Source organism: Coffea arabica, chromosome 8e (genome assembly GCF_036785885.1).
Source record: "Coffea arabica cultivar ET-39 chromosome 8e, Coffea Arabica ET-39 HiFi, whole genome shotgun sequence".
Lineage (NCBI taxonomy): Eukaryota > Viridiplantae > Streptophyta > Magnoliopsida > Gentianales > Rubiaceae > Coffea > Coffea arabica.
Window position 1 is genome coordinate 4228777 of NC_092324.1, and position 72089 is coordinate 4300865.

The 72089-nt window shown below is 35.9% G+C and overlaps 4 protein-coding genes, 1 long non-coding RNA gene and 1 pseudogene across 6 annotated transcripts in view; 4 read left to right on the forward strand and 2 right to left on the reverse strand.

Annotated features, from left to right (window-relative positions):
* The first annotated feature begins 10863 nt into the window (after positions 1-10863).
* LOC113703456 (disease resistance protein RPM1-like) lies at positions 10864-17545 on the forward strand. Its single transcript, XM_027224824.2, has 3 exons — positions 10864-13454; positions 15134-15311; positions 16793-17545. The coding sequence occupies exons 1-3, from the start codon at positions 10864-10866 to the stop codon at positions 17543-17545; spliced, it is 3522 nt and encodes a 1173-aa protein (XP_027080625.2).
* Positions 17546-18269: 724 nt separating this feature from the next.
* Positions 18270-21641, forward strand: LOC113703852 (LRR receptor-like serine/threonine-protein kinase EFR; annotated as a pseudogene).
* Positions 21642-23792: 2151 nt separating this feature from the next.
* LOC113702707 (uncharacterized) lies at positions 23793-24686 on the reverse strand. The gene is made up of 2 exons (XR_003451251.2): positions 24208-24686; positions 23793-24099 (listed from the first exon to the last, which is right to left on the reverse strand). It is a non-coding gene; the product is annotated as an uncharacterized lncRNA (long non-coding RNA).
* A 10582-nt stretch (positions 24687-35268) lies between these two features.
* On the forward strand, positions 35269-38073 carry LOC113704046 (disease resistance protein RPM1-like). The gene has a single exon (XM_027225677.2). The coding sequence runs from the start codon at positions 35269-35271 to the stop codon at positions 38071-38073; it is 2805 nt and encodes a 934-aa protein (XP_027081478.1).
* A 7304-nt stretch (positions 38074-45377) lies between these two features.
* Positions 45378-46911, reverse strand: LOC113703853 (uncharacterized). The gene is made up of 2 exons (XM_027225336.2): positions 46501-46911; positions 45378-46403 (listed from the first exon to the last, which is right to left on the reverse strand). Exons 1-2 carry the CDS (start codon positions 46909-46911, stop codon positions 45378-45380), a joined length of 1437 nt encoding a protein of 478 aa, XP_027081137.2.
* Positions 46912-69107: 22196 nt separating this feature from the next.
* Positions 69108-72089, forward strand: part of LOC113703933 (protein AE7-like) — a 6022-nt gene continuing 3040 nt past the window's right edge. The window contains exons 1-4 of one of the 2 annotated variants that reach the window (XM_027225463.2): positions 69108-69496; positions 70756-70924; positions 71748-71853; positions 71931-72030. In XM_027225463.2, coding sequence (XP_027081264.1) covers positions 70801-70924; positions 71748-71853; positions 71931-72030 — 330 coding nt within the window. In that variant the 5' untranslated portion in view covers positions 69108-69496; positions 70756-70800. The remainder of the gene's footprint in view (positions 69497-70755; positions 70925-71747; positions 71854-71930; positions 72031-72089) is intronic. The other variant, XM_027225462.2, reaches the window with a different exon arrangement.

The following is a 72089-nucleotide window of genomic DNA, read 5'->3' on the forward strand; positions in this document are numbered from 1 at the left end:
GTCAGGTAGTATACCTCTGTCAACTAAAACAACAAAATCAAAATCAAATGGACAAAACACAAAAAATCTAAAATAAAAGTAATTAAAGTGAACTAAAAATGAATTGGGTTGTCTCCTTATAAGTGCTTTTTTCTAACATTTTTGGCTAGATATTGCCATGCTTGTTAGAGAAAAATAAAATTGTGTAGCTTTTTTCAGTACTTTATCCTCTATGTAATCCTAATAATTTTCATAAGTAAAATGATTCTTAAGCACACGAGTTACTTTTTCAATTGACTGGTAGATAGTGCCAAACAAGTAAGCAATGATTTTAATTCTTTACTCATTCCTCCATCATGAAAAATTACAAATTCAAAATATTTGGCCATCACAATTACTAATTTAGTCTTGTCATAAAACTCAAAAACTTCTGATATAACAAAGTCAATCGCACTAACAGAAATTACAGAGTAAGATTTAGGAACATGTCGGGCTAAAAAATGGAGGAGGTGTCACTACATTTGAAAATTGTTCGCTAGATTTGTTTACTAGAATGATTTGAGGTTGGTATCTCATTTCTTCCTTTTCAACTTCTCGTTCAACTCCATTTTTATATCCTTATTCTTGAGACTTTTGTAGTTCCATATCACTTGCTAGGTTAATTGCACTCTCATATTTCGTAAGGTCGATAATGGTTTGTGAGAACAATTCATCACAAATTTGAGAAGTCAATTGCGTCACGTTAGATGTCATTAGACATATTTGATCCGCCAAGTTCCTAATTCTAATGATTGTTTTTTGTTGAAATCGATATGTGTTAGTAGCTAGTGATTTAATAATTTCCTTAAAAGATATACCTAACGTGGATTATGGTTGTTGCTATTGATATTGATGTTGAAAATTTATTGGCTCTGTTGCATAATTAAAGTTGGAGTTGTCCTACAATTCTTAATCATACAAGTTTGAATAAGGGTCATTCTACGTTTGAGACGGGGTTGGGAAGTCTCCAAAAGTATTGATTGGGACACTCAGATCACTTGAAATATAGGGCACATGTCGGTTGAATGATCCAAACATAACAAATTTCACAGGTTGTAACAGCTAATTTTTCTACAAGAGAGGTCAATGTATCTAGATATTGATCATTAAAAGAAACATGAGTCTCATTAATTCTTCTAGAAATAAAATTTAGTTTATTACAAAAATATCAAATATTAGCAGCCATAAACTAGCAAAAAAATTAATAAATAAAAATAAAAATTCAAAGAAAATAAGATGAATTCAAAAAGAAACAAATTAATCAGATACTAGTCCCCGACAATGGCACCAAAAATTGACAGGTGTCGGTCCCATACAATAATAAATATCTGCTCAAATATAAAACAAATTTTTGTATATAGCAGTGAGTAGGGCCGAATTCACAGAGATTGAAAATTTGTTTCTTATAGAATTCAATGTATGGGAAATTTTTATAAAATCAAGAATAATTAAACAACTAAAATAAAAAGGGCTAAATTACGATTAATTGAAATTGAATCAATAATAAACAAACTCTAGTCAAGAAATAACTTTAGAGATGGTTCACTCAATTGATCACCAATGCAATATAATTTCATAAATTCTAGTCAAGAAATGACTTTGGAGATGGTTCATTCAATTGATCACTGATACAATGATAATTTCATTTACTCATCGATAAATAAGTTGTAACTGTTAAATAAACGATGATAATCAATTTCTTCTTACGATAATCAAGAAATAATTCGAGGTACAATCTTAGAGTTCAATTTTTCAATTACTTTGAATATTAGAAAAGTCTTGTTTTAACCAAATAACATGCCATGAGGCTTATTTTAAATTAACCCATATGTCTCCCTGACACAAATCCAATCATGCCAGTTATTACTATTTTAAAATAATTAAATAATTACGAATTTAATTGTTCTAATTAGTTCTAAATTAGTAGATTAATTTAAACACCGAACCCTGGATATTCAAATAATATAATAATAATAAGAAATTAAATCAGGAAACATACGAATACTAGTAAATAAAAAAATAAATTTAATCAATTCAATTTCACAATTTTAGTTGAACCAAATCCTCTGTTATTCCTAGAATAGAATGATACGTTTAGTTTATCTCTATTGAAGAAATCGCTCTCCAAATATGAGATGAAGTGTCAAGAGGAAAAAGAAGAAAAACAAAGGAAAACGTCCCTTTGTTTCTTGTGAGAAAGGAGAAAAAATGTCATGATGTTAATGTTCCGGACTTCCTTTCCTATATCAACTGAAGGTTCCTTTTCTAAACGAAATCAAATTCCCACTAAATAATGGATTCTTTCCACAAATTCAGATAGGTACACTAGACTAGTGTCCTAATAGAAATAAGAGACTAGTCATGCGGTAAGAGTCTGGTTTCAATTTAAGATTGGAATTCACGTACCAAATTTCAAGCCTCCAGACATGCAGAATTAGATTTTGATGCATCCATGCCGAATTGCATAAAAATCTAGTTAAAAATCACATCTTTAATTCCTTTTTGCTCGGATCCCTGCAACCAACACCAATTATCAAATATAACTAGAATCTAACAATTAATATAATATTTGACTAAAATTATGGAAAAAACAATCATAAATTTAATAACAAAAATGCATCCTATCACTTAGTTTTGTACATAATGTATTGTTGAATGTACACACATGTTATTCTTGGTTTTGATGATCACAAAAGTTCGTTGAAATGTTTATATAGACCAAGAAAGTGATCACTTTGATCAGGCCTGATCACTACGATGCTTTGGATGTGGCAAACAAGATTGGAATAATATAAACGAATTTAGTCATTGTTTTGTTCCGATCAAAGATACTGTCTTTTAAGTATGACAATTTTGTTAGTCTTGGTTCTTTGATATGTTTTATCTAACTGTCTTCAAATATAAGTGTTGTTGCCTATCAAAGAATCAGGTACGAATATGTTGTGAGCAAAAACAGGACACTCATGTCGGACGGCCGAAAGGAATCTGTCGGACGTCCGAAGGGATGAAGAACATCAGGAAGGAGTTTCTGTCGGACGCACATTGATTGTGTCGGACGTCCTAAAAATTCCACAAAGCTTTGATGACTCTCTGCCAAGACTCTGTCGGACGCTCGCAAGGAAGCATCGGACGTCCGGAAGGATCGGACGCACGCCTCGGACGCACATCGATTTCATCGGACGTCCTAAAAATTCCTCGAAAATTTGATAACTCTCTGGACGACGTTCGGACACTGAAGCTCGGACGATAAAATTCCATCGGACGTCCGAACTTCAACTTGGCTGTTTTCGGACGATTGGTTCGGACGATAATTTGATCGTCGGACGTCCGAAAGCCCCAACGGCTAGCTGACTCTTCATCTGCCTTCTATCCGTTGAAAGCTTTAATGAAGCCCATTTCTGTTCCCCTTTAAAAACAAACTGTTCTGAACGAAGTAAGGACTTTTGCACACTTGGTCTACAAGATCTCAAGAGATATTTTAGCTAGAAAATAGTCTCCAAAGTTAGATTTGTTCTCGAAGTGGTGTGAACTTCTGGTGAGCTTTTCTCTTGTGGTTGAAAGTTTCATTAGTGTAGCTTTGTTGAGGGTTATCTGAGTATTTGTAAAACTTCTTAGCTTGACTAAGTGAGGCTTAGGGTAAGGAGGAAGTGCTCCCTCCATTGTACATCTAGTTGATCATCTTTCATCAAAGAGAAGTTGCTCAACCTTGTGATTGGTCTTCAAGTTTGAGGAAAGCTTGGTAGACAATTGGTTTGATTTCCTATTTTACTTTTTGTTTAATAAAATTCTCATTGCTTATCTATACTTGTTTTTCTGATCAATATTGCTATTGTCTTCTAATCTACTTGGTTGATCATTACTAGAAAAGAAGATAAATTTTTATTAAAGAAAAAGTGCATAAATTTGGTTAAGATTTTAATCAACCCAATTCACCCCCCCTCTTGGTTGTCTTTGGGACTTACAACACATTATGTACATATCTTCATATAAATGTCATTTGTATGACAATCTAATAATGTGCCTCTTTGTAAATGGGGACTCCATGGGTTCACGTGGATCCTTTGACCTGCTAGATATAAAAAGATGGAAAAAAAAGGGTCCTCGTCCGGAAGTTCTTGCTCTATTTGTTACTTAGGTGCCTATATAATTTTGCTCTGTAACCTTTTTTTTAAAAAAAAATTTTTTCTAGCAAGGAAGGAATGGGACTTAAGGGAGGAGTGAGATGCTTATATAATTTCGCTCTATAACCTTTTTACCTAAATATTTGTTACAAAACATTAACTTTATGACGGACCTAAACACATGGTAAAGAAATACTGATTGCATAATAATCTAAAATCAAATAACAAAATTGAAGACATCAAGAAGGAGAAAAAAATTGAGTACGTACCCACACAAGTCTACTAATGAAAACTGTACCATCCCAAAGTTTTCACCTAAATTAAATTTCTATTCTCTTTCCTTTCAAATGTATTATTCTGCAAATGTATTGTTCACTTATATACGAAGTCATAACGAAAAAGATTTGGTCTAATTGATTCTTTTACCTAACGAAATTAAAACAAAGAATAAAAAACCTGAAAGCACGATTTGTCATATTCCTGCCAAAACATAGCCCATTCAAAGGCTTTTTCAGGTTTTTATCCATTCATTATTAGGATAAGAAAACTTTTTCATTTAATGGATTTACAGAGATCTTCCAACTTCCAAAACCACTGACTTCAATCGTTGTGATAACTATTTCGTGCAGCTTTGCTCTTTAGTTTTCTTGTTCAGTTTCCTTTTCTTTTTACATAGTATTATTAGTGTACCTTCATTCCAGACAATTCTATTTGATAAGCAAATTTAATGCAATAACATCCTCTTCCTAAGGAGGGTGCATTAATTTTGATGAAATTGACATTTGAATTTATTAAGTTACTAAATTATTAAGTATTAAAATCTTAACACTTGAGTATATTTTGCATTAACTGATAAGTAAATATGTTATCACTTATTTTTTGGGGTAAATTTTGTCTAGAAAATTAAGTGTCACTGGAGTAATTATAATTAATTAAGGTGTTCTATTTTTATTATCAAATACGTCTAAATATGTAATATTTGAATACATTAAGTTAAACTGCCAAATTGGGTTATCAAACAGGGTCTAATAGACTATATATTGGTATTACACAAATAGGCTTAAATAGTTTTATTTGATTAGCATAAATTCAAACTATATCTAATTTTATTTTGGTTTTCTTGTTTAGGTTTCTTTCCCTTTTAGAATTATTATAATCGGAAGGAGTGAATAGGGATGGCAATGGGGGCGGGTGCCCGCGGGTGCCCGCCCCGCGGGGGGCTCACGGGGCGGGGGTTGGGGCGGGGGGTGGGGCGGGGGCGGGGGGGAATTTTTTCCCCCCGCTTAGAAACGGGGCGGGGGGCGGGGGTATACTCCCCCGCCCCATCCCCCGCCCCGCCACCCGCAAAAAAAAAAAAAAAAAAAAAAAAAAAAAAATATATATATATATATATATATATATATATATATATATATATATATATATGACTATATATTATATGTAAGTTAATTAGTTATAAACTTATGATAATGATATTATTAGTTAGATGTATTATATAATGTATATTAGTTTATGTAATATAATTGATATTATCAATTATATGAATAATTATACATGTCTACTAATAGAATTTATTAATTAGTTATACTAAATTTACTAATACATTTATACTAAATTTCTAATTACACTTAATAGAATAACACTTTTTTCTCAAAAAAAAACACAAACACAATGATGAATTAGTGATTGCATTTGTACTAAAAGTGAAAATTTGACTATTTTAGTTATATTTATTTCATCATATTGGATTGTATTCAAATAACTTCTGTTTGATTGTTTTTATGAGTTTCAATTGTAAAATTACAATGAATAATAATTTGGTGATGTGTTGATATTTTAGTACTTGATTATTTATTAAAATTTAATTATAATAAAATTATATAATAAAATTTTATTAACCCCGCGGGTGCCCCCGCGGGGGAAGCGGGGCAAGGCGGGGCGGGGCGGGGCGGGGCGGGGGGAGCGGGAGGCGGGGGACGGGGCGGGGGACGGGGGGAACTAATAGGCAACGGGGCGGGGGACGGGGGAGGGGTCCCCCGCCCCAACCCCGCCCCGTTGCCATCCCTAGGAGTGAATTAGTGAATCGAGTAATTAGCTCGGGTCTTTTTAAAGAAGCTGGCGATACTGCTATAGCGATAATCTTCCAACTAGAGTGTTTTTTATTCAAATACCAACATTACCCTTAACGAATCAATCTCATATATTTTGATTGATTTTACTGGGTTCATTGTCTACTAATTACTCTTTTCCTTTTCTCTCTAATTAATTGACTCGTTTGCCTTCTTCTTTTCTCTTTTTAATTTGTTTATCTATTATTTTCACGACTCACTGATTTAATTTTGAGTTTTTTACAACATGATGGGATGTAGAACATGATTTAAAAGTTACTTTTTGGCAAATACACCATGGTTTAACTCAAGCAACTAAAAATCTAAATGAAAATGTAGACACACTTTTCCCTCAATATTTACAGGATGTAGAACATAATGCAATTTTAAATTACATTAGTCTAGTTAATAAAAAATATATGGACACATGTTGAAGTTAAGATTCATATAATAATTGAACAACTCTTACCCTCACAAAAAACAACTCTTGATTTACTCCTATGCAAGCAACAAGTCACAAGACTTACTCATGATCTACAATTGAACCCAATTTCATAGTAATATACAACCTTAAAAAAACTCTATACAAAATCTATAATTTGATAGTACTAGAGTGAATTGGAAAAAGAAAAAAGAAAAGAAAAAAATTACAACATTGGTATAATTGCAATGAAAATTACTCAAAAAATGAGAACTTGAATCTCACTATAATTGCAACAAAATTGCACCCCAAATTTAATCAAATTTTATGATCACTCCAAAAAACTGTAAGGAAAGATTATTTGGTAGAAAATATAATGGAATAAAACTAAAAAAGAAAAGAGAAAAAAGCAAGAAAAAAACTTGTTGATAATGATGGAGAAATAGCAAGAGTGCCATAGACAAGAATATTATACAAAAGGGCTTGAACCACATTTTGCAAAGGTTTTATGATCTTGTAGAAAAAAGCAAGAAAAATTTATGATCTTGCAGTACTAAATCTAATTTTATTTTGGTTTGTTGTTTGGAATTCTTTTTCTTTTAGAAAGTATTACTAAATGTACCTTTGTCCCAAATCTAATTTTGTTTCATAAATTGTATAATTTCCTTTTTTAAGAAATTAACACTAACATAACTTTATTCCAAATTGAATTATAATTTCACGTCCAAATTAAAAATCCCATTCCTCACATAAGGCATCAATGTTCATACTACAAAACTGCACCACCATGTTGTTAGGGACGGCATTAGAATGTGGGGTCTTGATGTAGTTTTTCATTTATTTTAATGATAAGGGCATTATGGAAGGGTTTTTCTAAAGGATGCCTATAGAACACTCGTTAGCACATCTATATTCCACCCAACCTGTCATGTCATGTATATGCATACACTAACAATTACTACTTTCACTTGCATTTATATGCTTTCTCTAATTAATTTCCTTGCATTTATATGCTTTCCTTAATTAATCTTATATTTCTAAAAATCTAACACCTAAAATACATCTTAATGAGTATCCTATGAACACCCGTTAGATAGACTGATTATGAAAAAGAAAAGCTAAATCATTAAATCAACAAATTATATTGGCACGAATTTTTTTTGTTGTTGTCTAGGTCTTACCCAAACAACAACTGTTATTTTAGCCCCAAAGAGTTTCGCCTTCTTACAATGACCTGCAACCAATCTTTCATTGGCTACAAAAAGTGTATAATGCATAACTGATTTTTTCGTGAGTTATATATCTATGACTGTGAGCTGACATTTCCATTTCTTTGAGCAATATGGTTTCCGTTTCTTTACATGATATGATGAATCCTATTTCTAAACATATATTATAACTAATTACCGTAACTTTATTTCAATTCCGAATCCTTGAAATTTTGGTTTTTCAATATCTTTTTTTTTTAGGAATTAACACTAATATAATTTGATTCTGAGTTTGATTCAGTTCCTAAATGTTCCTCTTCCCAAGATAAAAGATACCCTCACTAACGGTAAAATGGCATTGGAGTTGACATTCATATAGGGAGTCTGTTGTACGCCTCGTTATATAATTATAAGTGTATTATTAGAAAGTGTAAACTTAATCATTAAATCATTAAATCATATTGGTGCTTTAATATACATATAGATTAATACTCGATAAATTATTAACCCCTATTAAATAATAATTTTTCTTGGTCCTCACTTAAGCTAACAAGCTAAATTAATAATTTTGATAAAATAATGAGATAATAATTTTTTTTGAAAATCTTACATGACCTTTTTGGTCTCATTCATATCATATATTAATAATTCACTAAAATTATATATCATATTTCCTAAAATATGAGTCTATTGTTGTTTTTTCTTCTTAAAATTTAAATCTACCTAAGTCTCATTCCTAATTTTTCTTACTGCATCTAAAAGTTTTGGACTTGAATTCTCATATTGCAATAAGAAGCGATGAAAAGTTATTGATGCTTTGAGTGCTTTCTTCCGCGTAACAAGCTCCAAAGCTAGTATGTCATCCTCAGTTTCATCATTAGTAGAATTTTGAGTGATACTAGAGACAATTTCTTCTAAACTTGATACCTTTGAACTTGTATCATGTTTCATTCAGATAATTCATTAGATAATTGATTAAATGAGTGTTTTTTTTTTATTGAAATGTGAGTACACTAGACAGATTAATAAATTATTAATTTATCAATTAATTAATACCTCTTTAAATCAATAGAATTTGTATCATTCCAAGGTTGTTATTTATAGAGATTTTATTGTAAATAATAATCAGTAATAATAATACTTCTCACAGTAAATAATTCTAGTCACTTTACTAAAAGTTCACTCAATTGTCGCCAATTATGCCTTTCTTGCATCTTTGATCTTCCTCGATTTGTAGTCTAGAAGGGTCGTTCTTCATCCATACAGAAAGTTGCAATCGAGGTCCGTAACCAGCAAATGTTTTATGAACTAATTGAAAACAATCCCTGCATGACCAATTAAGACATAATTGCTCTCTTATTAAGACAATTGACTGGGGGACAGAGATGCAAGAAGAAACAGAAAAAAGAAATGGTTTTACTGTTGAAGATGATTGCAACAACCTATAAAAGGTTTAGTCAAACGTATCTTCAATTGTTTAGTTTCCAATTTCCATTGGCATTTGATATGCAGTATGATGCCAAAAACCTTAGAATTTAAAGATTCCTTTCCGAAAAAACAAATCAAAATTTTATCTGTGCCTTCTATAATAGGTCAATATGAATTCCTCTATGCTTGGCACATTTCTTAGGCTATGCTCAATATGCTTTTCCCTTCAAGGTAGACTAACGTTTCACTTTTTCACTGCGATGAATTTATGTTATTTTGCAACAAAGTGCAAATTTCAAGAACAATATTCTTTGTAATTCATATCATTTTTGAATTGGCTAAGGTCATGAAAAACGCATATTCTATGCACCAAAAAAAGAAAAAGAAAAAGAAAAAGAAGGAACAACATAAATGGCGAATTGAACATTTCTCAAGAACATCATCATATTGTATATCTTTCAACTTAAAAAGTCAAAATTTTATCTTTGCCTTCGTAGCATAAATGAATATGTATTCTATATGCTTGAGCCATTGCTTATATTATTCTCAATATGCTTTTCCTTCCAGGTGGACTAACCTTTCATGATTTCACGATCATTACGTTACTTTGCAAGTATTATGCCAATTTAAAGAACGATCGTCTTTGAAATTGATATGATTCTTGAATCGGATATCGGATAGATTATGTAAGACACATCCTTTATAGCACAAAAAAAAATTACATTTTTTCCTTCAACTCTTGCAAGGGAAAAGGGGGAAAGGGAGAGGTGTGAGAGTTGAACCAGGGACGTCATTGACTAATGCCTCTACTTCAAGGTCATGTTCTTTTTCTATCTAGTGGTTTTACTTATAATTATAGATAGATGTTTCTTTTTAGAGCAAGTTAAGAAAATAAGAGAAGGGAATTGAATATTATCTCAAGATTATTAGATTCTATAAGACAAATACCTTCCTTTCCTACTTAAAGTATCTAATTTTTTTTTCTAAAAAAAGTAAATTTTCTCTATGCCTTTCTTAGACCAAGAGAATAGCTATCCTTTGCCTATTTCTTAGGTTATGCTCTCTATGCTTTTCTTTTCAAGTAGACTAATCTTTCACTTTTTCTCTACAACAAGTTTTGGTCATTCTGGGCATACTACCAATGTGCCAAATAAAACTCAATCTGTATACTGGGAAAGGAAAAAAAAACATATTTTCCTAAATTCATATAATTCTTGAGTAGCTATTCTTTTGAAATCATATCATTCTTGAGTAGCTAATCTTTCACAACCTCTGTACTACAAAAGAAAAATGAAAAACAGCACATTTTCCGAAATTTGCAAAAATTCTTGAAATTTTCTTGATAAGAAAACTAGCACTCAAGAAATTTTTTTCAGCAATATGGCTGAGAGTGTTGTAGGCTTTCTGATTAACCAACTCTCAGCCTTACTTTCCCAAGAGACCAAACTTTTGGGGGGACTTCGACCAGATGTTCAGTTCATCAAAGATGAACTCGGGAGCATGAAGGCTTTCCTTAGACAAGCTGAAGCAAAGGAGGACAATGACTCTCAACTCCAAGAATGGGTCAAGCAGGTTCGAGTGCTTATGATACAGTGGATGTTCTTGATGATTTTGCCTTCCGCTTTGCTCGTGGACATGCGGATGGATTCATTGGCCGTGTTGGAAAGATCTACAACTCAATAATGAATCTGAAAGCCCGCCATCAGATTTCTTTGGAGATAAAAGATATCAAGGCCAGAGTTGTAGAGATTTCTGCAAGGCATCAGAGGTACCAGTCTCTGTATGGTACTCAAGAAATAGGCTCCAGCTCTTCCAATGTGGCAAATGCAGATTATGATATTCGTGATCAGGCACTCCTAATTGAAGAAGCTAAACTTGTTGGCATCGATCAGCCCAAAAAAGAACTCATTTCTGAAGTCCTTGATGACAATTCCCACTTGAAAGTAGTTTCAGTGGTGGGAATGGGGGGACTCGGTAAGACCACCCTGGTGAAAAAGGTCTACGACGATGCTGTTGTGAAGAAACAATTTCAGAGCCATGCCTGGATAACCGTTTCTCAAAATTTTCAGTTCAATGTCATCATCAAGGACTTGATTCAACAATTGTACGAGGAAATCAGACAGCCGGTGCCTCCGCAAGTGGAATCCATGAATCGTGTTAGACTGAGTCAATTTGTCAGAGACTTCCTCAAAGAAAGAAGGTACATCCTTGTCCTTGATGATGTGTGGAGTCTAGATGCCTGGGAAGCTATCAAATACGTGTTGCCTGACTACAACATCGCTAGTCGTGTTGTATTGACAACACGAATTACCGATGTAGCTTCTGCATCCTGTTTAGCATCCCATGACTTTATCCATAAGATGAGTCCTCTCTCTTATGAAGATTCTTGGACTCTTTTTTGCAATAGAACATTTCAAAGTAATGGTTGCCCTTCAAATCTAGAAGAAGTTTGTAGAAAAATACTAAAAAAATGTGAGGGCCTACCACTTGGAATTGTAACAATGGGTGGTGTTTTGGCTTTGAAGGACAAGGATAAGATAGATGAATGGGAGATGATTTTTCGTGGCTTTGGCAGTGAGGTAGATGGTAGCGGTAAGCTTGATAGAATTAGAAAGATACTCTTATTTAGCTATAGTGATTTGCCTCACCATCTTAAAAACTGCCTATTATATCTAAGTATCTATCCTGAAGATTATCCAATTGATGTCCAAGACATACTTGGTAAATGGATAGCACTGGGATTTATAGAAGAAGAAGAAGGAATGATAGCCACTGATATTGCTATGCGATATCTAAAAGAACTCATCAACAGAAGCTTAATTCAAGTTAAAAAAATGTGGGCTGATGGCAAATTGGTGAACTGTGGTCTTCATGATTTTCTGCGTGAAATCATTGTTTCAAAATCTAAAGAGCAGAGCTTCACAGCCATAATCACTGGATATTGCACAAGATGGCCTGACAAAGTTCGACACCTGGCAATCCATAACTTCACTGGTAATCCTCCACAAGGCTTCAGCAGCTTAAAGTGTCTTCGGTCCGTGGAAACATTCGGGTATGAAGATTCTCTCACAACTTCATTGTTGTCCAAGTTTTTATGTGGTGGTCCCAAGTTCCTGAAGGTTTTAAACTTAGCAAGTGCGGAACTGGACAGCATCCCAAAGGAAGTTTTCAAACTATTTCAGCTCGAGTATCTGGATCTAAGTGGCACCAGAGTTAAAATCATTCCAAAATCTATTGGGCAGCTTCAAAACCTAGAATTTTTAAATCTGTTCGGAACCACTATAACGGAGTTGCCTGTGGAAATTCTAAAGCTGAGTAAACTCCGTACCCTTCGCGTAGGCAGAGCGGGTGATTATTCAAATAACTTTGCACTTTGGGGCTTTAAATCTCCGGATGGAATTGGAAAGCTTACTTCCTTGGAGAGCCTTTCATGTATAGAAGCAAACAGTGGTAAAGTAGTAAGGGAGATTGGGAAGCTCGTTCAGTTGCGGCAATTATCCATAACAAAGCTGAGAAGAGAAGATGGAAAGGAGTTGGTCTACTCCCTGTCAAGGCTGACCAACCTTCGAGGGTTACACATCGGGTCCATTAAAGAAGAGGAGACCCTTGATCTCCAACATTCCGTCTCTCCAAGACTTGGATTTCTTATAAGGCTATCGTTGAATGGGCATTTAGAGAGAGTACCAGAATGGGTGATTTCACTTCAATCCTTGGGCACTTTAATCTTGCAGAATAGTGAGTTGAGTGAAGATGAGAATGCAATAGACTGCCTTGGACACTTGCCCAATCTGGCAGCTCTTAGTCTCGGTCGTGCTTATGAAGGGGAGGCATTGTGCTTTAAGGCTGGAACATTCCCAAAACTCCAGATGTTAGGCCTTGGGCAATTAAAAAGACTGAAATGGGTAAGAGTGGAAGAGGAATCGATGCCCAATCTCCAACAGTTTGTTATTGTTGGTTGCAAGCTAATGGAGGGCCTGCCTTTGGGCCTCCACAACTTGACCGAGCTTAAAGTTCTTGGGTTGCTTGATATGTCTGATGAGCTAATCCACGAAGTACAGAATTTGGATAAACAGAGTGAAGATTATCAGACAATTTCTCATATCCCTCAAGTTGGCATTGGACGCTGGATAAATGGTGAATGGAAAGAAGAGTTCCTCTAAGAAAAGATAGGTAAAGGACAATCTGTTGCAGTCATCAACATTTAAATTATGATGTTTGTTGTCAATTGCTTTTTCCTACTTCTTATCCTTGTAATAAAATCATGACTCTATATTGCTATTCAACCATAATTAGTTCCTTAGATAGTTAGACATATATGTGTTTCTACGTTTATGAATATTGTGGGATTGCCTGTTACAACAATTACAAGTTCAATTTTCCCTCTTCTATAATTGAAAATGGGGAATAAATTAGTAATATGGATAAATTTGCATTAGGAGTAGGGAAACCTCGCTAATTCATAAAGGGTATATACATTATTTCCTGGACTTCTACAGAATTTGTGGTGACGTTTTCCTTTTTGGTTTATTAGTAAATCCCTTTTTCTCCTTGTGGCTTTCTTTGGATTAGGAACTTGAATGTATACTTGATGGACTAAATGGAAAATAAATATTTTTGGAAAATACTTGATGGACTAAATGGAAAATAAATATTTTTGGAAATGTGGGGGACTATATTTATCATTTTCGCTAGTAAGAGATTATTAAGGATGTAAAAGTCCAAAACGAGAGTGGAGAATGCTGAGATTTTCAAATTGATTCAATGATCAAGACTGGGTCTCTTTTCGCAAACAATTTCCAAACAATAGTTCATGCCTTTCTTTTTGCAAATAATTTTTGCCACAAAAGTTTTCATAGATATTTTCATGCACGTTTTCATTCAAATCAAAACATTCACTGACAAATTCATCTTCGTCAGTTACCTAAAATAATGTATGCAAATCATAATTTTCAACTATATCAAAATTTTCAAAAATCTCTCACCTACCAATAAACATATCTTCTGTCAAACCAACTTCCTATGTCAAACTTAGGATTGGACTCATAATCAAGTTCCATAGAGATCTAACCAAAACCATTCAAGTGATTGAGAGTCAACAAAGACTCTAAAATATGCTTGATTTATTTTTTGTCAATAGTTACTTTGTTTGTGGTTTATTTGACAGTGCTGGTGATCACAGAACACATAACACAGCAAAAATTTATCTACAAAATTTATAACTTGGTCTAATTAAAAAAAAAAAAAAAAAGAAACTTTCAGTTCGGGTTTGATTTATCAAGGTTTTCAATTGGGTTGGTGTTGTCTTTTATATTGCTTGTAACATGAAGATTGCTTTGGTATAATCTACCAGCAGATTACAGTTTTGGGGCTGCAAAATTCGGAACGGATTAATCACTGAAATATCCTCTTGTAGCTTTTGTTTCAAACTTTACATTTAAAAAGTTCTACAGATATTCTTTACTAAGAATATGCTCAGAAAGATTGCTTTGTCTGACTATGGTTAGCAGAACAGTCTTGCAAGTTACTCTGGCAGAACAAAAAGTTAAACGAAACGTTAAAGGCAAAGGAATTGACTAGTGAAGGGCAACTTGGGCATTTTGAGAAAAACAGCTCTGGCAGAACAAATAATCGCTTCGGCTGTTGTCAGCTATCAGATTATGCTAAGAAAATCAACGGACAGAAGAAATAATAAATTCATGAAAAAATTCTCAAGAAAAGAAAAGAAAAGATTTGGAGATTTTTTTTTCCCTAGCAAGGGAGGGGTGGGATTTAAGAAATAGGAAAGGATGAGGGAATTAAAATTCAAAACCTCTGTGTTTTATGAAATAGATTTGGAGATAGTTGTTTAAGGGAAGAGGAGAATGCAATAGGCAGTCTTGGACAGTTGCCCAATTTGATACAGCTTACTCTCCATCGTGCTTATGAAGGGGAGATATTGTGTTTTAAGGTTGGAGGATTCCGTAAACTCTGGCAATTACAGCTTGTGCAGTTAAAAAGACTGAAATGGGTAAGAGTGGAAGAGAAATCGATACTTAGTCTCCAAAAATTTGTTATTGCTGGATGCAAGCTTATGGAGGGCTTGCCTTGGGCCTCCAAAACTTGACCGAACTTAAATTTCTTGGGTTGGCTGAAATGTCTGATAAGCTAATTTGGAAAAACAAAGTGAAGATTATCAAACAATTTCTCATATCCCTCGAGTTTGCATTGGACACTTGATAAATGGTGAATGGGAAATAGAGTTCCTCTAAGAAAAGAATAGGTAAAAGACAATCTCAATATTTGACTTACAGTCTTCGATGTCAATTATATTTTTAGGGAAAAAAAAATCTAGTTGTGGCCTTCTTACTTTTTCCTACTTCTTATCTTTCTAATAAAGGCGTGACTCTAGATTGTTGTTCAACCACATTTAGTCCTTAGATATGTATGTGTTTTTATGTGCATAAAGATTTGATTTGTAAAATTATCTTGATTCTTTGTAATAAATCCTTTTCTTTTTCCTTTTCCTGTGTCTTTTTTTTTTATTTTGAAAAAGTTATTTTTTTTGCTCAAAAACAAAATTCGAAACAGTGTTCTAGTATCACTCTTTCGATTAGGATAGAGTGGCAATTTGTTCCAAATCTCAATGGGCTACCCATACCCATAGGGACTTTGGGCGGGAAGGGTATTGTAATTTGATATTGGATTTAAAATGGGACAAATCCCAATTATACCCATTAATTGATGGGAAATTTTGGGAAATACTTGGGTACCCATTGGGCCCAAATATTTCACCAAAAAATTTAATTTATGTAAAAATTATCTCTAACAGTTTTTCTAGTCATACCAACAAATATAATCTAGCAGTGTTACTAGTCATGATCCACAAGAATTTCTAGCATTTCAGTCAGTTTAGACCTGCTATCTTTGGACAATGATGAGGATAAAGATTCAACAATCTAAGTGCCTTGGCCATCTTGATATCTGTTGGAATATGACTATATATCTATTTTTTCCTTTATTTGTTAATTTAATTTTTGGTGGGAATCATGAGTATAAGGCACTTGCATGTTTATTTCTTGTTAGCTATTTCCTTTGCCTTTTTGTTTTCATGCTTTTGAGGAAGTGAAAACGTCAACTTCATATATGAATAAACCAAAATGTTCATTCTTTTGGTTTAATCCAGGGAGAAGATATATTCATTCTTACCAAAATGTCATATCTTTTTTAAGCAAATTATTGATCATTCTAGAGTGTAAATCAATGTCATTCAGGCTCAGTGGACTAATTTGATTACCCAATGCTGCTACTTGCTAACTCAAAGATCATTTTTTATGGTAATATGATTTTGTCGGAAATTGCATTACATTCCCCATTTGATGAAAAAATGAATTCATGAAAATATAAATTCACAATATTAAGGTTATATAAATATGAAAATGAATTCAATAAAAGAAATTTAATAAATAAAAAATATTAAGGTTATATAAATCTCCGGATGGAATTGGAAAGCTTACCTCCTTGGAGACTCTAAGAATTATAGAAGCAAACAGTGGTAAAATAGTAAGGGAGATTGGGAAGCTCATTCAGTTGCGGCAATTATCCATCACAAAGTTGAGGAGAGAAGATGGAAAAGAGTTGCTCTACTCCCTGTCAAGGCTGACCAACCTTCGAGAGTTAATCATCTGCTCCATTAAAGAAGAGGAGACCCTTGATCTCCAACATTCCGTCTCTCCAAGACTTGGATTTCTTACAAGTTTGTGGTTGACTGGGCGTTTAGAGAGAGTACCGGAATGGGTAATATCACTTCAATCCTTGCGCACTTTAGCCTTGTACAATAGTGGGTTGAGTGAAGATGAGAATGCAATAGACTGCCTTGGACACTTGCCCAATCTGGCAGACCTTTCTCTCCTTCGTGCTTATGAAGGGGAGACATTGTGCTTTAAGGCTGGAGGATTCCGAAAACTCCAGGAATTAAGGCTTGTGCAATTAAAAAGACTGAAATGGGTAAGAGTGGAAGAGGAATCGATATCCAGTCTCCAACGGTTTCTTATTGCTGGTTGCAAGCTTATGGAGGGCCTGCCTTTGGGCCTCCAAAACTTGACGGAGCTCAAAGGTCTTGGGTTGGGTGATATGTCTGATGAGCTAATCCACGAAGTACAGAATTTGGATAAACAAAGTGAAGATTATCAGACAATTTCTCATATCCCTCAAGTTTGCATTGGACACTGGATAAATGGTGAATGGAAAGAAGAGTTCCTCTAAGATGGTGAATGGACACTGTTGCAGTCATCAGCATTTAATAAAATCATGACTCTGTATTGCTATTCAACCATAATTAGTTCCTTAGATAGTTAGACATATATGTGTTTCTACGTTTATGAAGATTTGATTTGTACAATTATCTTGATTCTTGGTTAAGAATGTTTTGGTTTAGTACAAAGATATAGAGACAAGTAGCATCTAAACATTGTGGGATTGCCTGTTACAACAATTGCAAGTTCGATTTTCCCTCTTCTATAATTGAAAATGGAGAATAAATTAGTAATATGGATAAATTTTCATTAGAAGTAGAGAAACCTTGCTAATTCATAAATGGTATATACATTATTTCCTAAACTTCTACAGAATTTGTGGTGAGGCTTTCCTTTTTGATTTATTACTAAATCCATTTTTTTTCTTGTGGCTTTCTTTATTTCGAAATAGTGTCCTAGCGTCATTCTTTGGAATAGGAATCTGAATTTAGACGTGATGGAGTAGACGAAAAAATAAATAATATATTTAGCATTTTTCCTAATATGTTATTAATGATGTTAAAGTCCAAAAAGTGGGCAGAGAATGCTTTCAAATTGCTTTGATGATCAAGACTGCGTCCCTTGCTAAGTCCAAATTATGTGATATAATAACAGATATTGATATATCATCCTATATATCTCTAAGCCACTTTCACATTTTCGTCCCCTGTTCCTCACTCACTTCGATGCATAATAGCAAGGGAAAGGTCATTTTCGTGTTTACGCCATGAACAGGAAAAGAGGATACTAGTAAACTTCTTATGAAACATCAACTCAGGAGAAGATGCATATGCTTTTGTTGCATATATGCGTTATCCACATTCTGAGTAGTTAACTATCATCTGCTTTTCTGAGCTTTAATTCTCGTACGCAATGGCATATGAAAGGAAGAATTTCAGGCAAGCAACCTCATCTTGTTGTTTGTTTTATACTCTTTTTCATATCTTTATTCCTGCTTCTGCTGCTGCAATTCATTTCGAGACGAGTAATACAAGAAGCTCCATTCCAGGCTCTAAGCTCCTGGAATGATTCTGTTCATTTTTGTGATTGGCGTGGAGTCACATGTGGCCAGCTTCATCAAAGAGTCACTGTCTTAAATATGTCATCATTTCACTTGGTTGGTTCTCTTTCTCCCTCTATAGGAAACCTTACCTTCCTCAGAGAACTCAATATTCAGGATAACAATTTTCATGGTATGATTCCTGAAGAAGTAGGCAGACTTTTTCGGCTTCAATATCTTCGTTTTGCCAATAATTCCTTTGAGGGAGAACTTCCATTAAATATCACTGGTTGTTTAGAGCTAAGTATTCTTGATTTAAGGGGTACCAGGCTCATCGGGGGAATTCGAGATGACCTGAGCACTTTATCTAAGCTTTATGCTCTGAGCCTTTCCAGTAATAATTTCTCAGGCAGTATTCCACCGTCTTTGGGTAATATTTCCTCTCTTCAGATATTTAGCATATCAAGAAACAATCTAGGTGGAAATATTCCATCTGAGATTTGTCGGCTTTCAAATCTGCATGTCCTTGAGCTGTCCTCAAATAAACTTTTAGGTGCAGTTCCTCCTCAGCTCTACAACATTTCGACTCTCCAGATCTTTTCTATTACTAACAATCTATTAAGTGGACAGTTTCCTGTTACTGTGGGATTGACTCTTCCAAACCTTACTTTATTTTTGGCTGATTTGAACCTATTCTTTGGATCAATTCCCACTACATTAGCAAATGCTTCAGGGCTCATAAAAATTAGCATAGGAGACAATTCACTCACAGGACCAATTCCACAAAATCTAGGTAGCCTGAAAGAACTTCAGGTTTTACATTTTGGCCATAATCCCCTTGGAACTGATAAAGCAAATGATATTAGCTTTATTTCTTCCTTATCAAATTGCACAAATCTACAAATATTTTGTCAAGAATTCAAATTGGAGGCATACTACCAACTGCCATTGCCAATCTTTCAACCAAACTCACATCTTTTTGGCTGAATGATAACATTATATCTGGTAGCTTAACTTCTGGGATTGGAAACCTTGCAAGCTTGGGCTATCTCGATGTGCGTAACATTTTTCTCTCAGGCATTATTCCTGATTCCGTGGGCAAACTTGTAAAATGCAGGAGCTTTATCTGTCTGAAAATAGTTTCACAGGAGAAATCCCTTCAACAATCGGTGACATTTCTGAACTACAGATTCTTGTATTAGAACAGAACATGCTTACAGGTAACATTCCTGTTTCTTTGAGTAACTGCAGTAACTTGCAAGGATTTACTGTTAGTCAGAATCGCCTAAGTGGAGCTTTACCTAAAGAACTTCTTGGTCTTTCATCTCTCTCTCTTGGCCTCCTCTTAGCTCAAAACCAATTCACCGGATCATTACCATCAGAAGTTGGCAATTTGAAGAATCTTGTGTCATTGGATATTTCAGAAAAGAAATTATCTGGTGAAATTCCAACCTCTATTGATGGTTGTGAGATGTTGGAATATCTTCGGTTGAAAGGTAACTTTTTGGAAGGCTCTGTACCTTCTACTTTAGGAGAATTGATAAGCATTCAGGTCATAGATCTATCTCAGAATAATTTGTCAGAGCAAATTCCAGCTTCTTTGGCAAAATTAAAATTCATCAGCACTCTAAATCTTTCCTATAATATGCTAGAGGGTGAAGTGCCAATGGATGGGATCTTTGCAAACTCTAGTGCCTTTTCAGCACTGGGGAATGGAAAGCTATGCGGAGGAATCAAAGCATTGAACTTATCATCTTGTCCGAAACCTACCAAAAAGAAAGCAAAGCTGTCTACTCCTATAGTAATAGTTATTGCCATTACTATTCCTCTAGCTTTAGTTTTACTACTCATATCTGCCTATGCAATTCATAGACTAAGAAGCTCAAAACAACAATTACCTTTTACCTCTGCAGCAGAAAAACAGAATCAGAAGCTCTCTCATATGCAGAATTATATGATTCCACCAATGGTTTTTCTTCAGAAAATTTGATTGGTGAAGGTAAATATGGCTCTGTTTACAAAGGGGTCCTCAAACCTGGTGAGCAAATGGTTGCTGTTAAGGTTCTTAAGCTCCACCAACATGGTGCCCATAAGAGCTTCTTGGCTGAATGTGTAGCGTTGAGAAACATCCGCCATCGAAACCTCGTCAAGATCATAACCTCTTGTTCAAGTTTAGACTTCAAACACAACGATTTCAAAGCTTTGATTTTCGAATATGTGCCCAATGGAAGTTTAGAGAATTGGTTACATCCAAGTTCAGCTGAGGAAGAAGGACAAAGCCTAATGAAGCTCCAGTTGATACAAAGACTGAATATTGCAATCGACATTGCGTCCGCCTTGGATTACCTTCATAACCATTGTGGGACACCGATTATCCACTGTGATCTAAAGCCGAGCAACATACTGCTAGGTGATGATTTTTGCGCCTTGGTTAGTGATTTTGGCCTAGCAAAATTTCTTTCCCCCATCGAAGGTAAACCCCATCAACATCAAAGCAGCTCAGTAGCAATTAGAGGAACAGTTGGATATGTTGCTCCAGGTACAATTACATGCCTTCTTAAGTTTGAACAATATTTCAGTTAGAATGTCTGAGATGTCCACAATTATTCGACCTTTCAATCCCTTCAGCATTTCAGCTAATAATTCTTGTCCGTCCTCCTGGAACTTGAAATTGCAGAATATGGCATGGGTGGAGAGGTATCAACACAAGGAGATGTATACAGCTATGGTATTCTATTGCTCGAATTGTTTACAGGGAAAAGGCCTACTGACAGCATGTTCACAGAAGATTTTAGTCTCCATAGTTATGTTAAGATGGCTCTTCCCCATCAGGTAATGGAAATTGTTGATCCAAAGATCTCAAAGGAAGCAGAATCCATACCAGGTATAATCACCAAAACAAGCAAAGGCGGCAGCATTCTAAAATCCACACTTCATGTAATCCATCCAGATGTGATTTATGTGATTCTCAAGAACCCAATTTGGAAAGGCCGCAAAATAGATAAGTCGAAAAAAATGGGATAACTTCATGTACACACCAATAAACAAACATATATATCAAAAGAAATTAAACCACAACATATATATATATATTACAAGTGAGAAGTTTTGAATTTAGAAACTCCTATTTACAATCCTTTCTACTTTATCACCCAACCCAATCCTTCCTCAAAGTACAAAAATATAAAATGTCCACAAATCGAAGTCGAAATTGGCAAAATTGAATGCTTATTTCACTAAATATTATTGTTTTTAGTTGAAATTAAGGGGCTGTTTGTTAACCTTCGTGTATTTATAGTTGTACTTTTGACAAAAATATGAAGAATACTCCTATTTTTGTTTCTTTAAGGAAATAGAACATTTCTACTTCAAAAACCACGTAATTTTGTACTGAAAATTTTTTTAGTGCATATGTTTCTACAATTAACATTTTTCTACCCAAAATTAAGTCTATGTATATTGTTTCCCATTTAAAAATAAAAAAATAAATAAAAAGGAAATATAAGAAGAAAAAGAAAAATGGCATGGCTTAATAGAAGAGTATAAAAGAGGGAGGGTTTTTTTTCTCTTTTTTGGTTTTTTACTAAAGTCATTCTTTTGATCAAAAATCAACTTTTGAAAACATTAAAACGTTGGAAGTAACCAGCGATCGTAATGAGTGTGTTTGGATTGCACATTATTTACACTTTATTTACATATATTGATTTGTTTGCATCATCAATATATTTTTCAATTATCTTTTTATCTCGTATCCATTACATCAAAAAAGTACTACTGTATTTTTTTTTACAAAATTATCTCAAACACACTTGTTGACAGTTGTAAACCAGAACTTTATCTGCAATATCTAGCGCCACCACCTCCGTCTTCTCACCCTTCTTCTTCCGTTCACCAGCGCCTCCCCCTCCACCGTCCGCCTCCAACCCCACCACAAATCCTCCCCTTTATTATATCCCTTCCCATCTATTGGCTTCCCAGAGCAAGACTGGTATCCTATCCTCAGCTAAACTTTCAAGGAAACAAGGGCAGGGCAGTTATAATTAGCTGTCTTGAAATCACCCCTTTGATCTATTTATTTGTTATTTTCATTTGGTCAGGTCAAGAATTAAAGTTGTGACCATTTCTAGTATACTAATCGATGGATAACGAACGAACTGACAATGACCACTTGCCTATATTGAGTTGTGTAAAGGGTTTTGCTTTTTCTTGCAAGATATCTGTAAATATTTGTATGCAATTGAAAATTTGGGGGTGGGAATTATTTGGTTAATCATCTATGCCTGATATGTTAAATCCATGAGGAAACACTCTTCTATTTTATTTTTTTTTTAATGAAATGGATGTTGGCCAACATTTTATAATTCATGGTTATTCTGTTTGTAGTTTTTGGAGCATATTGTAATTGCTTTTCCATTTCCCTTCGCATTTTCTTTGGATTATTTTCAAATTCGAATTTTTGAATCACTTAATTGCATGGGGGAAAATGTACATTGCCACTAATATTACCTGGTTTTCTAGAAATACGAATATGTTTGAGTTATTTAGTTCAGGATATGTGTGGCCTTTGGTCGCAAATTTTTTTTTTTTAAATTTTGTATCTTTGCTGTGGCCATGTTGTGAATTTTGTCAAAAGTTAGTATTAGGTACGCTTCATGTTCTTGTACGCGTGTAAAGCTCAGGTGTAGTTTTGGCTATATTGTTCCGTACTATATAGTTTAAACAAATCTATTTTATGACTCAGATGATTTTGACATGGAAAAGTTTTAAAATAGTAATAGTAATAAAGGCTCTCTAAAATTAATTTGTATGAGTATGTGATTTTAAGTTGATTAGTAGAGTCATGGTTTTGATTGCAATTGCGTTTTGACCAGGTTTAAACTGTTTGTTTTCGAGCAGATGCATAAATATTTTTTTTTTCACTTGATATGGACAATGAGGACATAATAACGAATAAGGAATAGAGTGAATGGCCCAAAAGGTCATTAAACTATTAAAAATGGCATCCTTTGGTCACCAAACTTTTTTTGTGGCAAAAAAGGTCACTAAACTCGCAAAAGCTGGAGACCAAACTTTTTTTGTGGCAAAAAAGGTCACTAAACTCGCAAAAACTCTCCAGCGCAGTCATTTTACCGAATTTCAACGGTTTCTCATCCGGTGGCATGGGCAACGTGGAATGGAGGAATATAGTCAAAGGGCAAAAATGTTTACTCGTATCAAATGAAAAAAGAGCAAGAAAAGGAAGCATTCATATCAAGCTTTTTTGTGTCCAGTCACTCCAGTGTTAAGCACCGGAAAACCACCTAATACGGTACTGAGACATCCGACCTCGTTATACTTGAGACTAGACTTATTTGAAGAACTGGGGAAACCCGCTTTAATTTGGTGGAAAGAAGATTTCTTCTGCGGTCCTCTTTGAGCGGAATTGTTGCTCCACTTCTGGGGACACCTTGAAGGAAGCCTGCAGCACTTCCGGGGATAAGGCCTTCCAGACCGATGTTCTTCCAGCCATGTGAGTGAAAATGGGACTGCCATACCACAGCAATAAACCCAAAAATAAAAACACGGTCAGAATGAATTTACAAGATAGAGAGGAAAAAAAAAACAATCAAGCATTGAATTTGAGGAGTACTGACTCTGGAGTTGTGACAATAGAGAACCACTCGAGACCATCAGCATCAGCAATTTTCGAGACAACGAAAAACCTGGGAACTATGAACAGATTACCAGCCTTAACAGTTGTTTCTAGGACCCGCTTGCCATCAACGCCAACAATCTGGGCACGGCCGTGGTGAAAGCAGTGATGAAACTTGTGGGCTCAAAGGGGTCATCGTCGTCGGAGTTGGATGTGGGGTTGGGGTTAGTGGTGGGACGGATAGGGAGACTGGGGAGGTCGGAAGTGACGAGACAGAGAGGAAAGTGAATCTCGGTCACAGCTAGTAAACTTCTGCACTGGGTCAAATTGGAAAGTGAAGTGTTCACAGCCAGTAAACTTCACCGGAGAAGACGAAGTGAATGTCGGTTGATTGGTCAACTTTGGGAACGAAACAGTCTGTGAGTTCACTTGCCCCAATAATTTTTGGACATTTTTGCCCATATTAGAATATTTATTCAATTCAAGACCCTTGTAACCGATGAGAAACCGTTGAAATTCGGTAAAATGACTACGCTGGAGAGTTTTTGCGAGTTTAGTGACCTTTTCGACCACAAAAAAAGTTTAGTGACCAAAGGATGCTATTTTTAATAGTTTAGTGACCTTTTGGGCCATTCACTCTAAGGAATAACATAATTGCTTGATTTCATGTAATTTAATATTTTATTAGCTGGTAATTATACTACTAACATGAATGCTTGTTTAATAAATGCATTACTTATTCTTAAAGTAAAGGAAAAAAAGTCAAAGTTCCTAGTATAAGGTAAACAAATAGCACAATACAAACAAATAAAACAAAATTAAAAACATATGTCGTCCTATGACATATTTCATGATAATTAAGTTAAGTCTGTACAGATTTTATTGATGCTTGTTTTAATAAATAAACACACCCAATTCTAACATCTAAAATTTGATTATGCTAAATTTAGAGATATTATTATTATTTTCTTTGTAAAAAAAAAATCTATCAGCTGTATGTTTCAAAAATTTGTTAAAAATAAATTATTACCAATCAATGATGTCCGTATAATTGGGCAACACAAAGAAAGTCTATCAACTATATGTTTCAATCATATATATTAAACCCGACCCGGTCTGGTGGTCGAACTGATCAACTAGATGAACTTGTCATTAGGTTGGGTTGGGTCTCTAATTAGACCGTTTAAACACAAAACCCGTTGACTGGTTAATGACTCAACGGTTCAATCGGATTAAATTGGGAACCGCTTGGTTTTGTGGGCGAATCAATTTTGTGGAAAAAATTTTAACACGCTCTTGCTAAGATTCGAATTTGAGACTTGAGGCATATATCTATGACATGCTTACCACTAGACCACTTTGTCATATACTATATGAACATTTTGTCAATTTTATTTTTATTCTTTTTTTATTTTTCTAAAACAAATTTATTTGAAATCTTTTAATAAAAACTTATGACCCCCTAAATTCTATAAGTTATAAAATGGATTTTAAAAATAACATATTACATAATTTATTTTAAAGACAAATAATGTTTTTAATAATTTGTTGCACTTAAAATTCGTAAATAACCTTGATAATTACATTAAACACAGATAAAATTTTACACGTGAAGTTTCATGGATTACTAATTAAATTTATGTTTTGTCAATTCTTATATGAATTAATTATTCTATAGCGAATTAAATTAAATGAGCATTTACGATGACATATTGTTTATTATACTTTATATCATATATCTTATATCAAAAATTATGAAACATAATATTTAAATATATGTAGTGATCCATTGATTTAACCAATCACCCACTGGTTGAATCAGTGATCCGTTGGCCCATCTCCCTCGCCGGTTCCTTTCCGGATTGGATTTAATAACTATATGGTTTCAATCTAATCGTAGATTCAAAGAATTAATTGTTTAATCAAATCCTAATTAAAGAAATCCATAGTTGTTTAATTCCATTTGAAAGGGAATCTTCTTCAACATAGTTGTCAGGTACGTCACCATTGTTGTAATTCAACAAACTTCTGGAATTTGTCAGGTACGCCACCATTTGAAAGGGAATCTTCTGCAGTTGTCAGGTATGTCACTCATAAATCTCTATAGACAATCGACTTTTCCTTACAAATTCCGTGTACAAAAATGCCTTCACAAACATCAATTATTCCACTAAAGTCCCTGACCAATTAAGACCCCTAACATGTACAAAACTGTGGAAAAACCAAATGGTCAAGGATCAAGGGATTTTTTTCGTCGAAAATGAAGTATGTTTTAGTTTCTTTTTGAAACATATGTTAGAAATTATTTTCTTGAGAAAATAATTTCTAATTTTCCGTGCTCTAATGTTCTTGGATATTCTATTATTTTCCATGCTATTTTAGAAATCTCAACCAACTGTGCATCACACACGTTTAGTCACAAGTTGTTATTCTGCAATTTTTAATGGGGCCGCATGGATTCAGCAGAGTTGAATAAAAAAAAAAAAATTTCTGCTCGAGAATATTCTTTGATAACATATCAATGCCTTGTTGGATTTCTCTTGTTGAAATTACCAACACAGAGCGTAATTGCAAAGAATATTTTCTCTAAGATAAAGTGCACACGATTATTTAGAAGTTTAATAAGACGTAGACAACAGAGGGAATTTAGTGGAACAAAGATAAAAATAAAAATGGAGAAACCAAAGAGAACTTACCATAGGATTAAAAACCTAAGTAAGAATTCGTACCACTATAGGATTAAAAAAAAAAAAAAGCTACTGACGGCGAATCCTTGAAAATGCGAAAAATATTGAACACTGTATCATGATTTTAATCCAATTACATTTTGCCACATCATCAAATGATTCAAATTATTGAAATAAAATCTAACAATTCATAACTCTCATTCAATAATAAATTTAATTTCATCAATATAGGATTTAACAGGTACTACAAATTTCCCCTAAAAACAAGTATTAACCGCTATATTATATTCAAAGAGAATGCATGTTATCTAGTGGTGAATCGACTAATCGTTTTACTTCGCCTCGATCATCCACGTTGCAAGTTCCTCTCATATCTCACCTTTGGTATTCATGTATTCACAGATTTCTTTAGGTTCTTGAATATCTAAATAAAAATGATAAAAATTAATTCTTTTGTTTTTTTTTACGATTTCTTTTCTTGCTTATTCACTTGTTAAATTGCAGCAAGAATATGAAAGTTACTTTGTTTGCGATTTATTGGATAGTAGTGTTGGTGATCGCAGAATCCATAGCAGCGCAGAAATTTATCTATAAAATTCGGAACTTTACATCCTTTTGTAGCTTTTGTTTCAAACTTTACATCCAAAAGGTTCTACAGATATTCTTGTTCTTTAAAATTTAACATTCTGAATTTCTATGTGACCACTCGATTGTCTGACTTTGGTTAGCAGAAACAGCCTTGCAAGTTTGACTCTGTCAGAACAGAAAGTTAGATGAAATGTTAAAAGGGATTTGATTAGTGAAGGCTAACTTGGGCATTTTAAGACAAATCGCACTGGCAGAACAAATAAAATAATCGCCAGCCATCAGAATAAGAAATCAACAGCTAGAAGAAATAATATTCATGAAAGAAAATCTCAAGAAAAATAAAGAAAAAGATTTGGAGACAAGTGGTTGCTAAACGACTAGTTAATTAGAATATTGTCAAAAAAAAAATCGAACATCTATGACTTTAACAATGGTGTGGTATTGAACTATTGTTGTCGGGCAAAATCTTTTTTTTTTTTTTTTTTTTAAAGAACAGTGGACAACCCGGCAGCAAATGAAAATTTTTTTTAAAAATAAAAGTGTCTAAAATGTTTTTAAAAAAGAACAGACTGGAAAAGTTTCAAAAAAAAAAAAAAAAAAGGTGCGGCACCACATGCACTTTTTCCAAGCGTTTCTTCTTCTCATCTCTCAGACTCTCTATCTGTATCTGACTCACAGGCGGTGTGGACTTTCAGACCCTTAGCTTCCATATTTTATTGTTCACGACACCACTTTCCCCCCACTTTCACTCAGTCACCACGCCAGCAGTTATATAATATGGATAAATTCACTTGTTTTTTTTTTGTTTTGGTTCCTTTTTTGCCTTTCTAAATTTATTTTTTTTATAGCACTTATTTCGTTATAATCTTTTTTTATTCAGTATAATAAGTAGAAGGTTTCGAACTCGATATTTTACAATTATAACCTATTTATTTTAACTTTTTGTAAACTTATTTAAATTTATTTTTGCAAACTAAATTATCAATTTATACCATCTTTTGCACTCATTATTAGTTTTAAATATTTACTTGTAATATTCAATAAGCCTAATTACCAATTTTTTACCCATCCGTACTTTATGTCACAAAATTACATACTATTTAATAATTGAACAATAAGAATATAAAAATTTGAACTAACTACTATAAAAGTTAACATAAAAATTTAATCCAAAAATTTTGAACCCCTAGCATTTTAATCCTGTGCAAATTTAAAATTTTATTTTGGAAAGGTAGGAAAAGAGAATAAAACTTGTCATAAATTGATAATACTGAAAAATGAGCCAATTAATAAACTAAGAGAAAATAAAATGATAAAATAAAACTAACAATTAATAATAATAATAATGAAATAATAGCAGTTAATATCATGACAAAATAAAAAATTTTAAAAAAATGGGTGAGGGAAAGAAAGGAGATTTGGGGGAAAAGAATTCTATGGATTTATTGGATTTGATGGGATATCCAATAATACCCATTTAATAAATGGGTATTATTGGGTAACTCATTTATACTCATATGCAAAAGTTTAAGATATGCATATCCATTTATTCATAGTTGAATATGGATAAATTTAATTAAATGAATTTGTTTGACACCTATACCTGCAGCTATCTAATTAAATTTGCCACATGCTATACCTTGAGCAATAAACTTTTTTGTATAAACCAAGTCACTATTCATTCCTGAGCGGCTATGCGTTGCATTGGTTCGATCTCGGTATAAGGGTCCATATTCATTGTTCAGAAGAAAATGAGAAACAAGCATCAAACTTAATCTTGCATGATAGTTCTATAAAACATTAAAAAATGTCCAGCCTTTTTTTTTTTTCAAAACTTTTGCATTCCTGCCTGACTGTGTCACTTTTTAAAAAAAAAAAAAAATTTTGACCGGAGCCTGGGAGCCGGTGCTTTTTTTTTTTTTTAAATTTGGCTTTTGCTGCCGGGCTAACAAAGCCCCGCAGCAATAGTTCAATATCACACAATTGTCTGAGAGCCATAGATATCTGATTTTTCTTTTTCTTTTTTTTAGCAATATTCTAAATAATTAGCCTTACTAAACAGATTAAGAAAAGAAAAATATGATAATCGTCAATTTACATATATTAAATTTGCTATTATAAGTTTTTTCTTGTTTACGCAAAACTGTAAAAATTTATATTAACTAGTTTTTTAGCCCTGACGCCATGCGTCAGGTAGCTTAGACTCATTATGTTGCTGCTATGTTTGTGTGTTTTTTTTTCTTTGTTAGATATACAGCCATGTGTGCGAGTGTGTGTTTTTTCCTAATTACACAAATAAACATGACTTTGAAATCAGGTTATCTTACATTCTTAATATAGCAATAGTCAGTAAGTAATGCCTAAAATTAGGTAGAACTAAAAGGCATATAACTATATATGTAATGTGTAGCCTTGCTTATTAGTCACGTTACTTCTCTAAGACAAGCAATTTGACAATTTCCATTTTTTTTGACAATTTCTATTTGCTAGTAATTCACATTTAACAATCTTTTAGAAGAAAGAAATAAAGAAAGACAATTATAAAATGGGTTTGTCATTTTCTTTTGTTTGCTAGACTTGAATGAGCATTCAAACATATTTAAAAATATTTTCAAACCAATGTAAAATTGAATTAATCTTTTTTGTATATTCAGTGGCTTTTTTGTTTACATTAATAGGTCTATATTCATGACACATAATTTTTATTCAACTCTAGCCCACCATGACCTCAGTTTATATATACTACCATTTCTCCTAATTAGGATTTCATATTGGATCCTATTCTTTTTGTTGCAATTCAGATGATTGTTTGATTGATAGATTAAAAGTGTTCAAGAATGGAAGGAGTAACGATACTTTCTTTGGATAGGACATCATCTGTTGAAAATAAGCCTCAGACTCTCAATATTGAACAACTTTAACTTGCAAGGGTGAATATACATATTTTCTTATTTTTCTTTCTTTCTTCCATTTTTTAGGCTGGCTATCTCTTTGTTTTTTTTTTTTTTTTGGAGATTTTGATGATTTTGGTTTTGATAATTTGTATAGGAGGCAACACTTTATGTGGTGAGTACGAGGAGCATGGTAGAAGCTCTTTGAATTTTCACTAAGATAATGGCTTAGATATATACAATATCTAATAATTTAATGAGCTTAAAATTTTTCTTTTCTACTTTCTAGGTTCGTTGGATTTATAATTCTTACTTATTTGATGATTCTTTCTCTTACTTGGTTGTTGATTTTATTTTTTTTTTGGTAATCTGTATCATAAGCTGCAAATTTATAGGTTATTTTGTGTTCTTAAATCATGTGCTAAAATAGGTGAGTTTCTCTTTTACTTTTTCTTTTTTTTAATAAAAGTGGTATTCAAAATCAAGAGATAGTTAGAAACTTTAAATGGTGAATTCCAAATCAACTTGTGTTTAAGGATTGGTTAGAATAAAATGCTAAGAAATAACTGGTGGAACTATTCTACAAATGGGATAATAAACTTGTGTTTAAGGTTAGAAAATATGTATTTACTGAATCATTTTTCATGCTCAAAAGAAAAAAGTTGGGCCTACTGTAAAAGTTCAAAACTATAATCCATTTCTTAAATTGCATTTTTTTATGAAGAAAGTTTATCCTTTTGCCAAAAAAAATGTTTACATAGAGATCCTTATATATATAATTTTTTTTTTTGTGCAGGAAATATTTTTTACATGGAGATTACCTTGCGTACGAAGGTAAGATTTTTGGCCTACAAAGATCAAAGTACAATAATGATATTATCATAACCACATGGAATCGGACTTAAAAGAGTAACCAAAATTTTCAACCGCAGTATTATCTCAATTTGAAGATTGAAGAGAGAATCGGTCCGAGTAGCAGCAGACTAAGTAGCGTCGGAGGTGCAAAAAGGCGAGTCGTGGTGTGGAATACTGGGACGCGTGGAGAAAGACCACATGCATTGGGCGTGGGAAGTGCATGCCTTGATATGGTTCATAAATGCCTTGATACTGTTCAAAACCAGTGCCATCCATCACCAAAAGACCAAAACAGCCCTCAAAGTCACAACAATCACGGGATAACCGGTCCATTGCGCACTGTTCATAAGTGATTCATGCTTTATATATGTAAGATATGAGCAATAACGTTTTTTTACAAGAGAAAAAGCTCTCAAGTACATGAGAAAACCTATACTATATACAAGAGATACAAATAGACATAATCAGTTAAGAAAATTTAAAAGACAATCCCCATTCCAAAGCTAGCTATCAGACAATTTTCACGATTTCAATTATACAGGTTTCATCTATGGTGGAAGCTGACTCGCCTATGCAGGGTGGGAAGAGGAAAGGACCAACACATCCCTGTGGAGCAGGGCAGAAAAAAGTAGTAGAAGTTTCACACAAGGTCCATTGTGCTTTTAGGAGAAATAACATATATGCCCCTCAACAACTTATGGGCATTTGTATGCACTCAAAAATTGCGTTAATTTAATATAAAATTTATTTTTTTATGTAATTCCATTTATTATAAATTTATCAAATAATTTTGGTTTATAAGGTTATTGTAATTTAGTAGTTACAATATTTAGAGTTGTTATAATGACAAAATGTGTTTAAATAGTCAGAGAAAAATTAGTTTTTCTTTAAGGATAAAATAGAAAGTTTAAAAAATAACATAAAAAAGTTTACACTAACTGCAATTCGTCTAACTTTATATGTTGCATAGATAGTGGCTTTTTAACTGGAGTAAAAATTATAGATGAATTATTAGAAACATAATTAACATAGTGCTTCAAGAAACCAGAATCGTGACATAATTGACTTAGTAGATTTTAATTTAAATTTATAAATTAGATAAGTAATTTTATATGTCACATTGTGACTTTTAAATCGATATCGAATTTGTAGATGAGTAATCATAAACATAATTAACATAGTATTCCAAGAAACTAGAATTGAGATTGTAGATAAAATAATCATAAACATAAATCACATAATATAAAGGATTCAAAGATTGAACATTTCAACTATTGAAATAATTAGACGGTTGTCAACTTAAGTCATAGCTACGCAACTAGGTATACTGGAAATGACAGGTTATAAATCACAAATTTGACTAGTAAAGTAGTGCCAATATTTTTTGGCTTTTTAAATATTAACATTATCTAATGACAAGGATAACCAAATTATAGTAAAAATCAAAATTTACATAAAACAAAATAAAACTTTAGTTGATTAAATGGATGTTTCTTTGAATTGTAAGTACACACAAGAAATTAATACATCATTAATTTATCAATTAATTAGTACCTTTTTAAATTAATAAAAATTGTATTGTCTCAAATTTATTAATTTGTAGAGGTTTTACTATAGTTTTAATCACTTGTGTACGCTTTTAATGTGTCATGTACACTGGTATAATATTTACTTGAAAAAATACTAGAACAAATTGAGAGAGTGAAGAAAATTTAGAAGAAAAAGAAGTAGGAAAAAGGGGAAAAAATGTCTAATGTCTTATTACTTGCATTTATGTCTTATTGTCTCTAGGCCCTTTATGTTCTCCCAATTGAACATTTGCAACTTACGGTCTGTTTGGTAGGGAGTAAAATATTTTCTTCGGGAAAAAGTCTTCCATTGAAAATTTTTTACAGGAAAATAGTTTCTTTTCTCTATTATTTTCTGGTGTTTGGATACTTATTTACAAAAACACCCAAGCCCGTCGTAATGACTGAGCCCATGTTACTATGATTAACTTATTTCTCTTTTAGCATCCTTGTAGGCTCTTCTTCTATCACCATCGTCATCTATTTTCCCACATTTACATCTGCTGAAGAAACCAAAACCACACATAGACATACTGATCATCATCACCAATCTCACCCAAATATAGACAACTTGAACAGTCATTTGGATCTAGATTAGTTAATCTCCAGAGATTTGAGTTTGTCAAAATTTTTTGCCTTAGCATAAATTTGTGTGTGAGAGAGACAAATAGAGGATAACGAAGAGGATGCATGTGCAGGAGGAGGAGGAGGAGGCATGGCGACGTGATTGCTTGAATTCGATGTTTCCATTTCTTTAAGATAGGGAAAATAACTTCAGTTTCTTTTTTGCGGAAGTTATTTTACGCCATTGAGCATAAAATCTTTTCCAAAAGAAAATATTTTCCTATGTTATAATTGAAACAAACACTTGAAAATTAGGAAAACATTTTCCAGAAAATGTTTTCAGTCCTAACAAACAGACCCTTAGTCTTATCAGCCCAATCTAATGTTAATGTATATGCACATATGCAATTTAGTCTTATAGAAAGTCCCACATTCCTCTGCTCCAACTGCCTACCGGTTGCCTTGCCTCAGCCCATGTGGACCCATAAGCCTTTGACAATGGTCCCAGGCAGAGTTGCGGCGATTGTAGTGGTTCTGCCATGGTGGATTGGTGGGAAGAAATTCCCGCTTTGCACACTAGAACCAACCATACCAATTTTACATATAATAAAAAAAAGAAGCAAACATAAAAAGCACGAAATCATGCTCAAGTGCACGCGTTTTTGTTATATATACGAATTACGCGTTTCATTTCTAAATGGAAAAGGTATTGACACGCACAAAAGGACAACGACTTCTTATTACCCAACAACAACTACTGGGCAACGAGTAACGACGACTTCATAGTTCATACCTAACAAGGATTGGAAAAAAAGCAAAGGAATGACTTTATTACAAAGAACGACGACTTCAGCCTCAAAGTTTACATTGGACCATAGTTAGTAAAATAACGTGACGGGTATAATACGAGATATTATATACATGCATATTATATGGAATTTTTTTGAAAAAATATGGGTAAAGTTTGACATGAAAATATGTGTTCGAAAAAATTACGCATATAAATTAATACATGCATAGTATGAACATATTTCAATGTTACGGAACTAAAAAAAAGGTAAATTTATACCAATTTTAAACTAATTTTTATGTATGTGACGTTAAATTTATTAAAATTTTATTACTTTATCACTTAAATATGTATAAATCTATAGTTGCTATGATATATGTCGCTATTATTTTATATATAATTCAAAAAGTATGTCATTATCTTACTCAAATCTTAAAATTTTTTGAAAAAATTGAAGTATAATTCATGAAATATAATACGTTAAAAGTTTATTACGTGTTTTATATGGTTAATTGAAAAGTATAAGTATTCTTTGAATATTTCTTAAATATATGAAATATGAAAAATTTTTGGAATGAAACGTACGAACATGTGTTAAATGGATATAATACAAGTATTTACTGACTATGCATTGGATACAGAAAGTCTAGATTATACTCCCTTCAAGGCCAAAAGAAAGTCTACATATTCGGTCTTTTCCTTTTTTTCCAAATTTTGATTGATTTTAACTTTTAAAATCAACTGGGGCTAGCAAGCAAGGAACAACAGAAGAAAGAGCAGTTCGGGACCGGGATATAATAAAATAACAAAGACCGGGTAAGTCAAGTCCTCCAGATTCCAGGCATTCGGCTGCCACTTTCCATCCATGGAGCCCAGTAACGCAAAAGAAAGTTTGATTTGTTGAATTCTACATGTCTATCTATATTCTAGCCACTCGATATTCTACGGACAACTTATATTCAAGCCCCACAAGTCACAGAAAGCAAAGGACGACTTTCCTGAACATGATATTTCCAACCAGCTAGTTAACCCTTCCCTTTGCAGAAGAGAAAACAGCATACTTTTTCTTGTGATTATTTTGGTAGGAAAACCGACTCCTGTGAAATTTATCTAAGGAATATGGCTGAGAGTGTTGTTGGCTTTTTAATTAATCAGCTCTCCACCTTACTTTCCCAAGAGAGCACGCTTTTAGGAGGACTTCGACCGGATGTTCAGTTCATCAAAGATGAACTCGGCAGCATGAAAGCTTTCCTCCGACAAGCTGAAGCAAAGGAGGACAATGACTCTCAACTCCAAGAATGGGTCAAGCAGGTTCGAGAAGTTGCTTATGATACAGAGGATGTTCTCGATGATTTTGCCTTCCGCTTTGCTCGTGGTGATGCAGATGGATTCTTTGGCCGTGTTGGCAAGATCTACAACTCGATTAAAAATCTGAAAGCCCGCCATCGGATTTCTTTGGAGATAAAAGATATCAAGGCCAGAGTTGTAGAGATTTCTGCAAGGCATCAGAGGTACCAGTCTCTGTATGGTACTCAAGAAATAGGCTCCAGCTCTTCGCACGTGGCAAGCGCAGATTGTGATATTCATGACCAAGCACTCCTAATTGAAGAAGCTAAGCTTGTTGGCATCGATCAGCCCAAAAATGAGCTCATCTCCAAAATCCTTGATGACCATTCCCACTTGAAACTAGTTTCAGTGGTGGGAATGGGGGGACTCGGTAAAACCACCCTGGTGAAAAAGGTCTACGATGATGCTGCAGTGAAGAAACAATTTCAGAGCCATGCTTGGATAACTGTTTCTCAAAATTTTCAATTCAAAGTCATCATCAAGAACTTGATTCAACAATTGTATGATGAAATTAGACAACCGGTCCCTCCACAAGTGGATTCCATGGATGGTATTAGGCTCAGCGAATTTGTCAAGGACTTCCTCAAAGAAAGAAGGTACATCCTTGTCCTTGATGATCTGTGGACTATAGATGCCTGGGAAGCTATCAAATACGTGTTGCCTGACTACAACATCGCTAGTCGTGTTGTATTGACAACACGAATTACCGATGTAGCTTCTGCATCCTGTTTAACATTCCATGACTTTATCCATAAGATGAGTCCTCTCTCTTATGAAGATTCTTGGACTCTTTTTTGCAATAGAACATTTCAAAGTAATGGTTGCCCTTCAAATCTAGAAGAAGTTTGTAGAAAAATACTAAAAAAATGTGAGGGCCTACCACTTGGAATTGTAACAATGGGTGGTGTTTTGGCTTTGAAGGACAAGGACAAGATAGATGAATGGGAGATGATTTTTCGTGGCTTTGGCAGTGAGGTAGATGGTAGCGGTAAGCTTGATAGAATTAGAAAGATACTCTTACTTAGCTATAGTGATTTGCCTCACCATCTTAAAAACTGTTTATTGTATCTAAGTATCTATCCTGAAGATCATCCAATTGATGTCGACGAGATACTTGGTAAATGGATAGCACTAGGATTTATAGAAGAAGAAGAAGGAATGATAGCCACTGATATAGCTATGAGATATCTAAAAGAACTCGTCAACAGAAGCTTAATCCAAGTTAAAGAAACATGGGATGATGGCAAATTGGTGAATTGTGGTCTTCATGATTTTCTGCGTGAAATCATTGTTTCAAAATCTAAAGAGCAGTGCTTCACAGCCATAATCACTGGATATTGCACAAGATGGCCTGACAAAGTTCGACACCTGGCAATCCATAACTTCACTGGTAATCCTCCACAAGGCTTCAGCAGCTTAAAGTGTCTTCGGTCCGTGGAAACATTCGGGAATGAAGATTCTCTCACAACTTCATTTTTGTCCAAGTTTTTATGTGGTGGTCCCAAGTTCCTAAAGGTTTTAAATTTGACGGGAGCTGAATTGGACAACATCCCGAAGGAAGTTTTCAAACTATTTCATCTCCAGTATCTGGATCTAAGTGGCACTAGAGTTAAAATCATTCCAAAATCTATTGGGCAGCTTCAAAACCTAGAATTTTTAATTCTGGCCGAAACCACTATAATGGAGTTGCCCGTGGAAATTTTGAAGCTAAGAAAACTCCGTTCCCTCAACCTATACGGAATAGGTGATTATTCAAATAACTTTGCACTTTGGGGCTTTAAATCTCCGGATGGAATTGGAAAGCTTACTTCCTTGGAGAGGCTGCATAATATAGAAGCAGACAGTGGTAAAATAGTAAGGGAGATTGGGAAGCTCATTCAGTTGCGAGAATTATCCATCACAAAGCTGAGAAGAGAAGATGGAAAAGAGTTGCTCTACTCCCTGTCAAGGCTGACCAACCTTCGAGAGTTACACATCTGCTCCATTAAAGAAGAGGAGACCCTTGATCTCCAACATTCCGTCTCTCCAAGACTTGGATTTCTTACAAGGTTGTGGTTGAATGGGCATTTAGAGAGAGTACCAGAATGGGTGATATCACTTCAATACTTGGGCACTTTAGTCTTGCTGAATAGTGAGTTGAGTGAAGATGAGAATGCAATAGGCTGCCTTGGACATTTGCCCAACCTGGTACATCTTTTTCTCCTTCGTGCTTATGAAGGGGAGACATTGTGTTTTAAGGCTGGAAGATTCCAAAAACTCCAGAGATTAGACCTTGTGCAATTTCAAAGACTAAAATGGGTAAGAGTGGAAGAGGCATCGATGCCCAGTCTCCAAGAGTTTGCTATTGTTGGAAGCAAACTTATGACGGGCCTGCCTTTGGGCCTCCAAAACTTGACCGGGCTTAAATTTCTTCAATTGTTTGACATGTGTGATGAGCTAATCCACAAAGTGCAAAATTTGGATAAACAAAGTGAAGATTATCAAACAATTTCTCATATCCCTCAAGTTTGCACTGGACACTGGATAAATGGTGATTGGAAAACGGAGATCCTCTCGGAGAAGATAGGTAAAGGATAATCTCTTTCCGTCACAACATTTGAGTTATGGTGTTTGTTGTCAATTAGATTTTCAAAAGATCTAGTTGCGGCCTTCTTACTTTTTCTTACTTATCGTCCATGTAATAAAATCATGACTTTGGAATGCTATTCAAGAACAATTAGTTCCTTGGATGGTTAGATATACATGTGTTTCTACGTATATGATGATTTGATTTGTACAATTATCCTGATTCTTGGTTAAGAATGTTTTCGTTTATCAAAAAAATACAGAGACAAGTAGCATCTAAACATTATGGGATTGTCTGTTACAACAATTGCAGGTTCAATTTTCCCTCTTCTACAATTAATATGAAGAATAAATTGATATGGATAATTTTTCATTAGGAGTAGGGAAACCTCGCTAATTCATAAAGGGTATATGCATTATTTCCCAAACTTCTATAGGATTTGTGGTGATTTTCCTTTTTTGATTTATTACTAAATCCCTTTTTTTCCTCGTGGCTTTCTTTTATTTCGAAATAGTGTCCTAGCGTCATTTTTTGGATTAGGAACCCGAATTTATACTTGATGGACTAAACGGAAAAATAAAATATTTTTAGGAAATGTGAGGAAATATATTTATAATTTTCCCTAATAATAGATTATTAAGGATGTTAAAGTCCAGAAAGAGCGTGGAGAATGCTGAGATTTTCAAATTGCTACAATGATCAACATGGGTCTCTAGTCGCTTGTTAAGTCCAAATTCTATGATAATAATTGATGTTACTGTATCATCCTATATATCTCTAAGTCACTTTCATCAGATATCCTGGAAGAAAAGATCTTCGGCTTTACAATCCCCTACCTAATTTAGAAGCAATTGCTTTAACATGCGCAGATATCTTTCCATAATATCATTCCTTTTTTTCCCCTTGATATTGTAATTCCTCTAAGTATCTAACCAAGAAAGATACTCCAATATAAAACAAATACATATCTTGACAAAAAGTTTTAGTATCATATTATGGGTCTGTTTGGAAGGTGAGTTTTTTGGGTGTTTGTATAAAACTTTACTGTGGATCACTGTAGAAATTGTAGAAAAACTTTTGTAAAAATTTGGGTGTTTGTAAGATGAAATTCTTTTCCTTTTCATTTTTTTTCTTTCTTTTTCTTTTTTTTTCTTTCTTTCTTTTTTCTTTTCCTTCCTCCCTTTCTTCCTCTTCTCCCTCCCCCTCCCCTCCCTTGATCCCTCTCCCGGTACCTCCATGGCAGCAACCAACAGGTGAGAATCAATATTTTTTTTTTCGCTTTTTTTCTCTTCCCCTCTCCCTCCCCCGCCATCCCTCCTCCTCTCCCCTTCCCCTCTCCCTTACCCCGCCACCCTCTTTTTTTTTTTTTTTTTTTTGCTTTTTTTGTCTTCTCCTCTCCCTCCCCTGCCATCCCTTCCTTCCCCCGCCGGCCCTTCCCTTCCTTTCCCTTCCCCAGCCACCCTCTCCGTCCCTCTCCGGCCTCCCCTAGCTGCGATCTGGTCACAGCTCCCCTCCGTGCGACCAGATCGCAGCTCCCCTCCCTCTCCCCCTTTGCGATCTGGTCGCGTGACCAGATCTGTCAAAGGGGGAGGGGGAGGGTGGCGGGGGAGGGGGAGGGAGGAGGGAGAAAGAAAAAAAAAAAAAAGAGCATCAGCGACCAGATCGGGCAAAGGAGGAGGGGGAGGGTGGCAGGGGAGGCAGAGTCGAAGAGGGGAGGGAGGAGGGAAAGAAAAAAAAAAAAAAAGAGGACCGCCGGAACTAGTGGCCGGAATAGTGATCGGCACCGGAAGTGGTGGTGGAGGTGGTCGCCGGAGGACGTGGTGGGTTGGGTGGGGGAGGAAAAAGAAGAAAAGTTGAAGGGAAAGTTTTTTATGTATTTTTTAAATGTGTTAGATTAAAAACTTTGATAAGTTTTGTGGGGTTCCTGTAGCAAAAGTTGTTAAAAAACTAGTTTTATACAAACTTGATAAAAAACCAAGCTTCCAAACAGGGCCATATTTTGATATAATACATGTATATATATTGTTATATTATATATTTTCACTAGTTGACTTGGCCAATCCTAGTGGGAGGTTAGGCATTGAGCTCACATTCAGCCTTGAATTCATCAGTTGCAGGCTTTCGTAGGGCAGAATAAAAAAAGTTAAAGTAGCATTCCATCAAATGCAGCGTAGATGCCAACCCAAATTCCGAATTATGTAAATGGAAAATTTGACTTAAAGGATTACGTGAATTAGTAGTTGAAAAAGTTAAAGAAATTTTTGTAATGTCTATAAAAGAAGTCAACAAGAAACTCCTATTTTCAATCCAAAGTTGATTAGTTGCTTCTTGGAACTTTACTTCTAGTAACCTAAAAAGAGTTATCTACCTTGATTTTTCTAGTTCTTTCGTACTCATAAAATTGATAGATCAATAAGGACACCAGTTTGTATGAAGCTGTTGAGGGAGCAAGAAGATGGACAAATTTGCAATTGCATGTTTGGATTGCATTTTCTTGGATTTTTTTGTAAAAAAATTACTGTAGCAATTTGATGTATGTGAGAAAAAAGATAATAAGAAAATGTGATCACGAAAAACGACGCAATTTTCCGGTGAAAAATGGCTGTCCAAACACCAGGAATCTGTTGCCTGTGGGAGGAGTACTGCCAGTTCCAAGCAAGGGCAGGGAATGCAGGAGTTCAAAACTCTTCAAAGCAAAGTTTGACTACTCAATTAGTGATTGAGCAACCCTTTTGTTGTTCAAAACAAAACTTCTTGTTCTCTATAAATGAGTTTTATTGACTATCAAATACTACTAATTATGGTAAGATGAATTTTATTGTAGCATTTTAATTGTATTTGGAATTTTAGTGTCAGGTTTTGATATATTGATAGCTATTCTAAATCAGCATTCTAAAATCCACACTTTATATTTTAAAATTATCTATTACCTAAGTGGAATCGAATTGGAAAATATTCATGTCATCCATCCAGATGTGATTTATGTGATTCTCAAGAACCCAATTTGAAAGGGCTACAAAAAGCTAAATCTAAAATGATGGGATAACTTGTGTACAAATTAAGAAACAAATAAATATCAAAAGAAATTAAAGCACAAAAATATACAACCTCAACAAATCGAAACCGAAATTGGCAAAATAGAAGGCTTATTTCACTAAATATTATTATTTTTAGTTAAAATTAAGGGGGCCATTTGTTAACCTCCATGTATTTAGGGGAGGTAATGTAAGTGAGGGTCCTTCAAGCCCTCTCGCGTATTTACATTTGTAATTTTGGTAATATGAAGAATACTCCAGTTTTGTTTCTTTTAAGGAAATAGTGTTATGAAACAACTAAAAGTGTGGATGTCTCTTTGTATTTTCAAGAGGATTAATTCATGATTTATGACTACATTATGTATAGAAGTTACAATCCATAATTTTATTCATGTAGTGGAGAAACCGTTTCATAAGTTTTTTCATATTCTTGTAATAGTGGGTGTTTAATAGGATTGATGTACCGTTAATCTTGTAATACCTATATATAGAGGTACATTGACATCCTTTGGGATAACTTTTGATATTGGTTGGAATATAAGAATATCATTCTCCCTTTCTCTACTTCTTTCTCTAATATCTCTATTCATATTATAGTAATTTATTAGTTTTACAACACGTTATCAACACGAAATCTCTACTTTTGAGCAAAAGGTGAAAACGGAGGCTCTACCTTAAACAAAGGTGAAGCACAAGATTTTGTCGAAATTCTGCCCATATTTCTTCAAGAAAATTCTGAGAAGAAATAGATGTCAAATATTTAGGATTAAATAATGGTGATGATGTTATTTGTCTCATTGATAGTGTTACTATGCACACCATATTGAAAAATAAAAAATATTTTTCTTGTTTGAAAATGGGAGAGACAAACGTTAATACCATTAGTGGTAGTGCAAAATTAATTGAAAACTCCGAAAGAGCCACTATATTTCTCCCTGAAGGGATTAAAATTATCATAAATAATGCACTATTCCCCCCCAAGTCTCAAAGAAACTTATTAAGTTTTAAAGATATCCGCAAAAATAGATATCATAGTGAGATAATGACTGAAATAAATGGTGAATTTTTATTAATCACAAGTATCATTTTTGGTAAAAAATGCGTAGTAGAAAGATTATCTTTTTTTTCTTCTATCTTATTTTATGCACAAATTAGTGCAATTGAAATTCATTATCTAGTAGACCAGAAGTCTACTCATTCCAATGATTTTATGGTTTGGTATGATCGTCTCGGACATCCCGAATCTATAATGATGAGATGAATAATTGAGAATTCACATGGTCACTCATTGAAAAATCAAAAAGTATTAAAAACCAATGAATTCTCTTGTGTTGCTTGTTCTCAAGGAAAATTAATTATTAGACCATCACAAGCCAAGTTGGAACTGAATCCCTTACATTTCTAGAACGAATTCATGGTGATATATGTGGGTCTGTAGATCCACCATGTGGACTATTTCGATATTTTATGGTGCTAATTGATGTATCAACTAGATGGTCACATGTATGTTTATTATCTACTCGCAACCTAGCGTTTGCGAGATTGATTGCTCAAATAATTAAATTGCAAGCATAATTTTCAGATTATCCAATAAAGAAAATTCGTCTAGATAATACTGGTGAATATTCGTCACATGCTTTTGACGATTATTGTATGTCCATTGGAATAACTGTTGAACATCTTGTAACTTATATTCACATACAAAATGGTCCAACCGAATCACTTATTAAATGGCTACAATTAATTGTTAGACCATTGTTGATGAGGTTTAAACTTCCTTCATCTGTTTGGGGACATGCCATTTTACATGCAACAATACTTGTGAGAATTAGGCCGACAAGTTATCATACTTATTCTCTCATACAATTAACTTTTAGTTATGAACCCAATATTTATTATTTACGAATATTTGGTTGTGCGGTGTATGTCCCAATTGCACTACCCCAACGTAGTAAATTGGGCCCCAAAGAAAATTGGGGATATATGTCGGATATGAATCACCTTCAATTATTAAGTATATGGAACCATTAACAGGTGATTTATTTACTGCGAGATTTGCATATTGCCATTTTGATGAATCATATTTTTCGACATTAGGGGGAGATAAAAATCAACCTAAAAAGAAAATTACTTGAAAAAAATCATTGAATTTCCTTGATTCTCGTACTAAAGAATGTAAACTAGAAGTTCAAAAGATTATACATTTGCAAAAAATTACAAATCAATTACCAGATGTATTTAATGACTCCAGAAGAGTTACTAAATCACATATTCCTGCTAACAGGGGTCGAGCCTGTGCAATAATAATTATTAAAAAATCCTAATTAACACCACAATTAATTATAGAACAAATTCAAGTACTGGAGCAGGGACTCTAGGTGTGCAATGGATTACTTGATTTACCCTGTTCCCGAAGAGTTTGCTTGATCCGATATACCAGAATTGTCTATAAAAATATTAAATTTGCATACAATGGCAAGTAGGATCGATTCCATAGGGAACGGATAGAAAGTTGTTTCTTTCCAATAGAACAAAATTGGGGGATATTTAATGGAGTGAAAATGAAAATAAAATAAATAAAAGGGCAAAAAGTCCCAGTGGCCCTCAAACTATTACCCGGATGAAATTTTGGCCCCCAAACAATTAAATGTAAAGTTTTGGCCCCCGATCTATTCAAAGTACAAATTGTTAGACTTTCTGTGAAATTCATCAGTTAATACCGACGAAATCTACGATCACGTGAGAAGCACGCCGAAATACGAAGGGCATTTTTGTCCATAAAAAGCTGTTATCCACTTGGTGAAATGGGACTTCTTCCTGAACTTGAACAAAGAAAAACTCAATTGCAGCCAAAGAAGTCGCTGAATTGGAAGCATGCGAGAAACCAACAATCCAGATTTCCCATTGTGCAGGTGTGAGAAAATGTCGAGAGTTATAACTTCGTGGACCTCAAGAAATCCTGGACGGAGATTTGCGGTGTGCGCGGATGGTGGTTGCAGATTTTGGCAGTGGATTGACAAGGAGATGTGTAGCCGGTCAACGGAGATCATACCTGGACTTCTGAAAAGAATTAATGTAGTTGAACAACAAAGAGATGCGTATGAAAAAGAAATAAGAAGACAAGAAAGGAAAGTCGCAAAGTTGAAGGTCAAAGTGAAAGAACTAGAAAAAGAAATCCGTAGCAAAAAGTGGGTGAACAAGTGTCTGGTAAGATTGTTTTTGTTAACATGGATGCTTACAACTATAATCTTAGTTAGTTGGGGCAAAAAAAATGGAAATCTCACAGTTTTTAGGCAAATAGAAGGAGCAGTATGAAGATGAATGAAGTGGGTGCGCGTTATTGTTTCTGGACTCTGTAATGACTGTATCGGTAGATGTGCAATAAAATCTAAGTTTTGATTTGTTGAATGAAAAATCAGGCATGCTTTGCTGGGAAAAATCAGACTATATTTGCAAGGCTTTGTTGTTTCACTTGTTTGTTGAAATACTTTGTAATGTTGTTTCACTTGTAAAAGAACTGCCCTGCTTGAAAGGAATGACAAAGTGAAGATCAATTGAGTCCCAGTGGCCCTCAATGTGAAGACGCAGCACAATTCCATTAACTAGACAAAGACATGAACATTTGCAAAAGTGGAGTAAGCAAATATAAAGACCATCATATTATACTGACCCTACATAACCAATGCTGATGTCAATGGTCTACAAAAATATAGCCAGAATACAAAACGTAATCAGCACTAACAAAAGTTGATTGGAATTCATCCACTAACATCCAACGAGATTCAAGATTGTAAGACAAAAAACAGTTGGCAAAAAATGTGCATTAGAGGTCCCTCTTCAATCAGTTCTTGACTGTTGCTCCTCTTTAATTAGCTCTTCCCCGTCCCTTATCTTTTGTGGCTTGTCCTCCTCTCCCTCTACCTCTTCCACTCCACTTTCCTCTCCAAGAACCAATTGTGTACGGTGGCTCCTTACCCAAATATGCATAGTTAGCATTTATGGTTCCTTTTTCTGCATCAGTGAGTGGTTTTCGAGTTAAAGTTTTCCTGCTACGGGTTGGTAGACAAGTCTTTTCACTCAGGCCTGGGGTAGATGTTTGTTGCTGTTGTTGTGGTTGGTGGTGCCCAGGTTCATGATCATGGACTTCATGTGGTTGTTGCTGGCCTGGTTGCTGTTGTGGCTGCTCATGCGCAACTTCATCAACCTGCTGTTGCTGTGGTATTTCTGACTGCATAACCTCCAAAGTTTCATGAACCATGTTAGCTGCTAAACAGGAAAAATTAAAAGTGAACGTTGTTGGTTGTACTTACTGTTTGTCTCCTCCTTCTTGCATTTGGTTGCTGCGTCACAGGTTCAGTTGAAGTGTCTTGCTGCCCTTGTTCATTGGTTGGCTGCTTGCATGTTGCTACATTATGACCAGCCTCCCCACATTTTCGACAATGAATAATGACTCTTCTTCTTAGTCTTCTACCGTGATTCTTGCCTTCAGTTGTGTCCCTTCTCCTAGCCTTTCTAGGCCTTCCAGGTTGAGTTACTGATACCGGGGGCTCCAATTCAGGCATTGTTGATGGGGGCCAATGATCCTCACCGCTAATTAGTTGTAACACATTCTCATAAAGTTTCAAGAATAGCCCCCTACTATAACAAACATTCAAGTACTGCCGTGGGTCTTCATTCCTCAAAAGAATGGCAGCAATGGCGTGACAACATGGAATGCCACTACCCTCCCATAACTTGCAACTACAGTTCTTTTTCTCCATATCTACAGCAAATTGGGCCCCTCTTGGTCCTTTCACCTGGTAGCCATGCATTGTATTCCAAATAGGCATCCACTGACTTGCAATTTTTACTCTATTTTCAATAATTTCGTTGATTAGAGGTCCAGTTGGGCTATCATATCTTTCCATTGCTGATTTTCTCTTCCGGATCCTATCCATAAGGTACTCCCTGATCATTTCCAGCATTGTTATAATTGGCTGGTCTCTAGCCTCAAGAATATGTGCATTAAAAGACTCACACAAGTTGTTGACCAGCATGTCACTCTTTGTGTGAGTCGGAAAGAAGGCCTTGCACCAATGCCGAGGAGCTGGAGCATTTTTCACCCACTGATATGCCTCGTTATCAAAATCTTTGAGTTCTGCCATTGCTTTATTGTAGAGTTCCTCTGTTGTGCTGTTGGCAATACTCCACAGCTTATCCTTAAGAGGCAGACCTGGATATTTCTTCTTGAAGTTTCGATACATGTGTTGGACACAATACCTATGCTCACAATTTGGAAGAACTTCAGCTAATGCTCTATCCAACCCCTGTAAAGGAAGAAACAAAATATCAAGGAAGGTACTATGTATATACATACACATACATACACATGTTCACATTATTGCAAAGTGTACATGTGTATACCTTTTGTTGGTCAGAAATAAAGGTATAATGAAATTGATTTTCAATTTCCAAATCATCATTGAGGTATTTCAAGAACCACGCCCACTGCTCCGTAGCTTCTCTCTCTACAACTGCCCAGGCAATGGGCCACCACCCATTATTAGGGTCAGCTGCAATGGCAGTCAATAACTGCCCTCTATAAGTCCCCTTCAAATGGCACTCATCCAATGCTATCAATGGCCTCAAATCATCTTTAAATCCCTTTTTCAATGGCTCTAAACAGCAGTAGAGTCTCATAAATTTTGGGTTGCCCCCAGGCCCTCTAAATGGAGTAAACATCACCTCCATTGTGCTGCCCTCATGTGTCTTTTTTATCTCAACACAATATTCCCAAATTCTCTTATACTGTTGTTCAGCTGATCCCTTTATCATTTCAAGTGACAGTTTCCTTGCTTTGGCTGCTATTCATTTGGAAATTTGAGCTTGGTACTCCTCATTCACAGTTTGCCGGATCTCCCTAACTGGGATTTGAGAGTTCGACTTAATCCTCTCCATGTACCTGTCAGACAACCACTTAGACTTCAAGTTTTTATTTTTTCAGGCGTGATTGCAATTTTCATGCTTGTCATTCATGCTTTTAACTACCAAATCAGTACTCCCAAGTGCTTTTTCAATTGAGGCAAACACGAACCATTGGCATGGGGCCTTGCACTTGGCTCTCACCCTTTTACTCTCATTCCTCTTGGTGTATACTGGCCTCCTTCTTGAACAGCTGCCTCAAACTGAGCTCTTGAACCAAATTTCATACCCAACTCAAATCTGGTATCAATTTTGAACTTCTCCATACAAAAATCTTTGTACCTTCTTTGGAATTGGTCACCATCTTCTTCTTCTTCTGATGAGCCACCATCACTGCTAAGGTGGTCTGGGATTACATCTTCAGCCAATGTATCAGCAGCTTCTGGTTCATTTTGAGCTTGTTGCTGCTGTGCTTGTACATTTTTCCTTCTCCTAACCTGTTTTTTTTCTGTTGTGGCTGCTGTGCATCATGCTGTTGTGAAGAGAATGTGCCTGTTGCTTCATTATTTTGCTGTGAATCAGGCTGCACCTCATGTGTTAGTGGCTCATCAAACTGCTGCTCTGAAGTTCCACCCCCTGTTGTCTCTGGTATCAAACCATCCAATAGTGCCTCATCGCCACAGTAGTCACCACTGCTAAATCTGTCAGAGTCATGCTCTGATTCTGATTCTTCAACATCTTCTATGACTCCTTCCTCAAAAGGTTGTTCACTGCTATTATGGTCAACAGGATGCTGGATAGTAGAAGTTTCGAATGTGTCTTCTTGCTGGTCTGTTGAAGCAGAGACAGTACCTCTTTCTGGATCTAGTTCACTAGCTTGCTCATGCTGGATAGTAGAAGCAGAGGCAGCACCTCGTTCGAATATGCCTTGATGCTGGTCTGTTGAAGCAGAGGTAGTAGCTCTCCCTTCTAGATCTAGTGCACGAGCAAGCTGCTGGATGCTCTGTCCATGTCCAGCACTATGAGGTTGCTCTGATGACCCAATTTGTTTCTGCTGTAAACCTAAGTTCTGTAACACATCTCGATTATCTTTTGTACCAGTATGTTCCTCAAATAACAGACCCATTCTAAAACCTTTTCCAGAAAATGGTTCCCCTATTATTCTTCCCTGCTCATCCAACTCCTCAATCACAACACCACAACGTTTATTTTCTACTGGTTTAACAATCAAAGGAGACCTAAATTTTTCAATTTCTTCAGGTGTCAGGTGGTTACAAAATACCTCCATCACCTTAAACTTGTAAGCCCATTCTGAAAATTTGTTAACATCCTCATCAGTGCATAACTCTCTTAAACCATTGGATAGATCTTTATTTGGTTCAAGATAGTAATACAGTATAGCAGCTCTACGATGTCCTAATTTTTCCACCATCTTATTCAGTTCAAGAATGGACATTTTCTCGGCGCTGCAAAGATCTATATCATCTACATCTCCATCAACATACCCCACATATTGTCCCCAATTAATTCTCCCCCCATGATGCAAACGTATAGTAAACCATTCAGAATCAGCCTCTGCAACAATTTTAGCCTCAGGTCAATATAATATTTAAAAAAACAATGTAAAAGATACCAACATTTCAGTGGCCCCTTTTTGTCGGACATGGTTAATGGGTAAAATAAAAAAATAATGTAGGACCACTGAAGCGAATATTAATTTCTACAGTAAAAGATACCAACATATAGGACCACCAATCTTCCCGACAAACTGAAAAATTTGACTAATACCATCTTTTTAAACGTTATTGACACGCTTTGTTCCTCTATTATATACAAACCATCACTGCTCAGAAGAAAATGGAACAAAATTAAGGTCAGACCACTTACCGTAAACAAGAAATGGATCAAAGTACACGTCTGGCTTCCTTATTTTCCACTCCATTTCGCTTCAATGTCTACTTCCACGGTGCTGGTATTAGTGCTCGTAGTCGGAAAGTTGCAGCAAGGACCGTTAATGGCAGGCAAAGGGAGATGTAGACACCAAATTTTTGGTGTAATTTCATTTTTAGTTTTTTATTTGTCATGTTCGTTTTTTAGTTTTAGTTTCTAGTTTTATTTTTATTTTTAAGTTTTTATCTAGAATTTCTTGGGAAAAAAAGGAAAAAGGAAAAAGCATTCAAAAAATATGATTTAGTCATTTGTAATTTAAATTCAATACTTTCTTGAAAAAAAAAAGGAAAAAAGTGAAAAATGATGAAAAATGAAAAAATAAAAGGAAAAGATTGAAAATGGCAATTTTGTTGTTTTAGTTTGTTTATTTTGATGTAAAATTGTTGTTTTTTTTATTACTTAGTTTTTATTACCATTTTTGTTTAATTAGTTATAAAAAAAAAAAAAAAAGGGATACGCGAGTGCAAGCTGCGTTTTTTCGCAGCTTGCAAAGGAGCAGTTCGGTGAGCCCCTTGGGCTGCAATTTTTGAAGAGATTGCTGAGGGTTTTAGGGTTGAGAGCTGCATATAAAAAGAAAGCAGCAGGACAGCCGCAAAAGGGGGATGGGCATTTGAGCGAAGGTTGAGCAAAAGAAACCCACGGGGGAAACAAGAGGGAAGGACGAAGGGAAAAACTGAGAGCAGGGGTTTTGGAGGGGATAGAAAGAATCAAGAGGGCATCGAGCAAAGGCCGAGGGAAAAGGGCGGCTGGAAAGGGTCTGTTTGAGAGAGCAAAAGAGAGAACGAAGGTAAGCTTGGAGGAGGAGAGTAACGGCTGCAGAAAATTTGGGAAAAGAGAAGAGAGTTGTCGGCTGGCCTTTTTGAAAAAAAACCTGCGGAGATTGAGAGTGGGACTAGAAGGATTGAGAGTCAAAGGGGGAGGGCTGAGTGAAAAGCTGAGATTGGAGGAAGACTTGGGCTGGAGGAAACTGCAAAGGAGTTCTCGGCTGTGTGAGTGAAGGAACCAGAGGAGGAAGAACGTGGGCAACCGGGAAGATTAAGCTTTTTGGGCTGAGCAAGGACACTTTGTTCATCATCCAAGATTCTGTTTTTTCCTTTTGAAAAGGATAAAGGTAATGCCTTTCACTTGTCTTCTGCCCATAGATTATAAAATCATGTCTGAAATGTTGAAGCTTTGCTGCGATGCTGGTTTTGTTTTGCCGTGAGTTTTGCTTTTCTTTTTCTGCACTTCTGGGATTGGCAGCACGGTCAGGTTTACTGGATTTGGGGTGAAGTTATGAGAGTTATGTGATTGGGGATGGGCCGTTGTGCAGCTTGACTGGGTTTTCTTTTCCTTCTTCGCATGAGTAGATTTGGTTTGGATTGAAATATTTGCAGAAACTGATTAAAGCTTGTGTCTTTTGCTGTTTTCTTTTGCTGCATTTTCTTTGTTGTTTTCGATTGGAATGGTCAGTAGATAGATTCATGTTTAAAGATGTGTGCGAGTGGATTTGTAGATGATGAATGCCGTGCAATACTCTTGGCAATCCATTCATTCAATTTGTAAAAAATTTCTGCCGCAAGGCAAGGGCTGCACGCCTACTTGCTGTTTTTCTCTACTACCAGCAATAGCAAACTAAATTTTTTTTTAGTCATCTTTTGCTAGCTTAATCTGTTTGAATGGGAAGGAAATGAAAGGCTTGGTTTCAGTTTGTACGTTGTGAAGGCTGCAATACTTGAGCTGGAAAATGGATTTCAGATTGCTAGCTATTCTACACGATTGTCTGTCAGAATTTCGGTAGTCCATTAGCCCTTTGATTGTTCTTGTTGGTTTGGAGTTAGAGTTCAGTAGCCTGTTGTGAGTTAAAGTGAGGATGTTGGGTTGGAAATATTTAATCAAAGCCTTGTCTATGAACCAAAATCTGGTCTGCACTATGAAAAGAAAAATCTGGTTACCGAAGCCATTTCTGCATTTATTTTTCAGAACTTTGGGACGATACATTTCTATGTTTTATGGTCATTTGGGTTGTGATCATTGTGTGGTCCATTACTTGGTTTGAAGTTGTGGCTTTGGGTTGAAAAATTTCTATCCAAGGTTGTGTATTTGAATTGAAAAATCTGTTTTGGGTTGAAGGCAAAGTGCAGCAGTTTTTCTTTGAAGTTTAATAGAAATAGGTGCAGAAGCTTTTTGTCTACGTAGATTGCATGAAGATTGCATGAATAATTTCCAGAATTTTAGCCTTTTGACCCCTCAAGTCTCCTTTCATTTCAGTATGACCCAATCAATTGAATAATCTTCTCAATTTGGTCCTTGGTAGTTTTAATTTTACAAATTCATTGCTTGTTTGTTTCAATTGTCTACCATGCTTCGCTTCAATTGCACTTAATTCATGACTTTAGGGGCTTTATGGCCAAGTGAGCTTGTGTTTGCCTATTTTCTTTGTTTTTCCCAAATAAAGTGGTACCTTGACCGTTTTATTGTTTTGAAGTCATTTTTCTTTCATTTGGGGCCCAATTGCAAGGGAGGTAACCTCTATCTCCTTGATTTTCATTTCTCCTATGTGATCCAACGTGCTAAGTGTGAATTGCATGTCTACGTTGCTTTCTTTGCCTTTCCTTAATTCCTTGAATTTATTTCATTTATTTTTTACTTTTATTTAAGTTCTTCATTGTGGGGTATGTGTACACCTCTTGGCTTGTAATAGATAATTTAAGTTATTCTTTATGGGGTATGTGTACACCTCTTGGCTTGTAATAGATAGGGCTTGGAGGAGCATTCGATGAATACCTGTTGAAGACATGTGCCTAGCTAGCAAATGTAATAGTTAGGGCTTTAATTGCTTTATGTGTCTTGCATGCTTAGTTGCTATGTGTTAATTTGCTTTATTAGGTTCTTGCATCTAGTCGAGCATGCTAATTGTTATGTGCTATGTGTTTATGGGTGTTTGGCATGTCTAATCGCTTTCCATAGCCATGAATGAATGTGATGGATGAATGTACGTCACCACACTAGCCCAATGCTAGTTGTGGCTCATTATTTCATTAGGAATTCATAGAAAGGGCTAGTCCAACGCTAGACCCAATAGGCCATCCCCTTTTGTTAGTGCATATTTGCATGTTCACTACATGTCATGCATTTTTCTTAGTTTTATCATTGGCATGCTCCTCGAACCCCTTTTTCCCCTCATTTTTAGGTTTTGCATCTCATACTAGTTATAGGGCTCATTTGCTTGAGAGTCCCCTTTCGATAAGGGAAACGAGCGAGTGTGGCTACTCGATAGCCTTAGCACGCTAGTTTTGCCTTCTAATCAAAGGGAAGATTAAGTCACAAAGTTAGGACTCCCCGTTCCCGTCTTGATGCATTCCTATAGGATTCATGCATTCTATTCATTCACTATCACATACACTTACTTTATATTCTAACCATTTTTCCACATTCTCACTTCACACTACTTTTGGACGTTTTCACTTAACTACTCACACTTTACACTTTTATTTGCACACGTGCACCTTTATATCCCTTCACTTGCACACGAACACTTTTTATCTTCATTTGCACACCTCCACTTACATCCTATTATTTTTATCATTTTTCTCATTTCACACAAACTCACACTTTCACATGGCATGCATTCCACTCATTTTTACGTCATTTAGGATTACGTGTGACCTCTCCAAAGGCTCATTAGTGGGCTTCGCAATTAATGTGATTGGCACCACTCAACCTTTGAAGAGAAATTTCCCCCATGTCCCCCTAGGTCTAGGTTTTTGCATTCATATAGACATATCCAACACGCGATACATACCTTGGGTAGAAAAATTAGGAAAAATTGGTTTAAGTCACGCAACTAGCCTTGGCTAGGTCGAAGGGGTGCCTTGGATTTTTATCCTTGCCTTCCCTTTCGTCAAATGTGACCCCCGATCCCTCTTTTGGTTACGTAGACCCAAAAGTTCTCTAAAAGGGTTTATTTACTTTTTTCATTGAAAAAACAAAAATCATTTTTTGGGTGATTTGGTACACCCTAACTCTATACCAAGTGGCGACTCCATTTTTCAAGAAACCCTTTTGAACTTTGTTTGGCCAAAATCGTCGCATTCTTAAGTCCCATGGCCTTTTACTTCTCATTTCGCACACGTTCACATTCCACTATACACACACTACATACACCACACAACACATCACCACACACCATTCAAAAAGTGGGGCGCGACAGTTGGCGACTCCACTGGGGACTTCCTAAGTGGGTCCGAGCATTTGATTTAGCCGTTCTTTTCCTTTTTCTACCTTTTTTATGTATAGCATGTGGATATTAGGGTTGCATTTTCCCTTTTTAGGACCCTTTTCCTCACTCGCGTCTCAAACTACTCCCTCGCTCACGAATGTATGATTGGTTGATTGGATGTATGTTTACTTGTCTATCTCGCGCTTGCATTGCATTTGGGGGAGTGTGTGTCACCTTTAGAGCCTCGCGTGGTTCTCAACCCTTTCCCTCAAAATAGGGAACACTTCATACGTGCACGTTTACTTATTGTTATCCCATTTTATTTTATTTTCGTGGGCGCCATCCCACACCGCCTTGTAGGACTATGACCGATTGCCTTGGGTAGGCGGATGGTGTGCTCTGCGCCCATAGCGCTACCTAAGGGATCACTCGAGCCACCGACCGAAGGCCCTGGGAGTGATGACCCTTCGCCTTTAGGTCTGAAGGCTTGGGAGCCGAAACCTTATCGAGTCTAGTCGCATTAGTGAACCCCAGCCTCATGCATCCATGTTAGAATTTTCCTAGGTTAGAGTCAGCCTCACCCTATTTTAAGCACATTAGGCACGAGGGAAGGGGTTCCACCCCTTTTACTTGCTTTATTGTATTTCTTTTTCTTAATTGCTCCCAATGTGTTATGTGTACTATCAATTGCACTAACCATTTCTTTGTTTTCTTGGCCTGCATTCATGTGCCATAGCAATAAGAGGCCTCTTTGGCACTCTTTTAGTGACTCACCCACTAGATAGCTCACATGTTTAAATTTCAGTCTTTGCACTTACTTTTCAATAAATACATTTCATGTTTAGACCTTTTCCCCCCGTTGCATTATTTATATCCTTTAGGCCATATTTGTCACATATTTACTGCTTTAATAAATGGCATCATGCATAAACCATAGAAAGGGAATGCCACATAGGGAATCCTGTGTTTAGGAATAAGCCACCTTGTGTCTCGGATACTTAATCCAGTGAGACTTGCACGTTTACATTTTTGTACCATCCCAAGGGGTAGTGCACAAGGTAAGGTAGGATCCGATCATTTTCATAGAGTGATCTTTGGAATATGAGCATCTAATAATCACTTTTCGGCCATTTTATCAAAAATTGGTAAAAATCCCTTGCGTGAAGGACATTAATTTGAAGAAATTCACAAATGATTCCTCCTATTGAGACGATAAATAAACTGAGGCCAAAATTTGATTTTTAGAAGGTCATAGACTAATGCACCTCAATAATTTTGAAATAACCAATGGCCGGACAATTCAACCAATCCATTTTGCCAATTCATTCAATAAATTGTCCATTCATTTGACCAATTTACCCTTTTAGGGTCACCTGGTCGATTTTTTAATAAATCATCAATTCATTTGACCAACTTACCCTTTTTAGGGTCACCTGGTCGATTTTGAATAAATCATCAATTCATTTGACCAATTTACCCTTTTAGGGTCACCTGGTCGATTTTTGAATAAATCATCAATTCATTTGATCAATTTACCCTTTTTAGGGTCACTTGGTCGATTTTGAATAAATCGTCAATTCATCTGACCAATTTACCCTTTTTAGGGTCGTTCGGCCGATTTTTTAACAAGTCACTAATTCAATTTCATTCATTTGGCCAATTTACCCATTTTTAGGGCAACCGAGCCGATTTTGAATAAATCAAGTTTCGTTCAATCTATTTGATCAACTTACCCTTTTTAGGGTGATCTGATTAATTTTGGATAAATTGAATTTCATTCAATTCATTTGACCTGTTTCCCTTTTTAGGGTAATCCGGTCGATTTTTAATAAATTGTCAATTAGGATGTCAATGTCGAATTTCAAAATGGAAAACCTAGTCGATTTTGAGAAAAACATCCATTGCATCTAGCCATTTGATCAGTTGGAGTTTTGACCCGTGCTTCACTGAGAAAAGTTGTCAAAACGAATTCCAATCTCTTCGATAGGAAGTTCGTCAAGATCAAACCCGTGCGTTTTTGCAAGTTCTTGTATCGATCAAAAGTGATCAATCCCTTCGGACGAGGTCCTCATTTTGACAAACGTCTCTTCTCATTCCAATGGGCCAAATTTTTTCAAATTATTTTTCACTCCATAAGCTGATTGGATCCATCAGGTATTGTATAGTGCCTGCTCTGGAGGATTGCATTTTCATGCTAGGCCTACCCTTGGCATAAAAGGGCTCCCCTATAGGACATGCATACCGATTTTTTTATTCTTGCTTACTGACTCCGGGTATTTTTCTTTTGTTTCCCCCCTTCCCTGCATTCATAAAAAAAATGTTTCAATAAGATGAAAATATTTCCCTATATTGGATAACAATTTTTTTGATCCGATAAAGTTTGGAAAGTATTATTTGATTCTTGGGCAGATCCAATAATGGAAACCTGAAAGATCCATCTGAAAGCTCTAGGCTAAGAGCTTCTAAGAGATTTCATAATTGCTTTCAAGGAAGATTCTGTATATTTGACTTGTTAATATATTTTTGTGTCAAAAGAGAAGGAGACAAAAGGGATATATATGTGGAGCTCTTTAGAAGCTTTCTATTCTCATTTGTATCATAATTGAACGAGAAATTTTGTTTCAAACTTTTTCAGCAAAAAAAGTTTTTGGACAATTATTGTTTTGTGTATATTCATGTACATTTCATTCTTTATTGAGCTCATTAAGAGATTTCATGGTGAATTTTAAGAAATAAGCTCAAATTGAGATTTTCTCAACCTCCAGCCTGGAAATTCACAAGTGACTGCTTTCAAAAGTCCTTATGTACACCAGATTGTTGATCCGAGTCATCCAACAAGAGTGCTAAAAAGGTCACTCAAAAGGCCCAATGAGATACCTTTCTTTTTCACTTAACCCCAAAATAAAATCAGTCACATTGATTGATGAATTGCAAATTGGGGCAACTTTTGCTTGAAAATGTCCGCGGTGTCTTATCTGATTCAATCACATCTAAGTGAAAGCAAAAATATGTATTATTCTTGTTTGTTTTGAAAACTTGGAATGATACTTTGAGCATTCGTTTCTCTACCTATACACATGTTATCATTTGCTTCCCCTTTTGAGCCTATAAAAGAATAATTTCGTTCCAAATAAACGCCTTGATGATCACTACCCTTCACTTGAAAATTTTCAAAAATATCAAAAAGAAGAATGGATTGTCAATGAGCATTTCGTTACTCTGGTTGTCATGAAGTGTAAGAATGATACTTTGGCCGTCGTTTTTACAACCTAAACACCATTTATCCCTTGCATCCTCATTTGAGCTAAAAATTGGTGGTTCTTTTTGAATGCACATATGATCGCACCCCACATTGGGGAAGGAGATTGGGGAATTTTGAAAGAGAAAAAAGGAAAAAGGGAAAGGGAACTGCAATTGGGAAAATTTGATTCCACTTGGGTTCCAATTTTGAAAAAAAGAGAAAAGGAAGAGTTTTGTCCGCGCGGATCGCCTATGTTTCACAAATATGGATGAACAAGGGTCTTCCTCAGTCAGTTAATTCAGATACATGCCAGAAATTTCGCATTAATGAAAGTTTCCTTTCGGCGTTATTGTAAGGGACGGAGCACAAGTCAGGCCATTTTCTTTTCCAATCAAACATTCTATCCTTCGTTATCCTTTTTGAGCCTTCAGAATAAAATACTTCGTTTGGCAACCCCTGAGAATCGCAAACCCCACACTGGGGCAAGTTGAGTTGAAAAAAGAAAATTTCAAGAAGTGGAAAAAGTGAAAAGCCACAAAATCCAAATCAAAAGAAGGAAAGAGAACCTTAGTTCAAAAATAAACTGGGGCAAATTTCAAAGAATGGCAAAAGGCCGAAAAATCAAAAGAAGAAAGAAAATGAAAGAAAAAGCCTCAGTTGAGCATAAACTGGGGCAAATTCTGATTTAGCCCTAAAATAGGGTTGGCACAACAATGCGATCTCAGATTCTTCAAACCACTTTTGAAATCCGTTTTCAAGCCTTAACTTTTCTAAGCACCCCACCTGACCCCATTACAAAGCCGAAAGTCCTGACTTCTGTTCTTTGCACTGGCCTTGTCAAGGAAATCTCTGATGTCGAAAATTTTAGCTGTATTTCTGAATTGCTGAATTGAGTAGGTGTGAGGTTGACACTGCTCTACATGTGAAACCCCGCGTGGGTATTTTTGGAAAAAGGGGAAAAGAAAAGAGAAACGAGCGAAATGAATGCAAAAGAAAGATGCAAAAAGTTTTGATGCTGTTGGGTGATGATAAAAAGTCAAACAAAGTCCAAGAGTTTGGAGTCCAGATGAGGGCAATGTTGAAAAATGCGATCTTCGGTGCAATGTCCTTTGAAAATTATTTCTTTAGCTATCGTTTTCAAGCCAAATTACAATCTAATAAAGTCCATCGTTGACTTATTCCTTCGTGACAATCCAAAGTGAGGATTATGCTCATAAAAATTCATCAATCATTCGTGATCATAAGGGTATAACCAGTTTTTACATGTTTAGCTATCATTTCTACCCGAAATTTTGCAAGCCCATGAAGCTTATACGTTGACTAAGTTTTCTTAAGACATGAGGGTGACAAACTCTTTGCTTTCACTAAGATATGGTATTGAAGGGATTACATACCATCTGTGCACATGAATAAGACAAATCTTGACCTCCCATTTCCAAATCAGAAATAACGCCCATTACCCAAAGCTTCGATGCTAAGGTAAGGAAGAAATCTCTTGTAATTTGGCATTATTTTGAGGAATTCATCATGAAATTTTCTTTCTTACAGTGTTCGAATAAATGGAAAGTCATCCAAACCAATTTTTGCAATCAAATGGGCCCATACTGGGGCAAAATTTTTATTTGCAAGATTTTACAAAATAAGCCCACACTGGGGCAAATTTTTATAGTCCATTTGAGGATTTCGTCAAAGACTCAAGCAAGACTTTCAAATCAATCATGCTGTCCTTTTCATGAAAATTCGAATGCATGTAAGCCCCCTGTGCAGGTATTCATAGTTGAAATTGACGAAGGAGCATCCGGTGATGTGGAAGGCCGATGCCGAAGAAAGAGAAGAAAGAAGGGAAAAGGGCCCTACACTGCGGCAAATTATTTTTGAAAAAGATTCTCTCGAAAAATCAGAAAAATTCAAAAGTCAAAAATCAAAAATCAAGTTCAAATTTTTGTTTCTTGAAAAATCAAATTTAATTTCTTGTATCTTGACAAGATCAAATCCAATTTCTTGATCAATTGGATGGCAGGATTGGGTCTTATCCCACTGACCATTCACCAAACCACGTTGGGCCTGGATCTTGTGCCGCCAACATTTCAAACATCAAGTTGGGCCTGGATTTAGTGCCGCCAGCTTCACTTTATCACATTGGGCCTGGATTTTGTGCCGCCAACTCCACAAAAGTCACGTTGGGCTTGGTTTTTATTCCACCACCGTTAGCATCGAGTCTATCTCACTAACGTGTGTGGTTTTAATCTCGGCAGGACCGGGTTTTATCCCGCTGGCCGCTTATCACGTTGGAGCTGGGTTTTATCCCGCCAACCTCGGCAGAACTGGGTTTTATCCCGCTGGCCGCTTATCACGTTGGAGCTGGGTTTTATCCCGCCAACCTCGGCAGAACTGGGTTCTATCCCGCTGACCGTTTACATCGCCACTGGAGCAGAGGTTAGTCCCGCCAACCTCGGCAGAACTGGGTTTTATCCCGCTGACCGTTTATATCACGTTGGAGCTGGGTTTTATCCCGCCAACCTCGGCAGGACCGGGTTTTATCCCGCTGGCCGCTTATCACGTTGGAGCTGGGTTTTGTCCCGCCAACCTCGGCAGAACTGGGTTTTATCCCGCTGGCCGCTTATCACGTTGGAGCTGGGTTTTATCCCGCCAACCTCGGCAGAACTGGGTTTTATCCCGCTGGCCGCTTATCACGTTGGAGCTGGGTTTTATCCCGCCAACCTCGGCAGAACTGGGTTTTATCCCGCTGGCCGCTTAAATCACGTTGGAGCTGGGTTCTATCCCGCCAACCTCGGCAGAACTGGGTTTTATCCCGCTGACCGTTTATATCACGTTGGAGCTGGGTTTTATCCCGCCAACCTCGGCAGAACTGGGTTTTATCCCGCTGGCCGCTTAAATCACGTTGGAGCTGGGTTCTATCCCGCCAACCTCGGCAGAACTGGGTTTTATCCCGCTGACCGTTTATATCACGTTGGAGCTGGGTTTTATCCCGCCAACCTCGGCAGAACTGGGTTCTATCCCGCTGACCGTTTACATCGCCACTGGAGCAGAGGTTAGTCCCGCCAGTGTGCATTCCGTTTACATCGCCACTGGAGCGTGAGGTTAGTCCCGCCAGTGAGCATTTCATATTCAGCCACTGGAGCAGAGGTTAGTCCCGCCAGTGTGCATTTCATTCACAGCCACTGGAGCAGAGGTTAGTCCCGCCAGTGAGCATTTCTTTTTCATAGCCACTGGAGCGTGAGGTTAGTCCCGCCAGTGTGCATTTCATTTTCACAGCCACTGGAGCGTGAGGTTAGTCCCGCCAGTGAGCATTTCATTTTCATTGCCGCTAGCCGTTGGGTTTGTCCCACTAGTGTGCCTTTCATTTGCATCCGCCGCTAGCCGTTGGGTTTGTCCCACTAGTGTGCCTTTTAGTTGCATTCGCCGCTAGCCGTTGGGTTTGTCCCACTAGTGAGCATTTCCTTTTCGTTCGCCACTAGCCGTGGGTTAGTCCCACTAGTGAGCATTTCATTAGCATCACTAACAAACATGGGTCAGTCCCATTAACACTTCATTTCACTTCTTTCATTTGCGTCACCAATAAACATGGGTCAATCCCACCAACACTCCATCTCACTTCAGTTCATCTGATTTTAATTCTGTCTGGGTCTATCCCATTTACATTTCTGTCCGAGTCTATCCCGTGGGTCTATCCCATTTAAAATTTCAGTTCGGGTCTATCCCGTGGGTCTATCCCATTTACTTTTCTGTCCGGGTCTATCCCATTTACATTTTTGTCCGGGTCTATCCCGTGGGTCTATCCCATTTACTTTTCTGTCCGGGTCTATCCCGTGGGTCTATCCCATTTACATTTCTGTCCGGGTCTATCCCATTTATATTTCTGTCCGGGTCTATCCCGTGGGTCTATCCCATTTACATTTCAGTTCGGGTCTATCCCGTGGGTCTATTCCATTTACATTTCTGTCCGGGTCTATCCCGTGGGTCTATCCCATTTAAAATTTCAGTTCGGGTCTATCCCGTGGGTCTATCCCATTTACTTTTCTGTCCGGGTCTATCCCGTGGGTCTATCCCATTTACATTTTTGTCCGGGTCTATCCCGTGGGTCTATCCCGTGGGTCTATCCCATTTACTTTTCTGTCCGGGTCTATCCCGTGGGTCTATCCCATTTACATTTCTGTCCGGGTCTATCCCGTGGGTGTCCGGGTCTATCCCGTGGGTCTATCCCATTTACTTTTCAGTTCGGGTCTATCCCGTGGGTCTATCCCATTTACATTTTCTGTTTGGCTCTATCCCATTTACATTTTCTGTTCGGGTCAGTTCCGTTTAATTTCTGTTCGGGTCAGTCCCGTTTAAATTCTGTTCGGGTCAGTCCCGTTTAAATTCCTGTTCGGCTCAGTCCCGTTTAAATTCTGTTCGGGTCAGTCCCGTTTAAATTCTTGTTCGGGTCTATCCCATTTAAATTCCTGTTCGGGTCAGTCCCGTCTAAATTTCTGTCTCGAGTCTGTCCCGATTTTAAAATTTCCTGTCAGGGGTCAGCCCCATCGTTCGAGTCGTTCACAGCCAAATAACACAGGTAAGTATTTGGTGTCTAGTTCTTTGTCTCAAGTTTTTTCAAAACTCAGACAAAGAGGGGCAAACTGTAGACACCAAATTTTTGGTGTAATTTCATTTTTAGTTTTTTATTTGTCATGTTCGTTTTTTAGTTTTAGTTTCTAGTTTTATTTTTATTTTTAAGTTTTTATCTAGAATTTCTTGGGAAAAAAAGGAAAAAGGAAAAAGCATTCAAAAAATATGATTTAGTCATTTGTAATTTAAATTCAATACTTTCTTGAAAAAAAAAAGGAAAAAAGTGAAAAATGATGAAAAATGAAAAAATGAGAGGAAAAGATTGAAAATGGCAATTTTGTTGTTTTAGTTTGTTTATTTTGATGTAAAATTGTTGTTTTTTTTATTACTTAGTTTTTATTACCATTTTTGTTTAATTAGTTATAAAAAAAAAAAAAAAAAGGGATACGCGAGTGCAAGCTGCGTTTTTTCGCAGCTTGCAAAGGAGCAGTTCGGTGAGCCCCTTGGGCTGCAATTTTTGAAGAGATTGCTGAGGGTTTTAGGGTTGAGAGCTGCATATAAAAAGAAAGCAGCAGGACAGCCGCAAAAGGGGGATGGGCATTTGAGCGAAGGTTGAGCAAAAGAAACCCACGGGGGAAACAAGAGGGAAGGACGAAGGGAAAAACTGAGAGCAGGGGTTTTGGAGGGGATAGAAAGAATCAAGAGGGCATCGAGCAAAGGCCGAGGGAAAAGGGCGGCTGGAAAGGGTCTGTTTGAGAGAGCAAAAGAGAGAACGAAGGTAAGCTTGGAGGAGGAGAGTAACGGCTGCAGAAAATTTGGGAAAAGAGAAGAGAGTTGTCGGCTGGCCTTTTTGAAAAAAAACCTGCGGAGATTGAGAGTGGGACTAGAAGGATTGAGAGTCAAAGGGGGAGGGCTGAGTGAAAAGCTGAGATTGGAGGAAGACTTGGGCTGGAGGAAACTGCAAAGGAGTTCTCGGCTGTGTGAGTGAAGGAACCAGAGGAGGAAGAACGTGGGCAACCGGGAAGATTAAGCTTTTTGGGCTGAGCAAGGACACTTTGTTCATCATCCAAGATTCTGTTTTTTCCTTTTGAAAAGGATAAAGGTAATGCCTTTCACTTGTCTTCTGCCCATAGATTATAAAATCATGTCTGAAATGTTGAAGCTTTGCTGCGATGCTGGTTTTGTTTTGCCGTGAGTTTTGCTTTTCTTTTTCTGCACTTCTGGGATTGGCAGCACGGTCAGGTTTACTGGATTTGGGGTGAAGTTATGAGAGTTATGTGATTGGGGATGGGCCGTTGTGCAGCTTGACTGGGTTTTCTTTTCCTTCTTCGCATGAGTAGATTTGGTTTGGATTGAAATATTTGCAGAAACTGATTAAAGCTTGTGTCTTTTGCTGTTTTCTTTTGCTGCATTTTCTTTGTTGTTTTCGATTGGAATGGTCAGTAGATAGATTCATGTTTAAAGATGTGTGCGAGTGGATTTGTAGATGATGAATGCCGTGCAATACTCTTGGCAATCCATTCATTCAATTTGTAAAAAATTTCTGCCGCAAGGCAAGGGCTGCACGCCTACTTGCTGTTTTTCTCTACTACCAGCAATAGCAAACTAAATTTTTTTTTAGTCATCTTTTGCTAGCTTAATCTGTTTGAATGGGAAGGAAATGAAAGGCTTGGTTTCAGTTTGTACGTTGTGAAGGCTGCAATACTTGAGCTGGAAAATGGATTTCAGATTGCTAGCTATTCTACACGATTGTCTGTCAGAATTTCGGTAGTCCATTAGCCCTTTGATTGTTCTTGTTGGTTTGGAGTTAGAGTTCAGTAGCCTGTTGTGAGTTAAAGTGAGGATGTTGGGTTGGAAATATTTAATCAAAGCCTTGTCTATGAACCAAAATCTGGTCTGCACTATGAAAAGAAAAATCTGGTTACCGAAGCCATTTCTGCATTTATTTTTCAGAACTTTGGGACGATACATTTCTATGTTTTATGGTCATTTGGGTTGTGATCATTGTGTGGTCCATTACTTGGTTTGAAGTTGTGGCTTTGGGTTGAAAAATATCTATCCAAGGTTGTGTATTTGAATTGAAAAATCTGTTTTGGCTTGAAGGCAAAGTGCAGCAGTTTTTCTTTGAAGTTTAATAGAAATAGGTGCAGAAGCTTTTTGTCTACGTAGATTGCATGAAGATTGCATGAATAATTTCCAGAATTTTAGCCTTTTGACCTCTCAAGTCTCCTTTCATTTCAGTATGACCCAATCAATTGAATAATCTTCTCAATTTGGTCCTTGGTAGTTTTAATTTTACAAATTCATTGCTTGTTTGTTTCAATTGTCTACCATGCTTCGCTTCAATTGCACTTAATTCATGACTTTAGGGGCTTTATGGCCAAGTGAGCTTGTGTTTGCCTATTTTCTTTGTTTTTCCCAAATAAAGTGGTACCTTGACCGTTTTATTGTTTTGAAGTCATTTTTCTTTCATTTGGGGCCCAATTGCAAGGGAGGTAACCTCTATCTCCTTGATTTTCATTTCTCCTATGTGATCCAACGTGCTAAGTGTGAATTGCATGTCTACGTTGCTTTTTTTGCCTTTCCTTAATTCCTTGAATTTATTTCATTTATTTTTTACTTTTATTTAAGTTCTTCATTGTGGGGTATGTGTACACCTCTTGGCTTGTAATAGATAATTTAAGTTATTCTTTATGGGGTATGTGTACACCTCTTGGCTTGTAATAGATAGGGCTTGGAGGAGCATTCGATGAAGACCTGTTGAAGACATGTGCCTAGCTAGCAAATGTAATAGTTAGGGCTTTAATTGCTTTATGTGTCTTGCATGCTTAGTTGCTATGTGTTAATTTGCTTTATTAGGTTCTTGCATCTAGTCGAGCATGCTAATTGTTATGTGCTATGTGTTTATGGGTGTTTGGCATGTCTAATCGCTTTCCATAGCCATGAATGAATGTGATGGATGAATGTACGTCACCACACTAGCCCAATGCTAGTTGTGGCTCATTATTTCATTAGGAATTCATAGAAAGGGCTAGTCCAACGCTAGACCCAATAGGCCATCCCCTTTTGTTAGTGCATATTTGCATGTTCACTACATGTCATGCATTTTTCTTAGTTTTATCATTGGCATGCTCCTCGAACCCCTTTTTCCCCTCATTTTTAGGTTTTGCATCTCATACTAGTTATAGGGCTCATTTGCTTGAGAGTCCCCTTTCGATAAGGGAAACGAGCGAGTGTGGCTACTCGATAGCCTTAGCACGCTAGTTTTGCCTTCTAATCAAAGGGAAGATTAAGTCACAAAGTTAGGACTCCCCGTTCCCGTCTTGATGCATTCCTATAGGATTCATGCATTCTATTAATTCACTATCACATACACTTACTTTATATTCTAACCCTTTTTCCACATTCTCACTTCACACTACTTTTGGACGTTTTCACTTAACTACTCACACTTTACACTTTTATTTGCACACGTGCACCTTTATATCCCTTCACTTGCACACGAACACATTTTATCTTCATTTGCACACCTCCACTTACATCCTATTATTTTTATCATTTTTCTCATTTCACACAAACTCACACTTTCACATGGCATGCATTCCACTCATTTTTACGTCATTTAGGATTACGTGTGACCTCTCCAAAGGCTCATTAGTGGGCTTCGCAATTAATGTGATTGGCACCACTCAACCTTTGAAGAGAAATTTCCCCCATGTCCCCCTAGGTCTAGGTTTTTGCATTCATATAGACATATCCAACACGCGATACATACCTTGGGTAGAAAAATTAGGAAAAATTGGTTTAAGTCACGCAACTAGCCTTGGCTAGGTCGAAGGGGTGCCTTGGATTTTTATCCTTGCCTTCCCCTTCGTCAAATGTGACCCCCGATCCCTCTTTTGGTTACGTAGACCCAAAAGTTCTCTAAAAGGGTTTATTTACTTTTTTCATTGAAAAAACAAAAATCATTTTTTGGGTGACTTGGTACACCCTAACTCTATACCAAGTGGCGACTCCATTTTTCAAGAAACCCTTTTGAACTTTGTTTGGCCAAAATCGTCGCATTCTTAAGTCCCATGGCCTTTTACTTCTCATTTCGCACACGTTCACATTCCACTATACACACACTACACACACCACACAACACATCACCACACACCATTCAAAAAGTGGGGCGCGACAGGAGAGATAGTGGAAAAAGTAAACAGTTTTGTCAAAATCATTTTTCGCTCCATTTCACCAAGTGGATGACAGCTCTTTATGGACAAAAATGCCCTTCGTATTTCGGCATGCTTCTCACGTGAACGTAGATTCCGTCGGTATTAACTGATGAATTTGACAGAAGGTCTAACAATTTGTACTTTGGATAGATCGGGGGCCAAAACTTTACATTTAATTGTTTGGGGGCCAAAACTTCATCCGGGTAATAGTTTGAGGGCCACCGGGACTTTTTGCCCTAAACAAAATTCAAAAGCTAACTCACCAAGTACAATTTACTAAAATTAGCAATTAATGAAATTTTATCCAAAAGATCAATTTCTCAGACACGGTCCAATTAAATGATCGTCGATGCAAAGATATTTCATTCATTCATCATTAGGTTGGTTATAGCTATCAACAAACTCTGACAACCAGTTCTTCCTTACTTTTTCGACAGTCAAGGTACGACCATTGACTGCTTCTATAACCAGAAAATAACCCTAAATACGACTATATGAATTTAATTATCCGGTTGTATTAAAGTTAGAAGAAGTCAACCCTAACCAATAAACACGCTAAGAGAGTTTATTTAAACTAGATCTTACGTTTCCCTAACATAAAACCAATTATGATGGTTGCCACTAATTGTCAACTAAACGAATAATTACGGATTCAATTCAGTTAGCGTGGCAGTAGACTATTAGATTAAATTAAATATCCGGCCGTTGATACTCAATTAATAAAATACCCATAAATAATTAATCCAGAAAACGCACGAATAGTAAGTAATTGGAAGAAATAATGAAAATTCGATTAGATCTCACAGATGTTATGGACCGCGTTCTCGTGTTGACCTTTGGGTAGAGGAAAAACCTAGCCGTTCCTCATCGTATCAATCTCGCGTGATTTGATCGATTCCATCCACACAAACATCAAAGAATTGGGAACTATGAAGTAACGAAGAAAGCAAAAGGAAAAGTCTTGATTGTCTCTAATTTTTTTTTTCTTTTTGTTCGTACTGAAGCAAAGTAAAAAAAAAAGATAGTCTAATGGAATTCGTACCAAAAGCAAAAGCAGCGAGTAAATTCGTCTTACAGGGAAAACAAAACTAAAGCCAATCTAATTGGTTTGACGTGAATCTAGATTTTCCTTTTTATATCTTCCAAGTAGCCTCTGCTAGCAAAAGCAAAGAAACGTCAGGGAGTAAGACTTTGTCTAGGGGTTTTAATCCCATGTATCTCCACGGTTCATGTGGACCTGATTTTCTAATTGGCCCTACTGCTACTAATACTGCGGGTCCGACTTTTGGGTATCCTTCTACAGTTTCTGGCATGGACACGCTCTAAGATGAAAAGTTTTTTGGAAATTCTCCTCAAGATACCACTTTTAATACCAACCGCCTGTAATTTACACAAATATCAAATATGAGCAAAATCTCAATATTTAGCACCGTAAGTAACCAAAATTATGGCAAAATAACATCGCAAATGGTGCCGAACAATTGCTCTATCACCTGCTGAAAATGCTCCAATTAAAATCGATGTCCCTGAATAACAAATTACAAGTGTTAATGAGTCTAAAACACGCCTGAAGCGTGGGAGATCTCTTGGTTCCAAAGATAAAAATTTTCAAAAGAAAATAGGAATAGATGAATCAACAATTAGTGGCAAAATTCAACCTCCTGAAGAGGTCGCTCCTAAAGAGCCAATTCTTGAAGAGAATGAAATTATAGAAAATTCAATAAATTTTGTCACTTCAAGAAAAAGTTGGAACCAAAAAGAAATAATTATTGATAGTATTTTTGCATATAATGTACCACTTGATATTATGGCAGAGGACAAGAATCATGAGTCTAGATCGGTTGATGAATGTCGAGGTAGAAATGATTGGTCAAAATGGAAAGATGCGATCCAATCTAAATTGGACTCATTGGCTAAAAGAAAAGTTTTTGGACTTGTAGTGCAAACACCTGAAGGTGTCAAGCCAGTACGATATAAATGGGTATTTGTGAGAAAAATAAATGAGAAAAATAAAATTATGAGGTATAAAGCAAGCATTGTAACCCAAGGATTTTCACAAAGGTCTGAATTTGATTATGATGAAACACATTCACCTGTAGCGGATGCTTTCATATTTAGATATCTTGTGAATTTTACAGTACATGAAAAATTAGATATGCGTCTAATGGACGTCGTTACTGCATATTTATATGGGAATCTTGAAATTGATATTTATATGAGAATCGCTGAAGGATTCAACATGCCTGAAGCATGCAAATCAAATCCGAAATATTTATTCTATTAAATTACAAAGATCTCTGTATAGACTCAAACAATCTGGACGTATGTGGTATAACCGCCTCAATGAATGTCTTACCAAAGAAGGTTATACCAACGATCCAATATGTCCATGTGTTTTTATCAAGAAAAATGGATCAAATTTTGTGATAATTGCTGTATATGTTGATGAACTAAATTTGATTAGAAGTCCTGAAAAGATTCAAAATAGTGTTGAATATTTGAAAAAAAAATTTGAGATCAAAAATTTTAGAAAGACAAAATTCAGTCTTGGTTTGTAAATTGAGCATTTGAAAGGTGGAATTTTTGTCCATCAAACTGCTTATACCTGGAAGGTATTAAAGCGATTTTATATGGATAAAGCACATACATTAAGTACTCTAATGATCGTCAAATCATTAGATCCTAATAAGGATCCTTTTAGACCACGAGAGGAAAATGAACAGATACTTGGTCCTGAAGTACCATATCTCAGTGCAATTGGTGCACTAATATATCTCGCTAATTGTACAAGACTTGATATATCATTTGCAGTAAATTTATTAGTAAGATTTAATTCCTCACCCACAAGACGACATTGGAATAGTATTAAACATATTTTTCGTTATCTCCAAGGAACAATTGATTTTGGTTTATTTTATTCAAATAAATCCAAATCTGAATTGATTGGTTATACTGAAATTGAGTATTTATCTGACCCGCATAAAGCAAGATCTTAGACTGGCTATCTACTTACATATGGAGGTACAACCATTTCTTGGCGATTTACAAAACAATCATTAGCTGCCACTTCATCGAATCATGCCGAAATAATAGCAATTCATGAATCCAGTCGAGAATGTGTTTGATTAAAATCAATGACCCACTATATTCCGAAGAGTTGTGGGTTATTCTCCGAAAAAGAAAATCCTCCAATTATATAATATGAAGATAATGCAACTTGTATAGCCCAATTGAAAGGAGATAAAACAAAGCATATTTCACCAAAATTCTTTTTTACTCATGATTTGCAAAAGAAATGGTGAAATTGATGTGCAACAAATCCGATCAGATAATAATTTGACGGATTTATTTACCAAGACATTGTCAACTGTAACATTTGAGAAATTGGTAAAGAGTATTGGAATGCGACGATTAAAAAATCTCAAATGATGTTTGCATCAGGGGGAGAAATTAATACACAAAAATAGTGTACTCTTTTTCCTTCACTACGGTTTTTGTCCCGATAGATTTTTCCCTAATAAGGTTTTGACGAGGCATATTCTTTGTGTAATAGACATTCAAGGGAGAGTGTTATGAAACAACTAAAAGTGTGGATGTCTCTTTGTATTTCTAAGAGAATTAATTCATGATTTATGACTACATTATATATAGAAGTTACAATCCATAATTTTATTCATGTAATGGAGAAATCGTTTCATAAGTTTCTTCATATTTTTGTAATAGTGGGTGTTTAATAGGATTGATGTACATTTAATCTTGTAGTACCTATATATAGAGGTACATTGACATCCTTTAAGATGATTTTTAGTATTTATTGGAATATAAGAATGTCATTCTCCCTTTCTCTACTTCTTTCTCTAATATCTCTATTCATAGTAGTTTATTAGTTTTACAACAAATAGAACATTTTTACTTCAAAAATCATGGGATTTGGTACTGAAATTTTTTTTATTAGTGCATTTGTTTCTACAATTATCATTTCTCTACTCACAATTATGTCTATATACATTGTTTCCCATTTAAAAATAAAAAATTAAAAAAAAAAAAAGAAACGGAAGAAGAAAAACGGTGTTTATGAAATCAACTTCAGAGGAAATTAAAGCGTTGGAAATAGCCAGCAACCGATCATAACAGTACCTAATCAAAACTTTCTCCACAATTTCCAGCGCCACCACCTTCATCTTCCCGCCCTTCTTCTCTCATTCGCCAGCTCCTCCCCCTCCACCGTCCGCCTCCAACGCCACCACAAATCCACCTCTTTATCATATCCCTTCCCGTTTTTTAATCTGCCACCGCTATTGGCTTCCCAGAGCAAGACAGGTATCCTATCCTAAGCTAAACTTTCAAGGAAACAAGGGCAGGGCAGTTATAATTAGCTGTCTTGAAATCACCCCTTTAACTTATTTATTTGTATTTTTCATTTGGTCAGGTCAAGAATTAAAGTTGTGACCTTTTCTAGTATACTAATCGATGGATAACGAAAGAACTGACAATTACCACTTGCCTATATTGAATTGTGTAAAGGGTTTTGCTTTTTCTCGCAAGATATCTGTAATTATGTGCATGCAATTGAAAATTTGGAGGTGGGAATTATTTGGTTATTCATCTATGCCTGATATGTTAAACCCATGTGGAAACACTCTTCTATTTTTTTTTTTTTTTTTTTAATGAAATGGATGTTATCAAACATTTTGTAATTCGTGGTTATTCTGTTTGTAATTTTGGGAGTATACTGTAATTGCTTTTCCATTTCCCTTCTTATCTTCTTTTGATTATTTTCAAATTCGAATTTTTGAATCGCTTAATTGCATACTCCCCTATTCCCAGAATGGGGGAAACTGAACATTGACACTAATATTACAGTTTATCTAGGAATGCTACTATGTTTGAGTTGTTTAGTTCAGGATTCCAGTGGGCTTTAGTCGCTAATGGTATTTTCTTTATTTTTTTTGGTAGCTATTTGGGGTAGGAATAATGGTATTTTCTTTATCTTTGCTGTGGCTATTTTGTAAATTGAGTCAAATGTTAGTGTTAGGTACACTTCATGTTTTTCTGCATATGTGTGAATTTAAGTAGTTTTCTCTAGGGACAAAATGCAGAATATTTGTCATTCTCATACCGGACAATTACAAGAAATTTACACTTTGGGGATTTGAGGCACTTGAATTTTCTTTTGGTGTATGCTAGTTAGCAAGTCTTTTTCATGGGATGATAGACCACTTATTTGATAGTGAGAATGATTAATCTTCTGTAGTTTTGGCTGTATTATACTGTACTAATTTTTGAATAAATCTATGATATGACTCAGATGATTTTGACATGGAAAAGTTTAAAAATACTTCTAAAACTACTTGTTTGAGCATGTGATTTTAAGTTGATTAACTGAATTGTGGTTTTGATAAGTTTTACATGTTAATATATGACCCCTTCTATTCTACTTGTTCATTTTTTTGAAGATTAAACATTTGAGTGTTTGACTACAATTACATTGTGACTAGGTTTTAATTATTTGTTTTAGAGATGCTCCAAACTTAGTGTTTTAACCTGTTGATTACTGCTAGTTCTAATATTGATTTTAGTTTCTAATATTGCAGGGTCACGTCAATCCTTGTTGAGTGGTAAGAATGGTGTCCAACTTAATTAATGCCAATCCAGTTGTATATGAGAAAAAGGATCGTCGAACCCGAAGTGCGGTAAATGACGTGGATGAATATGTTGGTGAACCTATTGACCAACAAGAAATTTTTGATATCCTTTTAGCTTGGTTACTTTGTTTGAAACAGTGTGTACGCAGATTAAATGTTGCATCTTATATCTTTGCTTATTATGATGTAAGATTGCAGCCTGTTTGAAGTATAATAATGCTTTTTTTACTGAATGATCTCTTGAGCTAACCAGTGATTGTATTCTTTGCATGTCTACACTAATGAGCATTCGAGATGGATAGGCAAAATGTGGTTATATTACCTTTCGACGTGGTTTTATAAGAGTCTGTGTATATTGTAACTTTCAAATTTAATACATGAATGGAAAGCTGTTGCAGATTATCAATGCTTTGGTTCATTTGGAATTTTAACACGTTCTATTATGCATAGTGTAAATTAGTCTATCAATGTTTTGATTGGTGCAAGAAATCTTGGCACACAGGTATACTCTTATTAATGAAAGGAAAGGTAACAAGCAGATAATGATACATTTTCCTGTTGAAGGGAAAATCACCATTTTGGGAAACATAATTTGAGAAATGCATTGAGAGGCTTCTGTTCATCATTATTGTCCCGTGACTTGAGCACTTCCAGGTGCTACTCCTGAATTTTCACAAGCGGCATGTCTAAAGTTTGCATGAGTATGCATTATAACAGCATTGGGCTTTTAATTCCCTCACTTGCAAATTGTATTTGTTATTTTTCAGAAAAGCATGCACAGATGGACGTGCATAGACACTGAACTGTATCTTAGTTTTTTCACAAGGTTAATCTTTGTCATTCACTAATGGACTATTGATCATATATTATTCATACATGGGCTGCACCTATAGTGCAAAAACCTTGCTGCTTCTTAACAGTCTAACATCATCTTAGAGACATAAAGGATCCAGAGCATCCTTACTCCTTGGAAGAGCTGAAAGTCATTACAGAAGATGCAATTGAGGTGGATGATAATCAGAGCTATGTAAGGTATGAAACTTGGTTGTGTATGCTTGCAAATTAATGGACATTGTGTTATTAGATTGTAATAAAGTTTTTCGATTCAGGGTCACATTCACTCCAACAGTTGAACATTGCTCTTTGGCAGCAGTTATTGGCCTGTGCTTGCGGGTGAAACTCATGCGATGTCTTCCTTCACGCTTCAAGGTATGATGATGAATCTTTTTTGGCTTTGTTCAGAATTTTTTTTTACTTGAATGTGCAAC

What these genes read in the sequence shown, in the direction of transcription:
- LOC113703456 (XM_027224824.2), top strand. Translation starts at nt 10,864, where the DNA reads ATGGGTCAAGCAGGTTCGAGTGCTTATGATACAGTGGATGTTCTTGAT. An exon ending in AATGGTGAATGGAAAGAAGA is followed by an intron (nt 13,455 to 15,133) that starts GTTCCTCTAAGA and finishes TTTATGAAATAG; the next exon opens with ATTTGGAGATAGTTGTTTAA. An exon ending in AGTTAAAAAGACTGAAATGG is followed by an intron (nt 15,312 to 16,792) that starts GTAAGAGTGGAA and finishes GGAATTGGAAAG; the next exon opens with CTTACCTCCTTGGAGACTCT.
- LOC113704046 (XM_027225677.2), top strand. Translation starts at nt 35,269, where the DNA reads ATGGCTGAGAGTGTTGTTGGCTTTTTAATTAATCAGCTCTCCACCTTA.
- LOC113703853 (XM_027225336.2), bottom strand. Translation starts at nt 46,911, where the DNA reads ATGATAAAGGGATCAGCTGAACAACAGTATAAGAGAATTTGGGAATAT. An exon ending in TTATTTCTGACCAACAAAAG is followed by an intron (nt 46,404 to 46,500) that starts GTATACACATGT and finishes CTTCCTTTACAG; the next exon opens with GGGTTGGATAGAGCATTAGC.